Source organism: Lactuca virosa, chromosome 8, assembly GCF_052849685.1.
Source record: "Lactuca virosa cultivar CGN04683 chromosome 8, Lactuca_virosa_CGN04683_v6, whole genome shotgun sequence".
NCBI classification, from domain to species: domain Eukaryota; kingdom Viridiplantae; phylum Streptophyta; class Magnoliopsida; order Asterales; family Asteraceae; genus Lactuca; species Lactuca virosa.
Genome location: NC_136433.1, coordinates 274,215,227 through 274,287,315, shown reverse-complemented (window position 1 = coordinate 274,287,315; position 72,089 = coordinate 274,215,227). Strand labels below are relative to the sequence as shown.

Here is a 72,089-nt window from a genome sequence, read left to right as displayed (position 1 = left end):
CAAATGGAGCAGCCTTGATGCTCGTGTGATAACTGTTGTTGTAAGAGAATTCGACAAGGGGTAAGTGGGTATCCCACGCCTTCCCAAAGTCGATCACACAGGCTCGCAACATATCTTCTAAGGTTTGGATAGTCCTCTCACTTTGTCCGTCGGTCTTTGGATGGTAGGCTGTACTCATGTCCAACCTCGTTCCTAAGGAGCTTTGTAGTGACTGCCAGAACCTCGAAGTGAATCTACTATCTCTATCGGAGATAATAGATATAGGAACACCATGCAGTCGTACGATCTCTCTAATGTAGGTTCTTGTGAGTTTCTCCATTTTGTCAGTTTCTTTGATGGGTAGGAAGTGTGCGGACTTGGTCGATCTGTCGACGATGACCCAAATGGTAGCAATCCCACTCGTTGTCTTGGGTAGTTTGGTTATGAAGTCCATAGTGATCCGCTCCCACTTCCATTCAGGTATCTCCGGTTGCTGGAGTAGACCTGACGGTTTCTGGTATTCGACCTTGACCTTAGCGCAAGTAAGGCATTTACTTACGAAGGTAGCAATCTCAGCTTTCATGTTAGGCCACCAGTACAACTTTTTAAGATCCAGATACATCTTATCTGAACCCGGGTGGACGGAATATCAAGTGTTGTGTGCTTCCTTCATGACCAAGTCTCTGAAGCCACCGTGTTGCGGTGTCCAGATCCGGTCCATGAGATATAAGGCTCCGTCACCCTTGACTTCTAAGTTTTTATCCATTCCACGCAGGGATTCTCCCGTCACATTTTCAGGTTTTAAGGCTTCGAGCTAAGCCTCCTTAATTTGTGAGGATAGATGTGAATGGATAGTCATTGTTAATGACTTGACTCTTTGACCGGAATATTCTTTCTGACTTAGGGCGTCTGCTACTACGTTGGCTTTACCTGGATGATAACGAATTTCGCATTCGTAGTCATTGAGTAGTTCGACCCACCGTCGTTGTCTCATATTGAGCTCCTTCTGGTTGAATATGTGTTGTAGGCTTTTGTGGTCTGTAAAGATAGTGCTCTTCGTACCATACAGGTAGTGTCTCCAGATCTTTAGGACGAATACAACCGCTCCTAATTCGAGATCGTGTGTGGTGTAGTTGACTTCATGTGTCTTCAGCTGTCTTGAGGCATAGGCTATGACCTTTCCTCGTTGCATCAGAACACAACCGAGTCCTTGATTTGACGCATCGCAATAGACCACGAAGTCTTCTATTCCTTCGGGGAGGGACAGTATCGGTGCGGTGCACAAGGCTCGTTTTAGCGTTTGGAATGCTTTCTACTGCTTCTCTTCCCAGTCAAAGGCCACGCCTTTCTGGGTCAATGTCGTAAGGGGTTTCGCGATCCAAGAGAAGTTTTGAATGAACCTTCGGTAGTAGCCAGCGAGGCCTAGAAATTGCGAATTTCTATAGGCGTCTTCGGTGCTGACCAGTTCTCAATGGCCTTAATTTTGGATGGGTCCACGTGGATTCCTTCTTTGCTAACCACGTGTCCTAAGAATTCGACTCTTCGGATCCAAAATTCGCATTTAGAGAACTTCGCATAGAGCTTCTCTGATCGTAAAGTTTCCAGGACTTGTCGCAAATGATTGTTATGCTCCTCATTACTTCGAGAGTAGATGAGTATATCATCAATGAAGACGATGACGAACTGATCCAAGTAAGGACGACATACTCTATTCATCAAGTCCATGAATACTGCGGGCGCATTGGTTAATCTGAATGGCATCACTACGAACTCGTAGTGTCCGTAACGAGTTCGGAAGGCTGTCTTCAGAACATCCTCCTCAAGCACTTGTAACTGGTGATACCCGGACCTCAGATCAATCTTGGAAAAGTAACTCGCCCCTTGCAGTTGGTCGAATAAATCGTCTATGCGCGGAAGAGGGTAACGATTTTTTACTGTTAGTTTGTTGAGTTCCCTATAATCGATGCACATACGGAACGATCCATCTTTCTTCTTCACGAACAAGACTGGTGCTCCCCAGGGTGAGAAGCTTGGGATTATGAAGCCCTTGCTGAGCATTTCGTTAAGTTGACCGGACAGTTCCTGCATCTTAGCAGGTGCTAGACGATAGGGCGATTTGGCTACGGGGGTCGCTCCTGGGATTAAATCGATTCGGAACTCGACTTGACGTTGCGGGGGTAGTCCTGGGAGTTCTTCCAGAAAGACATCGGGAAAATCGCGTACTACGGGGAGGTCTTTTAGGTCTTTTGTTTTATGGCTCGTGTCGACAATGTGTGCAAGGAATGCACGATATTCCTTACACAAGTACTTATGGGCTTGAATACTTGAGATGATACAAAGGCTCGCACTGGGTTTGTCTCCGTAGATTAACAAGGTTTCGTTGTTTGGTAGGTTCAGGCGGACTGCTTTTTCGAAACACAGAATGTCGGCACGACAAAGACTCAGCCAGTCCATGCCTATAATGACATCGAAACTCTGGATAGCTACTGGTATGAGGTCGATTGGGAACGAGTAATTATCTAGCGTGAGGGTACAACCTATGTAAATATCGTTAGAATTCTCTGTTTTTCCTTTGGCCATTTCTACGACGAAGGTTTCTTTTAGTGCTTGTGGTGCTTGATTTAGTAAGTGTTTAAATTTTTTATTTACGAAGCTCCTTTCTACTCCACTATCGAATAGGATACAAGCATAAGAGTTATCGAGAAGGAACGTACCCGTGACTACTGTGGGGTCTGCCACGGCTTCATTATGGCCCATAGCAAGTAGTCTTCCAGTTCCTCCCGTATTCCCAGCTTTCAGACAGTTTCTTTTGAAGTTCCCTATCTCGCCGCACCCGTAGCAGGCTTGACTCACTCCGGTACCGGGAACTTGGGTGGTGGGTTTGGGTGGTGCTCTGCAAAACCGGGCGGTATGGCCCTTCCGGTCGCAGTTGGTGCAGTGCATTTCCCGGCAGGGGCCGTTGTGATGGAAAGTGCACTTGGTGCATTTAGGTAGGCTCCCTACATATTGTTTGGCTGGTACAGGGGCAGCAAGAGTAGTGGCAGCATGGACAGCCACTGTCTGTTAGTTCTGGGAAGAGGATTGAGCTTATTTGCCCTTTTTCCCGTTCCAACTTCGCTTCCTTTTGATGGAGTAGAAGGAACCTCGTGATCGATGAGCCTTTGGGCCAATTCCTTGGCGCTATCAAAGGTCGCGGGGTGTGAGGCTAGAATGTTCCCTCAGTATGGGGGTACCAAACCCCAAATGTATCGTTCAATTTTCTTGCTTTCGGTGGGAACCATGTTAGGACATAGAGCCACCAGGTCGCAGAACCTGGCTGTATAAGCCACTATGCCGGAACCCTGCATTTTGAGGTTCCACAGTTCCTCCTCAAGTTTTTGAATTTCGCCCCTCGAGCAGTACTCCCTGGTCATAAGGTCCTTCAGTGTATCCCAGCCCATGGCATTAGCTGTTACCAGTGAGAGTGATTTGACATGGCCATTCCACCACGTCAGGGCCCTTTGGGTGAAGGTGCAAGCCGCGAACTTTATCTTGCTTCCTTCAGGGCATGAGCACATCTCGAAGATTGCTTCTGTTCTCTCGATACATTGGGACAGTGCAATGATCCCTCCGGTTCCGTTGAAGTATGTAGGTTTGCAGTTGATGAAATCTTTATAAGTACACTCCCGTGCACGTGGATAGATTTCACCATGGCTAGAGTTTGTACCAGTCCCCATTCCACTAACGCCCCCAGAGTTTACTTGGGCCATGGCGGCGGTCACAGCTGTCTGGAACATCACCGCATCAAACTGATGCGGAGGGGGGTGGTGGTGGTGGTGAAGTTTGTGTTGCAGGTCTGCCCCTGGTCGGACGAGGACGAGTCGGCATCTTTTACTGAAAATTGATAGAGATGATGATAATAGTAAGAACCGATTGTGAGTATGATGAGAGTGGGTTCCATAGACTAAATCGCCATAGTCCAAATATCAAATAGAGTCATAACAATAGAGTAGGGGAAATTCAAAAGCACAGACTTTCCCATAGATTAGACAACTGCCAATATTATTGGTATTAATGATGTAAAATGAATTCAGGAAAAGTGACCTAATAGTAGGTCTTACATCAAACCATAAAGGAAAAATGTTGGCAGTTTAGTAGTCTAGTTAGAGTACTTTCAAAGTTATGAATGTTTACAAACAAGTAAAACAGAGATACTGAATGGGAAAGGCTATTCTTTTGAGAAGGGAAAGGATGAGTAGATAATCCTCTACTGGCAACGGGCACCCCTTGGGTGAACCCTTAAGTCATCCATAGTAATTACGCGAGAATGGGGAAAGAATAGTTAATACACATACTAATGAAGATCCTTTTCGTTTGCACATAAGTAATTATAGTAATACAAAATACTCATGTAGTATTTTAGGTTTATGTTCTGTTCTAATGCTCTTGTTGTAGTAGAGTTGGTAAGTTTTTAGACTTGTTGCAACACCACAACTATCCTTAGGCACATGCTAGTCACTTCTCGGATAATATAGTTAATCAGGCTATATCTTCCCAGACTTGACTATATGTCTCTAAACCTAATTGTGATGTTCAACAATCATAATACTTTTGTTATGTTCTAGTATGATACTGACCCTGGTACGAATAGATGTATATATATACTTAGTTAAATATTTTATTATTTAAAAGTATATATTCTTGGTCAGAGTGTTTTAATCCCGATGCGTTTATAGTTCGTATATCTTTTATTGGTTGATATACTTGATTCACTATAAACAGTGCTCTGATACCAATCTGTCCCACCCCAAAACCAAGAACGGCGGAAACGTTCTGGGGTGGAGGACGTCATGTACAGTATCATAACAATGCATAATAGTAAAAACAAGCAACAACATCCATTGCATTAATATAATAATTGTATTACAAGCGTGTTATGTATACTTTGTAAGACACCAAAAGTATAATCAAAATAAAAGATGAGTCTTATATGTGCTCCATCTTCTCAAAAGCTTCATATGTACCTGTCTACTGATGACCTGAGAATACAAGTTATTTTGAAAGCGAGTATCAGCATAAAGCTGGTGAGTTCATAAGTATTTAGTGTCATTGCTTGTCTAAAAATGTTAGTAACAATGTAGTGTAGTAATTGATTTCAAATGTTTTGGATATAGTATACTCCCTAGAAAACCCTACGTTTCCTAGTAAAAAGTAGTCTTCTACCAAGACCCGATTGGTTGTGTGTTTGTTCTTTCGTAAATGTAAGGGTTTTTCCCCAGTGAAAACTATTAGTATAAAAATATAGTTTACTGAAACGAGTATGTGACAAAGTCACAAAGTAATGAAAATACAGACTCCAGGTGGTACTAAATGAACAATACGCCTCGAAAAGCCTAAAGTAAAAATATGCAGACTCCAGGCGGTACGCCTCGAAAAGTCCTAAGTAGAATATGTAGACTCGAGGCGATACGCCTCGAAAAGTCCCAAGTAGAAATATGTAGACTCCAGGCGATACGCCTCGAAAAGTCCAAAGTAAAAATATGTAGACTCCAGGCGATACGCCTCGAAAAGTCCACTTTTGCCTTAAATCCTTATTTAGTTAATTTAAGGTTTGAATGTGAACTCGTATGTAACCATGCTGATCGACGGCTGAATAATTGATGACCCTCCAGGTCACACGTAGTATGGTGACATTTTATCACCCCTGGGCCTTAACGGCTCGGACTGTAGCTAGCAGTCAGGATGTGGGAGTGTCTGTCCCATATAGATATATACACATAATGACCTCTCTCCCTCCAAGAGACTCTGGTTACACGGTGATAGCACAATGAAGTGTCGTATCGAGAAGTAGTATGTCACATTCTGTTTTAGTATTTAATGTTTGTATAGTGTATAGTATGTTCTCTTGTATAGTGTATAGTATGTTCTCTCGTATAGTGTATAGTATGTCCTCTTATTCAATGTTGTACTTAAGTAGTGACTCATAAATGTATTGACTCTTGTATGGGTCATTCTAATAATAGTAGTGAGTAGTAGTCCCTTAACTATACCTATAATAGTTAAATAGTAAGGTTGTTTGGATGCCTTTGTTACACAAAGGTACTGAACTGAAGTGAAAAGCCTTTATATCCAACACATAAATACATGATATATAACTAAGAATTAAACGACATTCGGACAAATAACAGGGTACCCTAGGTCCACAACCAGACAAGGAACGGGAAATAAGGTGAGCTATCAGTCCTAAGTCCTTCAAGTCTTACTTATAAAAATATACTGGTGTAGATATGGATGTGAAAATATTGCAAGTATAAAAGAGTTTGAAAACTGTTTTAGCATCATAAGAGTTTAATAGAAGGTTGGAGAGCTTGAAAATCCATAAGTTTGATAGCAATTTGAAAGTAGTAGCAAATCTTCCTGTTTGTTCTAGTTATTAATCACATGTGATTAAAGCAATAACTAGAAGTGTTCAACTTGTATTCCCCCCCCCCCATTAAAGCATTTAAAAATCATTTAAAAGGTTAATTCAGGGGTATGAACTCACCTCCAGTGAGTAGTTTGGATGGAAGTTCGATATAGGATTGTTGGGTGTCAAATGGAGTCTCGAGCACAAACGAATCCTATTTAACATATAATTACATATATGTGAATACATTAGTATATATAACCACTAATGGTGATAGGGACATGTCTTAATGACATAAAAACACTCAGAGTTAGGTGTTACCAACTCATAAGGTTGCACATAAGGAGTGTATGGCCCTATATTGGAGTGTAAGGCCACAAAAGCATGGATTTTGTGTGTGTGCGGCCAGAGTGTGCGGCCAAACCTGTGTGCGGCCGCACACTCACTATGGAGTGTGTCAAAAAACATGGTTCCAAGCCTTTGGGATGTTCTAGTGAAGGTGTTTTGACCATTGCTTAGCCGGATTGGGAGTTTGTGGCCACCTTGGACCCTTAAAAGGGTGTGTGTGGTTGCACATGGCGTGTGCGGCCAGGTGTGTGCGGCCAGGCCTGTGTGCGGCCGTACACTCCCATACAAATGTGTCCAAATCGATTTTCCAAGGCTTTGTGATGGTCCTAAGAAGGTGTTTTGGTCGATGCTAAGCTTGGATGGGTGTTTAAGCCCATTTTAGGACCAAAAGATGTGCGTTTGGTCACACATGATGTGTGTGCGGCCGTACACACATGAAGATCATCTAGAATGATGATTTCATGGATCAAACTCAAGGAAAAGGCTTTCAAATGTGTTGTAGTAATGATCTAAGGATGTTTACTTACTTGTTTTGATGATCGGAGTGGAAAACTTGAAGAATTCTTGAGAGAAAATGCTCTAGCTTTGAAGGAGTGTGAAAAAGGGTGTATGGTTGACTTAGGGTCCTTTATATAGGCTGGAGTGTGAGGCTAGGAGGGCGTGTGGTTGGCTGTGTGCGGCTGGCTGGCCGCACACTCGGGTGTGCGGCCGCACACACCTTGTTGGGTGTGTTTGGCTCGTTTTAGTGATGCTACACACATTCTCACCCTTCCTAAGACTCATATCAAGGTTATACTAAGCCTCAAGCACTCATATAGACCCAAAACTTCATTACAAAATAGCGAAACGTGGCTAACTTTAATAAAAATGAAGAATGTATAAGTTAGAAATTTCGGGTTGTCACACATGAGTCGTTAGTGGAGCGTGTGTGGTTAACCGACACACTAATTTGGGACTATAAAGGTGAAATAGTGAAACAACTCATGTTTATGATTGTTGATGGAGTGTGTGTGGTTAACCGGCACATCAATGCGAGATCATAAATCGATTGAGGGTGTTTGAGCGGGTTTCCATGGTTATTCACGTCTTAATTGTGATCCTTGGCATCCCAGTCACAATTGGTAAGAGCATAATCGAGATTAAACATGCCATTGATAAGATTCAATGAATCTCAAAAGATCTAGGAGTTTCATGTGATTGAAATTGGTGAGATGACTCTACCTACCTAAAATACATTCGAATTTGATTACGGCATTCCACTTCAAAGGTCGAATCGAAAATATGGATCTTAGTCTTAATTTAATTATGGTTTAATAATTAAGGATTACAATCAACTAACTTGAATTCTCTCTTATCCCAATATTAGATGTCAAATCAAGATAATAATGGTCTTCCTCGTTCTTATGGAAATGGTTTTCCTCAGTCTTCTGGAGATGATTGTTAGGCTTGTCAAACCCAACAAATAAAGGGGTACAATATAATCCAAAAGAACATTACTATATTGCACTAAAAGGTAGTACAATGAAAGTAGGGTCGATCTACAGAGACACGGGAAAATCAGTCTATACCTCTTTGCGCAAGGTACTTTGGTCACCAATAATAAAGAGGGGGTTTTGAATGCAATGATTAGAACAAATAATTAAGGACACAAGTAATCGACTAAACGAGTGAATTAAATTCAGAAATTGTAAGGACTTCAACTCTATGTATGAAAACATAGCAATGCGATTGAAAGATGACTAGATACTTGCTTAATTATATCTAAGTTGGTACTTGAAAGTGTTAACAAGCTCTAACACTTCTCATTCACTACATTAATTAACCAAAACAATCTCTTTGATTAACCCTGACCTTACTAACCTAATCTAAACAAGCTCTTAGAATTAGATTAAAAGATTGCATTAAACTTTATGTGAATGTTCCCAATAACACCCAATACTCCTCACAAGCTCGGGAGTGTAAGAGTGTGTGAATAAGATTTACACTAAATTCATTTAATGGAAATCAGTTTAGTGCTTGTTACTTAGTCCAATTCTCAAAACAATTACGGATTTTGTGATTAAATAACTTGAATGATCTAACCCTAATTCAAATGGCCAATAAGAATAACAATTAGAATCAAACATTTGATTAAAGCAAAATCAAATTCACTAGATATAAATTAAAAGCAAACATCAAGTCATATGATTGAAATCACAACTAAGAAGTCAAAACATGAAGTTGGAGAAACTAGGGTTCTAGCCACACATGGCTAGAACAAGATCACAAGTTGAAAAGATGGAAATAGTATGCAATTACAACTTACAAATAAGAGAAATAATGTTTCCTCAAATGATAAATGATCAAATCCTTGTAAAAGCCTTCGAAATCCTCTCACCAATAGTGCTCTGAAATGATGCGTGTGTGTAAAAATGACCCTAATCCCGTAATATGAAAGATAGGAAAAACTGTCAAAATGCAGTTTTTGAGTCGAACACGGCCCGTGTCAAAATAGGCTAAACTGACACGGGTCGTGTTCAGCATGGTCAACACAGATCGGGTCAAAATAAGCTAAACTGACATGGGTCGTGTTCAGCATGGTCAACAGTTCCTTTTTGGTCAAACACGCCCCGTGTCTGTATTTCAGTGCAAATCGAACACGCCCTGTGTATGCTCCTGCTTCCAAGTCCAATCTTGATTTTTCCGACTTTTCCGTTTTGCATCCAATCATCCCGGAATCTTTACCCATGCTTCCCGGCACCTCCCAAAGCGTGTTTCAACCTCCGGTTTACCTGAAAAGACCATAAAAGCGTGCAAATAAGGTTGTTCTAGAGACTAACATGACTTTGATGAAATGCAACAATGTCACACCCCCGAACCAGACGGCGGAAACGTCCGGGGGCTTAGTGTGACTTCTTTTTTGTAGTATCATCACAGAGTATATAATTAAAACATAACATCATCATCATCACACATGTAATATAACAACATTCATCGTTTACATCGAGTATTGTGTTTTGAATATTACATGCCAAAATAGTTAAAGTATGATGAAACAAAATATAGCAAAATATCCATGAATTCGTTCTGCCCAACCTGCTCAACGGTTTCCTGAGAATACAAGTTAATTTAAAAAGGTCAACATAAAAATGTTGGTGAGTTCATAAGCATGTTTGAGAAAATGATTTGTATAACTTTGTAACCACCAGAAAACCCTATATTTTCTGAAAACAGTTAGTATGTTTGAGTCCAATCTTGTATTAATGCATGTGTGTTAATGTTTACCAGAATGCAAAAAGAGAATGGAGAGAATAACAAAGAGAATACAAAGACAATGACCCCAGACAACCTGATCTTGTATGTGAAAGAGAATGCTGGTATATCAACCCCCGAGGTTGAGTACCAGCGCGAGTATGTTACCGAGTAATCCAAAGAGAAAAGAGAATGGTTTCCCGTAAATTTTATAATGTTAATTCCTCTAAGTGAGTCGTTATAACCATACTAGATAATGACAATTTCGCCTGTCATGGCGTTGTTGGACGCCGACGGAATAGAATAAGGTTTTTGTCACCCTAGACTGGTATAGTCTAACTGTAGCGAACAGCTCAGGTGTGGGGTGTCACCCCCGTATAGATCTATACATAAACCCCCCGATCTCCCTCCAAGAGACTCTGGTTATAACTACAGGCTACGATCGTACACTCAATAGGTGCCAACCGACACGTCTCACTATATCCTTAATCGAATTTACGCGAAGAGAAACATATAAGGTACATTCCAGGCCCAATGAACATGTAAGTGGACAACTAAGGCCCGCTAAGCATATAAATCATTTCTAGGCTCAAAAGGAATGAGATTATATATACCCCGGACCCAATATATATGTAAAAGGACAACTAAGGCCCATTTAACATGTATATTATTTACAGGCCTAGAAAGCACGCAAGGAGTATCCAAGGTCCGTCGAGCATGTAAATGGGTCAACAAAGCCCAATAAACATGTAAAGAGTATACAAGACCTATCAAGCATATAAATTGGTCACTAAGGCCCAATAAACATGAGAATGACGTAATTAGCCCGTTTGTTATTATATTGCTTGTTTTAGCTCAATTATTTACCAAAATGACATAAAAGGCCCACTTTTTGTAAAAATGACATTCTCGGCCCATTAAGCCGAAAATTTACAGTTAAGACACATTTTTGGTAAAAGTAACATTTTATGCCCCTTTTAAGAACAAAACTTGCATTTAAGGCTAGTTTTTCTAAAAATAATGTTTTTAACTCCCTTTTTGTCAAAATATCATTTTTGGCTTGATTTTTATGAAAATGTGCACTCTTGGCCCATTTGTAAATAATTTTATCTTTTTGGCCCAAGTTCTAACAAATTCATATTCTTAGTTTTTCTTAGCAAAAATTTACATTTTTGACACAACTATGTTGAAAATGACACTTAAGCCCACAAAAGCCCAAAAAGTTACAATTTTTGGCCTAAGGCCGTGAGAAGCCCAAATAAAGCCCAATTATGAAAAATTTTACATTTTTAGTCCTTGTAGGATCTCAAATACCGTAACTAACCATTTTTAGCAAAAATAATCCTTTTTGAACTCCTACTAACCGTGAGTTACACAAATATACCCATTTTTGGCCATTTTGTCACTTTTGGCCCTCTTATGCAATTTTCTTAGTTTTAAGTAACTTGTATGTATTTTAAAACCATTTCCTTATAAGATAAGTTGAAATGAGTGTTATGTTCTACAAATAGCATTATCTTTTAGTAGATCTTTAAGTTCATGGAGTTTATGACACATAATTACATATATAACATGAAAAACACACAATATCATGCATACACACATAGATCTACACAAGAGAACTTGTATTCTCCTCCAAAACATAGTAAAAACTGAAAATAGGGGATATGAACTCACTTTGGGTTGTTGTTTTCGACCTTGGATGAAGATTGAGAAGGATCTCGGCCCTAGAAGCTTTCTTGAGAGGATCCTCGAAAATATGATGATTTTAGGAGTATAACACAAGATTTGTGATGTTTTGGTGAAGATCTAGACATAAGATGGATTTATCCAAGTTAAAAGTGAAGTATCTTACATAGTATGTGACTTGGAGGGACCTTCTTGAGCACACACATATCCACGGTTTTTTAGGAAGAAAGGAAAAGAGAGTTTTTTTATTTAAGAGTGAAGGAGGAAATGAGAGTGATGGTGGTGCTCTATGGCCGAGAAATAGAAGAAGAAGAAGAGGGTGACAAGATATTTTATGGAAACATGAGTTTGCATGGATACATGTTGTGTATTGTATGGAGATATGAGATGTAATTACCTTATTATTTTTTGGTCATTAGTGAGGTGGCACTCCCTAATATCCCATTGTTTTTCTTTTTTCTTTTTTTTTTTGAAAGTGGGCCGTGAATGGGGAAGGATGGGGTTCACGCCCCAATTGCAAACGAGAAGATGGATTCACGGCCCAATTGAGATGAGGAGATGGGTTCACGGCCCATCAAGGTTTATGATAAATAAGTGAGTTATTTTAGGCCCAACATGGCCAAATTGCTATGGTTTGACGAATGTGGGCCCAACTAGAGCCCAAATGGGTTTCATTGGACCAAAATCACCAAATAGAAGGTTTACTGGCCCATTAGGCCCAATAAGAGGATCCTAGTCCATACTAAATTCGAACCGGGATATTTAGGGTTTCAAACCCTTAGTTAAATATATGAGATGCATTGTATTAGGTTTTGAACTTCACTCAGGAGTTTTGATTCAAATGGATGATTTTGATTGAGCATAGAGTATGATATCCACTTAGGGTACAAGTCTTACAATAGTTGATGTTTACATGAGGACAGAATTTCCTAGCTAGAAATGCTAGTTGTGACAAACAAAAATGAAAGACAGCTATGCTAAATGGATGCACAAAAGGGACTAAAAGGTGTGCAACAAGGTGCACAAAATGCACCTAACAATGATCTTACACGTTCAAGCCAAGTTGAAAATGTATTCCCTTCCTTAGGATATGGTGGAACTAGACATCATCTCTCTTCAACTCTTTCACCTCCTCCTCCTCCTCCTGTGACTCTCCCAACATCACCAGTTGAAAGATATGAAACAACTCAAGCCCTTTTGGCATGTAAACATGAAGATGGAAATTTTGTGTGTGCGCACGTTCTGAAAATGAAGTCGTACATCGACAAATTGGATAGGATGGGTGTCATATTTCCAAGGGAGCAAGCCATTGATTTGGTTCTTATCTCGCTTCATAAGTCGTATGGTCAGTTCGTTAAGAACTTTCATATGAGGAATCTCGATGTGACCCTAATAGATCTGACCCAAATTTTGGTGGTTATTGAGGCATGAATGCTTAACAACACATCTGAAGCAGAGATGCTTATTGGGTCTGATTCCAAGGTTTCCACGTACATTGGCAATTGTGACATTGGTGATCCAGAAAAAAAAATTCCCAATGAAAAGGGGTCGTCTAAGGTTAAACCGTTTGATCGTATGGTTAAGAGAAATGCTTGTTCTAGGATTTTTCCATGTTTTAAACCCAAAGAGTCCATTTGTTTTAATTTCCGATTGAAGGGACATTGGTTGTGAAGCTGCCCAAAGTACCTGAATGATCTCAGAGATGGTAAAGTCAATTCGTATGACTCTACTTCTGTTACATCCAATGTCTAACTCCATTGTTTTATAAGTTCCTATTCTTAGACTCTTAATACATAATGTGATGATCACATTTTTATGGTATTGCATGATCTAAAAGGGAGAAGGAAGCTTAAGTGAAGTGAGGTAAATCTAATCGTGGGAAATGGACTTTGGTCACATGGTTCGATGGTCAGAATTTTGAGCTACTACTAGGGAGTTAGGATAATTTAATAGATTACTATTACTCTTCAGAGATGTCTAGAAATATAGTTTTTAATTTTATGCATTATAAGGACAAGTTCCAATTTTCTTTTTAGCAGTAAAATGAAGTTTTGGTTTACATAGTTGCCTTATCTTATTTCCTTGCAATGACATTAATAAAAGTGTTGGTTATGTTTCTAGTAATATCAATATTAATTGTGGATTTGATTCTTATAATATCACTTGTGGTAATATCATAATTAACCAAGTGAAAGGAAATCTCATCACTGATAATTGGAAGATACAATTCGAATTGTATTATATATGAGATTCTTGTTCATTGGAAAATTATGACTCAAATCATTGTTCACATCTTTATGTGAGGCAAGTGAAGGACTAATGAATCTAGTACATGTTGATATGCACTCTTCAGATCCACCACAAAGGACGATAACTCTATTCGTCATGATTTACTGATGTTTCAATAAATATGGTTTTGTTTATAATATTAAACAAAATTCTAATACTTTTGAAAAGTTCAAAGAGTAGCCGAACGAATAGATAAAAGATTCTCCAATCTGAAAAGAAAGGAGAATGATTTAGTATCATGTTTTATGATCGTCTTAGTAATTGTGGAATTGTATCACAATAAATCCTCCAAGAACATCTTAGTGCAATTGTATGACTAAGAATAGGAATAGAACATTGTTATAAATGATCCGATCGTAAGACGAGTTATACTTTGTTCCCAATCAAAGTTTTAGAGTCATGCTCTAGTAACAGTGAATCATATCTTGAAACTCATTTCAAAAATAAGAAGGATAACAAAACCTCGTAAAATATGGAGTAATAATGTTTTCTTACTCTAGCACATTTGGAATTGGAGTTGTGATGTTTTCGTTGATCGAAAAACAAGCTGATACCTATTCTATGAAGTGTTTTCTTGTCGGAAATCCACACGAAATTTTGAATATTTGTTTTAGCTCATCAAGGAACGCTTCTTGAGAGAAAAACTCATATGTCAAGAAGTCAATGGGAATCTTATTGATCTTGATAGTTTTAAGAGTCAACCAACAATGATCCTTTTAGTTATCACTAGCACGCGACCTGAGGTTGATAACTTGTTGTGTTTTATTCTAATTTATGTGCATTTCCTGTTGAGTTGGCAGCACCTATGAGTTCTATGTTCTTTATTTAACTGCAAAAGGTAAAGCACGTTGGTCAGTGAAAGTACACTGATCAATATAAGTGAGTTGCTAACAACATGAAAGCACCGGTGGGCTCCTTGAGCTGTCGTAAGGCAAAAAATTTAGAATAAGTGAAGTTCAGTCCATGAAGGAGAACTAAACGTGCTTTTGGTTTGTCCTAAACCTTGTCTTATGACTGTAGGTTGAAAAATAAAGTTCTACACGGATGGGAACATATGCACCTTCGAATCTAGGTGACAAAAGGTTTCGCTCTAGTTCATGAAAATGATTATGAGGAAACACTTTCATTGATAGATTTTAAGGATCTAATAAAGATCAACATGGATATTGGTTGTGTTAATTGCATTCTCAAATTCACAATATGATTACGTCATCCCTCTTCATATTTTGAATTGTGGGGAATGGCAAGGAATTGTTTAAACTTTCAGGAGATATGTTTATCACGTCTTGAAAGAGGTTGAACACATACATTATCCAGATAAAGTGCATAAGCTTAAGAAGCCTAATTAGAGGATTGACGAAGCATCGTGAATAGGAATTTGTACTTCCATGATAAAGTCAAAAAGGTATTGATTTCTAGAAGTCCAGTTGATTTCTGAGTACCTGTCAAAGCTAGTGGGAGCATAATTGTTATGCCTGGTATTGCATGTTGACAATACTATCGATAGGGAACAATGTCTCTAATGTACAAGTTGAAAAAGTTAGGAACTGTTATGCTATAGTAAGCATAAGGGAGATGGCACTCATACTTCGTTACATATCTAAAGTTTTAGATTAAATAGTTTAATGGAACTTAGTCAAAGGCACATATGAATAGCATGTTGAAATGCTTCAACATTGGAGATTCGATATATGGAAATATTATAGCAAGAAATTGAATAGATATTGGACCCTTGTAATATTGAATCGAGTCCCATATGCTTTGGATATAGGATCGATTACATGTGCTATAATATTTGTTTATTCTAATTTTTCAAATGCTCTGAGCATTGTGAGAAAAAAGACTAGAATTTTAAGTGACTAGACTTATTAAACAAACTGTCAAGAATATTATGAGGTTTACTGAAGATTGGTTGCTTGTGGACAGTTGGAAGTATGGTATTGTTTTGGAAGAACCATAGTGACACGCTTTGGATCGAGATGATTATTGGTCAGAATTGATGTTCATATGGGAATATGGAAATGATTCCATAATGGGAGATGAGTATATGGAAATGTCTCCATAATAAGAGTTGGCTATAATCTACATGTGAGTTGGAAACTTTAATGTAAGTAAGGTGTTCAATGAGTGTACCTTGAAATTGAGACCACATTAGCATGGAATTGTTTCTAGTAACAAAGTTCCAATGGAATATTTCGTAATATCGGGAATCAGTCTTTGAGACTTTAGAATCTTGATATCACAATAAATCAATGCATGTAAAGTTGGAATTCCACCATATCTTGGATAGTGATAAGAATTTAGAATCGTGAATTGAGCATCATTGGACTAATGTCTAATTGATCTATTCATAAAGGAAGCACCATCGAGAGACATAGTATACATGTTCAGGACATTGCATGACTGATGTTATCTAATTCAAGTGGTTAGTTGATTACTTAAAACATTATACAATGAATAAATTCATAATTATTATGGTGATTAAATAATAGAGATTTATCTATGATCAATGGGTAGGATGCCATAGTTAATTAATTTATTGTTGTGTTTCACTATGCATGTTTTACATCCCTGCATAATTTAAATATTATTCAAAATTCCACAATCGTTCATACTTTTGGAAGTAAGTAGTGAATTAAGACTGTCATGAATTGATTGTAGATTGTCGATTGAGGTTAATACATTGCAATTTGAGTTGCTACAACATTCATGAGTACTTTGAAAATAGAGATTTTAAGTATTGGATAAACTCATTCTTAGAGATTACTTCATTGATCTTGTCATGAGTAATACTAAGATGATAATATCTTCTATTCTTAAACATAGATATATAGTTCATATTTTATAGATCAATTGTGCATTGGTTTACTCAAACACATCTCGTAACTGGGTGTTATAAAGAGTTATTCCATGTTTGATTTGATGTGTGAATTGTATCACTATATAGTCAAAGTAATTTGTTCCTTTTACCCTAACAAGAAAAGTGATATCATTAGGCCCCTCGATGATTTGATGTTGACTATATAGTGTTGGGCCCAGCCAGGACTAATTGATGTGTTCAATTTGAAGTCCAATAAAGTTTTTACAAATCGGGAAACATAATTTTGGACATGAGATTGATTCTGATCCATGTCTCATGTTCATACAATATCTTAAATGAATGAAGTAACAGTTGATCACTAATCTTAGGGCCAATAGCTGATTTGAATCAGAATTGGCAGTGGCTTTGGAAAACACTCTTTGTTGTTTATTTCAAGGTCTATACTTGTAATTGTAGTTACAGACTTATCCAAGTGGGAGACTGTTGGATTAAGGTGTCTAAGCCAATAACTAAATTGGTATATTATTGAATTAGAAACAAAGTCCTTTTCGGGTTGCCCTCAAAACTAGTAACTAATTAGAATGACAGTTAGAGATAGAGGATAATTTGTTAGTTTATTATATGAATAATAAACTAATTGGAAATTAAAATATATTATGTATTAATATATTATATGATTAATATATTAATTGGAAATAGTAATGACTAATTGATTAAATAGAATTGATTTGGATTTAATTATAAGATTAATTACAATTAATCATTCAAAGGACTCTTTGGTTTCAATGGGAGTTTCCTTTAGCAAGTATAAATAGGACACCATGGGTGCCTATTTTCCACACACCTTTACTTGCTTTCATAGAGTTGAATTTATGATCTAGTCTCTTCTCTCCTCAAGTCTTCTTGCTATTAGAGTTTTGGGTACAAGCCATTAGAGGCATCAATTCATTTGGTGCTAGCCTTCCAAGATCTAGAAGAAGGATTCTATTTTGATTATTTACAATAATAATCAAAAGGTATTTAACCCTAATTTTATGTATGAATTTCGATTTCATAGCCTCTCTCCTAGGGTTTTCTTGATATTTATAGTGTAACATCCGGATTCCCAGGTATAGTATTTTAAGTATTTATTTTTGAGGATCATTGACCTACTCGACGAGTTGGTGCTATAACTCGCCGAGTAGAGACGGGATGGCCACGTGCATTTAATGATCTACTCGACGAGTTCGGGAGTAGACTCGTCGAGTAGGCGCTGGGAGAGAAAACCCTAGATCCCCCGGTTTGAAACCTATTTAAAGGCACTTATAGCCTCCCTTGCGGCCACCTTCCCCAGAGAGAAACCCTAACCTGCCCTTTTCGTGCATAGAGAGAGAGAGAGAGAGAGAGAGAGAGAGAGAGAGAGAAAGGCCATCTTGAGCATTCTTGAGCTTTTTGGAGGAAAGATTGGAAGAGTTGGTGAATCTAATCAAGAGGAGGCTGTGGATCTTGCATTCTTCTATCATCTGCTACTATTCAGAGGTATAAGGCTCTCATCTTGACCTCTTGTTTGTTAGATCCCATTTTGGGAGCTTTTAGGGTTTTCTTCCAATCATCTTGTGTCCTTGAGTTATTTGAGCATGGTTTGAGGTTAGGACCTCATATCTGGACTATAGGAGGCCTTGAGAGCCCAAAGAGTCAAGCTTTATTAAGCTAGAGGCAAGCTCATGTGCTTTCAACGTTCTTTGGAGCTTGTAATGGCATATTGGAGCAAATATGCCATGCATGAACGTAAAGATCGAAGCATTACGTGACATTCGAGCCTAGGGAGCCTAGATCTAGAGTTTGGATTGATAGATCTGCCCTAAGACGTCTGAATGGGAATATAAACTGGATGCACTCGCCGAGTCCATGAGCTGACTCGACGAGTCGCTTGGGGTTTGTCCCGATAAGTCTGAGCACGCTGTGACTCGACGAGTAGACGGGCCTACTCGACGTGTAGAGTTGGTCTTCACAAGGTCCCTAAGGGAACCAGGGAACTCGACGAGTCTTCCCGGTGCACTCGACGAGTTGAGTCAACATGGACTGTTGACTCAAGTCTGACTTTTGTTGACTTTTGGAGCTTTGACCAAATATGAGCAATGGGGATCATGGAGGGGTAGAAGGGTCTTCTGCCCTTACCAAGAGTTAAAGATGGGTTAGAATGAGTTTATTAGTATTATGGTCTAATTAGAGATAATCATCGCATGTATTACGCGGAGGCTAGATCGGTGATTCGTGTACGAGGTGTATTAGCTTGCTCACTTCAAGGTGAGTCTTCTCACTATACTTTACCTAGATTGGTAGTTATATGAGACCAGAGGGTCTTATGTGCTTGCTTGAGATATGCATGATTGTGTGATATGTATTGTATGCTATATTATTTGTTGCTTAGACCGGACTGGAGGGTCCAACGAACTATGAGGCCAGAGGGTTCTCAATCAGACCGGACGGGAGGGTCCAACGAGCTAGAGCGGATTAGAGGGTCCAACGAGCTACGGGACTGGAGGGTCCCGCTGAGACACATAGACCGGAGGGTCTTACAGAGTATAGCCTCGAGTGGCGAATTGCTGTATGTGGTATTTTGGGGAACTCACTAAGCATTCGTGCTTACCGTGTTATGTGTTATGTGTTTCAGGTACTTCCGAGGATCGCAGGAAGGCACCGGCGTGATGGTACACACACTCTTGATATGAAGCTATGATTGTGGATCCTAGATTTGAATAATTGTATTGAAAACTTGTTGGTTGTTTTGAGAATGAAGGATGGGACATATGTTTTATGAGTTTTAAAATTGAATTTTTTTTTTTGAAAAATCATGTCGTTACAAGTTGGTATCAGAGCCTTGGTTTGAGGGATTCGAATACACCTTCGGGCATATGTGTGACAACCGTCAAAATTCGAGTTAGTTATAGATTTGATAAACTTAGTTGCACATATAGGCACAACACATATTAGACTTAGTAATTAGAAGCTAAGTTATAACCTACTAGAAACTTGGAAACAGATAGAAACAATGGATGGTGTACTTAGATTTCACCTTGATATGTGAATTCTACATCTACTAAGCTGTAGTGACTATCCATATTTGGATCACTCTTTGACTCGAACAATATTTCATGAATCATGTACACACATCATGCACTTGACCTAGAAGTAGAAGTTAGTTCAAAGTCTCATAGAAACTTAAGTCAAATTTGAAGACTATGACTAGTATACTTGATTCCTCAATTTCGCTTGAATCTCGGAATCTCTACATAGAATGCCAATAAACCCATAAAAATAAGTTACAAATATTATTTATAACTATAAAAGAGTTATAATACCATAAGATAAATTGAAGTCTCAAAGATTCTATTGATTTTGATATCTAAAGATTTATTAATTCTCAAAACCCTAAAAACCCTAAAACCTAAATTTTATAAAGTTTAACATCAAGAATTCTATAAAAATAGTTCTGAAACTTATAATATTATCTTAAAACAATTAAATTCAGGGAAATATAATCAAGGAAAATAAAAATTTAAGTCATTAACATTCATCCTTAATTTATAAGTCAAAAATCAAGGTTTCATGAATAAAAACTTGATTTTAGTGCACATTTTATATAAAATTTAGATATTTTATAAAATAACTTAAATTTTATAAAACAAAATGAATGAGAAAGGGTTATTATACTCAAAATTTCGGACCCCTCTCTTCCCATATCTCTCTCTCTCACACTCTCATTCTCCAACACACACACATCTCTCTTCTTTCTCTCTCTAGAAAACTCTCTCTACCTTCTCTCTAAATTTTCTCTCCAAACATCACTCCATTCTCTCTTCTTCCCTCTAAGAACCATGAAATTTTCCAGAAAACAAACCCAAGAACACTCCTCAAACTCGAAATCTTCATCATCTTGTGGTATTCTTGAAGGTAAAATCGATTTCTACTTCACTTTTCCTTCAAGTTTTGCTCTTTTTCTTACACTTTCTCATCCTTCATCTTCTTCAAACTTATTTTATTTTTGTTAAAATGGTTATTAGAACATGATGGATGTGTTTTAACACCATGCATGTATGATAAACAAGGTTGCATGTTCATGATCTTAGTGCAAAAATCGATTTTAAGGATTAAAACATCAAACTCAAGTTAAGAGTTTTTGAGAAACAAAATTTTGTTCATAAATGCATGTATACATTTTGATAAGTTTTAATCTTTTGATCTCTGGAAACATGACTAAAATATGAGTTTATCATGATATATTTAAAATACTTCAAAAGATTTACTCAAGGAAATGATGAAAACTCACTTTTCTAACCAATCATCATGCATGCAATCTGCCAGATTTCTTTACCTGACTTTAAACTGTCATATCTCACTCATTTCTTAACCAAAATTCGGGATTCTTTTCCTGAAATATAAAATTTTGAGTTAGCTTTCCAACCCATCTGACCTCACTGGAAAATTCAAATATTTCGATTTTTAGCAATTTTTACAAAACTGTTGCTCAATCAGCACCTTTTTGTGAATACTAGTTTTGTATTGCATGTTCAAAGATCTTATTCATCACTAAAAATCAAGGAAAAATTAACTTGAGCACTTAACATCATGTATTAAGAGGTATAAAAATATCTTGATTCAAAAGCCTTTGGAACATGTTGCAAAAATTCTCAAAGTAACATCAATAATTTTTACCAAAATCACAAGAATCAAGTTTTCTCTATAATTGTTTGAGCCTTTAGGCATGTTTTTCGACATCAAAAATAAGAAAACAATTTTTCATTGTTATTAAATTGTTTGAAGTTGAATTCTGGAAATTTTCAGCTCAATATATATTTTCTTTATTTTTACATGAAAATAATAATAAAATAGAGTGTTAAAGCATATAAAATACTTAAACTTGTAAATAAATTCTGGAAATATTTGTGGATGACCCTTTACGTTAATAAACATCTCTCATAAAGTTTCATCGATTTTGTTACTGTTTAGTATGGTTTTTAATTTTCTTTTTATTTAGCTCTAATAAATCATAAAACCACTTTAGAAAATGTGAAAATATTATTTCTTATTTTTCGCAGCTTGTACCTTATATTTAAGACTCCGAAAAATATTTTGGGAATTTTTGAAAATGTATATCTATTTTTTTTGAATTTTTGTGTTTATAATGGACTAAAAACAGGAAAAATAGTTTTACTCATCCAAAATTCATGAAAATTTACCAGAAACTCTTATAATATGTTAGGATAATACATAAATTTTTTGATGATTTTTATCTTTTGTATGCTATTTTTCTTCTATTTTCCCAAGATTTAATACACTTAAATGTACAAAAATCAGAAAAATTGTGTTAAACTTTTTGAAAACACATATTAATATTTTTCCTAGATTATGTACACTGTAAAATAGTTACACAAAAATTACAAGAATTTTTCATGATAATTTACTATTTTTCCATGATTTTATGATTATTCATGGAATTAAATGGTGAAAAATAGTTAGACAAATCAAAAATTCAAGAAAATTTATCTTAAGGTTTTTGACTTCAATTAAAAATGAAATACAAAGTTTGGGAAAGTTTAGAACTAAATTGATTTCGTTTTGAATATTTAATCATTGGAACACCTCTAAAATGTTAAATATTAACATTTCAATAATGGAAATTTTCCACTTAAATTGTTATATAACAATTGATTCTTTGAAACTTAATTTCCACAGAAAAATGTTTGTAACTTATCAATATTAAATTTTGACACATTATTGGCATAATTCTATTGTAGTAGTAAGTATACTAGTATTAGATTTCAATTAGGGACTCATTAGTGTGTAACGTCGTTGTAGGAAAAACGATAGTGGTACGAGTGGAGCGTAGATCAAGGCACCATTTGCATCATCTCACTTGTGAGTATTCACGCACTCCCCTATTTTCAGTTTTTATGTTTTTGGGTGGAAAAGCATGTCCCGAAAATCTATTATTTGAATGTTGTATTTAAATTGATTTGTATCAAACATGATTGCTATTTTATTGCTATGTCTCTCTATGTATGTCTATGCAACACGGAACATGAGAACTTATCGTACTAAGGCCCTTCCCTTATCTCTAACCATTAACTCTTTGAGCCAATGGTCATTATGGATAGCGCTATTAGGAATTGACAATTCCTCACTCGCCCTATTGCTGGAGTGCATGATACCATATTCATCTATGGAACGATAAGCATAGATCTTGATAGGGCTTCGGTCATAGGTTTGGTTGAGACTCATTGTTTGCTCATACACATACAAACTCGTTTCTCGTTATAGCAATAAACTTGTTATTAATTATAGCAATGAACTTTGTTTCTCATTACAACAACGAACTTTTATTACTGAAAACTTATATACATGTTTTAGCAATGAAATTGTTTTCTCCTTGTAGCAACGAAATTGATTGCTCATTTTAGCAATGAAACTTGTTTACTCGTTTGAGTAACGAACTTATTCTTCCATGAGAATATGAATGTTGCATCTTATTTGGGCAACATACCTTATCTCTCATGATGACAAAGAACTTTGTTTTTACAAACTTATTTACTCATTTTAACAATATACTTTTATTATTGGAAACTTTTATCAAAACTTTGATTTCAATTCATGGAACCAGTATTATTTTGTTTATCTGTGAGTACTCACCAACTATTTTTATAGTTGACGCTCGTTTTACATGCTTTTTCAGGAATCATCGAGTAAGTGGCACTTAGGGACACTTCACTTTTAGGAGCATTCGCATGTGTTGTATTTCAATTTACATTGTAATTTCTTTTAAAAGTTGTTCAAACCCATTGTGAATTTGTAATGATTTTTAATACTATGGTTGGTGTTGTCTTTTAACTTTTGCGATGAAACCCTCTATACTGCCACGCCCTGTGTTTCCGCTTTAGCGGGGTGTGACAGGAAATGGTATCAGAGCCGAAGGTTATAGAGAATACCGGTTTTCCTTTGGAAAACCACAACTATAGCCAAAAAATTTCTAAACGTTTTTAAAATATAGAACATACTACTGGTATAACTAATTCGAGTACGCATTATTGGACTTTAATTAAGTATAGCCTGGCCAACTATGCTTAATTAAGGAAAGTTAATGTGAGGCTGGAAACGGTTATAGTAGAATTATGTTCAAAACAATTTTCAACTTAAACTATTGAAAAACAAAATTTTTCGGTGTGCGTACGGGCATTGCATATTATAGGCATTCATCTAGATACACTTAGAAACTAAGTGCACTTTTATAACAATGCCTTTATTTAGAAATATTCTTGTCCCTTATCAAGTGCTAGGTTAACCACTTAAGTTATATCACTAGCCACTCTAGGAGCAATGCACTTAGTACTGAGAATGAGTATTCCTTGGTAGCTATTGACTTTAGATGTAAGGTTAGTAGCTAGATATACACTAGTAATAATCATAAGTCGAAACCTATACGAATTATTCCTCTATACCTCTTCATCGTCTTCGTACTAGAGTTACAACTATGAAAAAGCGTTTTGATATCGACACGGATGAGAATTGGAGCATCACGTAAGGAGGTAGATGAGTCTCCACTAAATAATCACTTGGATACCATTGGCGGGCATTCCGGATTCAACTCACGAGGAGATACGGAGGTTTAACCCATACGTGAGACCTTATTACTACGTTACAACTTAGCTCTAGGTTGTTTCCACCTTGAGCTTAAAACTTAACATAAGATGTCCCTTTGACCTCTATAAAAGGTCGTAAACTGCATTGACACCATAAAACGTTTTTCAAACAATTTTTTTTCTTGCCCTTTATCTTAGGGAAAAAGACATCGGTACTCGTCTTATACTCGCCTTGTACTCGCCTTAGTATTTAGGTACGATCAGCTACACTAACATACTTATTCCTTACTTCTTAATCTTCCATCGAAAAATTATTTCGCTTCATCGGTTTTATTTATCATCGATAAAATATTTTATAACCACTTCATTCAACTTAGTATACATTTCCTAACAATTTAAGCCATATTCTCGCTAAAACTCTTTTGACAACTTGCTTTAACTTAACGCTTTTCTTCAAAACTCAATTTAACCAATATTGGTTTTTAACCTTGCTATTTCAATTTCATTTCAAATTCATTTCAATTGATTGATGTGCTTTTAAAGGCATATACACCATTTTAAACCTTGATTACCATTTTGACACGTTTTCTAAAAACTTAGAAACATTTTCTTTTATAAAAGTGTTTAAATTCTATGCTATAAAACTTAGACATATGACATTGAAGTTCATATTACGTGTAAAAGCTTCACCGGATCTTTCAAACGAGTTTTGTTTTGGCTCTTTTGACCACTTTCTCATTTAGGCATTTTACTTTACTTAAATGTGTTTTCCTGAAACCCAACATGGTATTTTTACAACTTTCTAATTCAAACATGTTTATAAGAAATCTCTAATTCCTACATTTCCAACATACGTCATTTATTTATTTTATTTCAAATTACTTTTATACTTTGTAAAGTTTATAAAACTTACAGCATTGCAAAACTTAGTGTTCACTTTTAAACTTCCAGCGACGTACTTTTGACAATGCACGATTATTCATCTAAATATGTTAAGTCTTTACCTTATCCGTTTTAACCATTGTTAGACCCCAGTCAAAAAGGTCAAAACTGTCAGATTTTCAATTACAAGTTTTAGTGTTTCTTCTTTTTCACAAATGGAGTTTAACTTAATAGATAACTCGTGAATTTTTAGCAAACCTTAGAAAACACTTTAAAACTTCTTCATTTCTATTAATCATCAATATACATCACATATTGAAGTTTGAAATATATCTCAACCTGGTTTTAATCTACCTATAGGTATTGTTCTTATAATTTTAACAATAACAATCATTGCCGCCGCTACCTTCCTTTTTCTTTCCCCCGCACTTGATTTCTTGCTCTCCTTATGACTTTAGATCTCGCACACCCATAATAGTAACATAATACATTGTCTAACTTTGTTTCTGTCTATTTTGCTTCTCCTGGTATCATGTTTGTACACATACATACTAGAAGTCTATCCTTTCGTTTTGAGCAATTAATACATGTATAGCCGTGAGGAATAATTTTTATTTAGTCAACTTTGATATATTCAATTACGCCTTTTTATCATATACATCTTGTTTTTATTTTGAAATCTCTATAAACAAGTGATCCTTATTTACATTTGCACTTTCGTTCTAAATTCAGAAACTTTATATAAAATGCAATTTTCATTGTATTTTTCCTTATAAGTAATACAAAGATGAATACCCTTATGCTTATAATTTTTCTATATCTGCAAAATATATGTGAAGGATATATTTCCTTATGTTTCTTCTTTTCTTTAAATACATCAAAAGTTTTGAATTTTACGATTATCTATTCTCTAAATGATTGTTTTTGTATAAACACTAAACTATGAATGCACTATTTTCAAAGATTAACATTTTTACACCTTTCTTAAAATAGTATTTTACTTTGCAATTTTCAGTGAGTCCCTAAACTCTCAAACTTGTTTTCATAAATAGTCTGACCCGTAAGCTTGAATTTGTCCTGACTTAGACAATTGGACAATTTCTCAAAAGTTTAATACAAATATTTCTATACAAATTCCTTTAATGACGACTTAAACCTTTAACCTTAATTAATCTTTATAGTATTTTACTACTTTGTTGGATCGCCACACATGTATCTTCATTATCTTGGAATTATTACACATTTTGATAATAGTGAGATTAATTATCATTTTTAAACACACATTTTGATAACAGTGAGATTTTTATCACTTCTAAACACTTAAAATGCTATCTACACAATGTGATTTAACTTATCATAAACTTTCATCGCTTCCATTTGCAACAATGACTCTCTAAATATATTTATTCTTCGAATAAGGTTTTATTATTGTAAGAGTAACCGTAGTAGTAATTATAGCCTCGGAGATGCTCAATCATTTCGTAATTTATTTTGTCGACGACACTTAATTAGCCTTTACATTTGAGATGTACCAAAACTTCGTTGCCTACCCTTACTACGTATTTTTACGAACTTACCCTCGACCGCTTCACTTTCATTCGTGGTACCCCTTCTTATTTTGGAATGTATCTTTTCCAGATTTAGTAGCCAACCCGAAAGTGAGCAAATTGTTCCTAATCTCTTCTTTTTTTTAAGCGGCGAAGTTACACTTAGTGTTAATTTAGAATGCGACTTAAGCATCAATGCGGATTTAACACTCAGTGCAGTTGGTGCTTCAGCAAAACTTATAACGTTCTTTTAAGTTAGATAATATCTAACTATATAATCTTTTTCAACTAGGTCGCCATGGTTGGATCATGATTTCCATGATCCTAATTTCTCGCAATCTAGACTGTAGAACTCGAATTAGGGAACCATTAATTTGATTATAGCTAAAGAGTTGGGCTGTTCCCTTGAGGAATTAACCCAAAATAATCAAAGAGCTCTTCAAGTCATCATCTCTCCAATTATACAATTGTATTCGGCTGAGTTCTAATAGAATGTGTCACGAATTGAATTTCGGGACGAAATTCTTTCAACCGGGGGAGACTGTGACAACCGTCAAAATTCGAGTTAGTTCTAGATTTGATAAACTTAGTTGCACATATAGGCACAACACATATTAGACTTAGTAATTAGAAGCTAAGTTATAACCTACTAGAAACTTGGAAACAGATAGAAACAATGGATGGTGTACTTAGATTTCACCTTGATATGTGAATTCTACATCTACTAAGCTGTAGTGACTATCCATATTTGGATCACTCTTTGACTCGAACAATATTTCATGAATCATGTACACACATCATGCACTTGACCTAGAAGTAGAAGTTAGTTCAAAGTCTCATAGAAACTTAAGTCAAATTTGAAGACTAGGACTAGTATACTTGATTCCTCAATTTCGCTTGAATCTCGGAATCACTACATAGAATGCCAATAAACCGATAAAAATAAGTTACAAATATTATTTATAACTATAAAAGAGTTATAATACCATAAGATAAATTGAAGTCTCAAAGATTCTATTGATTTTGATATCTAAAGATTTATTAATTCTCAAAACCCTAAAAACCCTAAAACCTAAATTTTATAAAGTTTAACATCAAGAATTCTATAAAAATAGTTATGAAACTTATAATATTATCTTAAAACAATTAAATTCAGGGAAATATAATCAAGGAAAATAAAAATTTAAGTCATTAACATTCATCCTTAATTTATAAGTCAAAAATCAAGGTTTCATGAATAAAAACTTGATTTTAGTGCACATTTTATATAAAATTTAGATATTTTATAAAATAACTTAAATTTTATAAAACAAAATGAATGAGAAAGGGTTATTATACTCAAAATTTCGGACCCCTCTCTTCCCATATATCTCTCTCTCACACACTCTCATTCTCCAACACACACACATCTCTCTTCTTTCTCTCTCTAGAAAACTCTCTCTACCTTCTCTCTAAATTTTCTCTCCAAACACCACTCCATTCTCTCTTCCTCCCTCTAAGAACCATGAAATTTTCCAGAAAACAAACCCAAGAACACTCCTCAAACTCGAAATCTTCATCATCTTGTGGTATTCTTGAAGGTAAAATCGATTTCTACTTCACTTTTTCTTCAAGTTTTGCTCTTTTTCTTACACTTTCTCCTTCTTCATCTTCTTCAAACTTATTTTATTTTTGTTAAAATGGTTTTTAGAACATGATGGATGTGTTTTAACACCATGCATGTATGATAAACAAGGTTTCATGTTCATGATCTTAGTGCAAAAATCGATTTTAAGGATTAAAACATCAAACTCAAGTTAAGAGTTTTTGAGAAACAAAATTTTGTTCATAAATTCATGTATACATTTTGATAAGTTTTAATCTTTTGATCTCTGGAAACATGACTAAAATATGAGTTTATCATGATATATTTAAAATACTTCAAAAGATTTACTCAAGGAAATGATGAAAACTCACTTTTCTAACCAATCATCATGCATGCAATCTGCCAGATTTCTTTACCTGACTTTAAACTGTCATATCTCACTCATTTCTTAACCAAAATTCGGGATTCTTTTCCTGAAATATAAAATTTTGAGTTAGCTTTCCAACCCATCTGACCTCACTGGAAAATTCAAATATTTCGATTTTTAGCAATTTTTACAAAACTGTTGCTCAATCAGCACATTTTTGTGAATACTAGTTTTGTATTGCATGTTCAAAGATCTTATTCATCACTAAAAATCAAGGAAAAATTAACTTGAGCACTTAACATCATGTATTAAGAGGTATAAAAATATCTTGATTCAAAAGCCTTTGGAACATGTTGCAAAAATTCTCAAAGTAACATCAATAATTTTTACCAAAATCACAAGAATCAAGTTTTCTCTATAATTGTTTGAGCCTTTAGGCATGTTTTTCGACATCAAAAATAAGAAAACAATTTTTCATTGTTATTAAATTGTTTGAAGTTGAATTCTGGAAATTTTCAGCTCAATATATATTTTCTTTATTTTTACATGAAAATAATAATAAAATAGAGTGTTAAAGCATATAAAATACTTAAACTTGTAAATAAATTCTGGAAATATTTGTGGATGACCCTTTACGTTAATAAACATCTCTCATAAAGTTTCATCGATTTTGTTACTGTTTAGTATGGTTTTTAATTTTCTTTTTATTTAGCTCTAATAAATCATAAAACCACTTTAGAAAATGTGAAAATATTATTTCTTATTTTTCGCAGCTTGTACCTTATATTTAAGACTCCGAAAAATATTTTGGGAATTTTTAAAAATGTATATCTATTTTTTTTGAATTTTTGTGTTTATAATGGACTAAAAACAGGAAAAATAGTTTTACTCATCCAAAATTCATGAAAATTTACCAGAAACTCTTATAATATGTTAGGATAATACATAAATTTTTTGATGATTTTTATCTTTTGTATGCTATTTTTCTTCTATTTTCCCAAGATTTAATACACTTAAATGTACAAAAATCAGAAAATTTGTGTTAAACTTTTTGAAAACACATATTAATATTTTTCCTAGATTATGTACACTGTAAAATAGTTACACAAAAATTACAAGAATTTTTCATGATAATTTACTATTTTTCCATGATTTTATGATTATTCATGGAATTAAATGGTGAAAAATAGTTAGACAAATCAAAAATTCAAGAAAATTTATCTTAAGGTTTTTGACTTCAATTAAAAATGAAATACAAAGTTTGGGAAAGTTTAGAACTAAATTGATTTCGTTTTGAATATTTAATCATTGGAACACCTCTAAAATGTTAAATATTAACATTTCAATAATGGAAATTTTCCACTTAAATTGTTATATAACAATTGATTCTTTGAAACTTAATTTCCACAGAAAAATGTTTGTAACTTATCAATATTAAATTTTGACACATTATTGGCATAATTCTATTGTAGTAGTAAGTATACTAGTATTAGATTTCAATTAGGGACTCATTAGTGTGTAACGTCGTTGTAGGAAAAACGATAGTGGTACGAGTGGAGCGTAGATCAAGGCACCATTTGCATCATCTCACTTGTGAGTATTCACGCACTCCCCTATTTTCAGTTTTTATGTTTTTGGGTGGAAAAGCATGTCCCGAAAATCTATTATTTGAATGTTGTATTTAAATTGATTTGTATCAAACATGATTGCTATTTTATTGCTATGTCTCTCTATGTATGTCTATGCAACACGGAACATGAGAACTTATCGTACTAAGGCCCTTCCCTTATCTCTAACCATTAACTCTTTGAGCCAATGGTCATTATGGATAGCGCTATTAGGAATTGACAATTCCTCACTCGCCCTATTGCTGGAGTGCATGATACCATATTCATCTATGGAACGATAAGCATAGATCTTGATAGGGCTTCGGTCATAGGTTTGGTTGAGACTCATTGTTTGCTCATACACATACAAACTCGTTTCTCGTTATAGCAATAAACTTGTTATTAATTATAGCAATGAACTTTGTTTCTCATTACAACAACGAACTTTTATTACTGAAAACTTATATACATGTTTTAGCAATGAAATTGTTTTCTCCTTGTAGCAACGAAATTGATTGCTCATTTTAGCAATGAAACTTGTTTACTCGTTTGAGTAACGAACTTATTCTTCCATGAGAATATGAATGTTGCATCTTATTTGGGCAACATACCTTATCTCTCATGATGACAAAGAACTTTGTTTTTACAAACTTATTTACTCATTTTAACAATATACTTTTATTATTGGAAACTTTTATCAAAACTTTGATTTCAATTCATGGAACCAGTATTATTTTGTTTATCTGTGAGTACTCACCAACTATTTTTATAGTTGACGCTCGTTTTACATGCTTTTTCAGGAATCATCGAGTAAGTGGCACTTAGGGACACTTCATTTTTTGGAGCATTCGCATGTGTTGTATTTCAATTTACATTGTAATTTCTTTTAAAAGTTGTTCAAACACATTGTGAATTTGTAATGATTTTTAATACTATGGTTGGTGTTGTCTTTTAACTTTTGCGATGAAACCCTTTGTACTGCCACGCCCTGTGTTTCGGCTTTAGCGGGGTGTGACAATATGTGGACTCAAACTGAGGATTTGAGAAAAGTTTTCAAAAAGAAACAATTTTTCTAAAAAGAGTAAAAGATTTCCAGAATAAGCGAAAAAAGAGCAGTGTGTACAATCAGCCAGCGCCCGAACGGTGATTTCCTAAAATACCCTTACGATATGTGTTATGAGATGTGTTATGCATGCTAGAGTAGGCTAGGTATTCATATTTTGGACTAGAGTGAGCCTGAATTATGATGCCTTAGCCTAGGAGTTACTGCTACTGTGAATTTCTTCGAGTGTGAGTATGTAGTAGAGAGGAGCTTATGAGAGGTCTACTGGGTGGTAGCCTACGCTCAGTGAGATATAGGGTACTTGTGAACTAGAATCCTAGGAGGAGGACTTGGGGTGAAAACTGATGTGGTGTAGAAGGTAGTATAGGGCCCGTACTACTGGAAACACTGGATCAGTGAGCAGCCCAAGTAAGAATCCTTAGGGTACTAAGGAGCAAGTACGGTTGAGTGATTGAGTGTGAGAATGCTCGAGCGAGTCTCTGATTTCTTTTGTGTTATGTTTCAGAGACATCATGGTGGGTACGCACCACACTCCAGAGAGCAGCGGTGTTAGCGATGATGAGATTCGCAGGATGATTCATGATGAGGTGGTTGCAGCCATTCGAGCTGAGATACCAGAGATGTTTGGGTCTATCAAGACCACGCTGATTGAGACATTTGACGAGCGGTACGCTGCTCTTACCGATGCTACTGTTGCTGAGGCCACCGCAGCCGTTGCCACTTCTAGGCCACAGGGGGGTGACTCGTTGATGTACCGTGAGTTCAGCAACACGAAGCCACCAGAGTTTGATGGGACTCAGGATCCGATAGCCACGATGAGATGGATCTCTGACATTGAGGGATGCTTCTACACATGTTCTTGTCCGGATCATCTGAGGGTACGGTTCGCGCTGAACCAGCTTCGCTTGGGAGCGAAGGACTGGTCGAAGTTTGTGACAGCTGACTTTCATACTGCATAGCTTACCGCGGTGACTTGGGAGAGGCTCACCGCTATGTTTCGAGACGAGTACGTCCCCCCGGTAGAGAGGGAACGGTTGGCCCAGGAGTTCCTGTCCCTCAAGCAGGGAACTGAGTCTGTGACTGTGATCACACGGATGTTTCATGAGAGGGCGTTGTTTTGCCCTGAGCACGTGTCTACTGAGCAGGCGTGTATGAGCCGATATCTGAGCATTCTGAGGAGAGACATTCGCGAGTTCGTGGCGAACTCTACATACCGAACGTTTGCCGAGCTCCATGCAAATGCTCGAAAGAGGGAGATTGAGCTAGAGACTCAGGCCAGGGAGGAGGCGGAGTCTCAGAGGAGGGATAGGCGGCCAGCACAGTCTCAGCCGGCGGCCAAGCGGGCAAAGCGTGCTGATTCGAGATCAGGTGGTCAGAAGGGCCGCAGTTGTGGGAAGTGCGGCAAGAGCCATGATGGGGTGTGCAGAGCAGGTGTGTGTTACAAGTGCGGGAAGGAGGGGCATATCGCGAGGGATTTCCCCAAGGGATTTTCGGTTTGCTTCCATTGCAACCAGACTGACCATAGGAAGGCCGAGTGCCTGCAGTTGCTTCAGGGATCTGCGCCTTTTTCTACTCGAGCTACAGAGAGTCGGCCCGTGAAAGACGAGGCGTCGAAGGCTCGCGGTAGAGCCTTCCAGTTGACAGCGGAGGAGGTCCGCGCAGCACCCGATGTGGTAGATGGTATGTGATCTTTTGCTTATTCTTTTGTTTATATATGGTGCTTATTTGTGATATGTTTAGGTACTTTCTTGTGAGTTCTGTACCTACTTTGGTGTTGTTTGACTCGGGTGTGAGTCGATCTTTCTGTTGGATATAGTGTCTAAGTCCATAACTATATTTGGTATGTACTTGACCCGACCCGGCATGGTCCATTTGGGTTGCACTTCACCCGACCAATTTGTGGCTAATCGTTTGAGAATAGTATAAGTTATGATTTATTAATATATTATAAGTCCTAATATATTAATATAAAATCATATTATTTAATTAGTATTGATCTATAATTAATCTAGAATTAATTTAGAGATCAAAAGTATGACTAATTAAATATGGGCTCTTATATTTATATAGTGTGGGCTAATGCTTATTTGGAATGGGCTAGGCTTGCATGGAAAGTCCATGGATACTCCATGGAGCTTTAACCCATGGATTTCATGGAAATGAAAAGACATGGGTATTAGGGTTTACATGGATGTAACCCTAATGCACCACACTATATAAAGGAGGCTTTGGTTCTTGAAATCACACTAGTTGTGGTGAGTAAAGTAAGAGGGCCGATTTCAAGAAAGGTGATTACTATTCTCTCAAAATTCCAAGTTTGTGGTGATTTGTGATTTCCATTTGAGGCATCCACACTATTGGTGCTAGGCTCTAAAACTCCAAGCAATCAACTACAACTACAAGGTAAGTAATTCTACTAGCTTTATTTGATTCAAGTTCCCCATGCCATGCTAGATAGGATAAGAACCTTGGAAAAATAATTATTTGCATGTATCTTAGTCAAACATAGATCCAAGGTTTTTAGGGTTGCATGTACACCATAGGAGTGTTAGAATGCTCAAAACCCATCAGTGGTATTAGAGCCTGGTTTGTTTATTTGATACTTGATGCAAAAAAAAAAAAAAAAAAAAAAAAAAAAAAAAAACTTGAAAATCGAAGTTTTGTTCAAAAGCTCGTATCAAAATTTCAAGTTTTGTATATGTACTTACGATTCTTGAAATTTTTGATATGAACATTCATAAACATACGAGTTTAGAAGATCATAGAAATTATGTGCTAACAATTTATTAGATTAATTCTTGATCTTTATGTGTTTTAATGGAGTCCATAACTAGTTCTTAAGTTATGGATAACCAAAAGTCACATTTATAAATAACCATTAAAAGAACACATAGGTTACAAAAAATGAAGAGTCTTCATTTTTAGTAACCATTAACTCATAAGTTATGAGAAATGAAAAGTTTTGAAAGTTTACAAAACTTGCCCTCAAGTTTTGGAACATGTAAAGTCATATTAAAAACTTTAGTTCCAACCCCTAGAATTTTAAAAGTTAAAATTCAACCCTTATACTTTATAATATTATAAGTTTAATAATATTTATATATGTATAAGATCAAGTCGTCTTACCGCTAGTACGCCTCATTCACGAAGCCGGTCTATAAGGGGGGTATAAGGTTGTTGCCTATAAAATGGCAACTTAATGGGTGTCCACTCTCACCCACCGCTTCCTTGATCGGTGGAGGGTCGTTAGCCGAACAGGTAGGACAAGGACTTATAAATTCTCATTAAAAGTATAATGATAATACTAAAGTAACTAAACTTTATTGAATTCCCAATCTTAGTTATTTTAGGAAAATGTGAATAAGGTGCTAATCCATGAAATTACACTTTACACTTTGTTTAAGTCGTTAGTGGAGCGTGTGTGGTTAACCGGCACACTAACTTAAACTTAACAAGGTAGGTAAAGGGTGACTTAATGTTTATCATAGTATCGATGGAGCGTGTGTGGTTAACCGGAACATCGATTGAGGGGTAATACATTAAGGGTACCAAGTAATTTGTATGGTTACTTCACACCTTGTTTTGTGATCCTCGGCATCCCAGTCACAAAACTTGAAGGGCACACTCGAGATTGAAACATGCCATTGAAGAAAGTTCAATGAATCTCAAAGAATCTAGGAGTTTCTAAACCAATTAAAACCTAATTAAATATTTCGTTTTTCATGGTGGAAATTGGTGAATCGTCATTCACCTACCTTCAAATATCTTATAGCTTAGATTACGGCATCCCTCTTCTAAGTTATAAAATATTGTGTTGGGTCCTAGCCTTAATATTACATTTGGGTGTTTTGTTAAGGACTATCTCAAAATCTAATCTAATATATTCCCTCTTCTTTTCAGATGTCTTCCAATAACAATGCTTCTGGGTCAAACCCTACTAGCTCCTTCTCTCTCATGAATCTTTGTGGGAGAGCCATCTTTGATGGGTCCAACTTTACTGATTGGATCAGAAACATCAGGATGGTCACTCGGTATGAGAACAAAGAATATGTTCTCGACAAGGAGCTGAAGGTATCCGAGCCAACTGCTACTCCTGAAGAGCTTGCTGAATATGAGGTACATGAAAGAGATGCTACAAAAGTGGCATGCATCATGATGGCCACCATGACAGCCGAGCTCCAAAAGTCCTATGAGGACTATTATCCTTTTGAGATGCACCAGGACTTGATGGACCGCTACCATCAAAGTGCTCGTCAAGAGCGATATGAAATAATCTCCTCCATGATAACAACCCGAATGAAGGATGGTGAACCCATCACGGGCCACATGCAGAAAATGCAAAGGTATGCGGACCGTTTACTGAAGCTGAATGTGAACTTCCCTGAGGAGTTAGCAATAGACATCATTTTGCACTCCTTGCCATCGTGTTATGATCAATTCCGCATGACATATCACATGAACAAGGAAGAAGTCACCCTCAGTAAACTTCAAGGACTCTTGAAGACCGCCGAAAGTGGTCTAAAAGGTAAGTCGGTTGTTACTGCTCCTACTCCTACTCCAACTGCGGCCAATGTCTTGGCAATCGGGCATGGCAAAGGGAAGAAGAGAAAGAACCCTTCTAAGGGTACCAAGGGTAAGACCCTTGAAGGCTCCTCTTCAATCAAAACCAAGAAAGGTTTTGTCACTTCTTCTGCTAACCCTAATGAGGTTGAATGCTTCTATTGCCATGAAGAGTCGCACTGGAAGCGAAACTGCCCAAAGTACCAGCAAGATTTGAAGGATGGGAAAGTAAAACCCAACCATGCAGGTATATACACTATATTGTCTAATAACTCACCTCATTCTAAGTCTTGGGTCCTTGATATAGGTTGTGGTATTCACATATGTTGTGATTTGTAGGGACTAAAAAGAAGTGAGAATGTGGAGCAGGGAAAGATAAACTTGATCATGGGAAACAGGAAAGCTTCACCTGTCACCAAATAGGAGTTTATTCCTTAGTGCTAAATAGTGGGTTTACATTAGATTTGAATAAATGTTATTATTCGCCAGAAATGGCAAGAAATGTTATTTCCTTTCATGCATTGTATAAACAAGGTTTTACCTTTTATTTTGATAATAATAATGGTAGTATTGATGCTTTCTTTAATAATGTTCTTTATTTTAAAGCATTACCTTGTGATGGCGTGTATGAAACTGTATCTGTTGTAGATAATCTAGGAAATAATGTATTGTGTATTAACTCTTCCACTAGCTTAGATAAAGCATCCTTATGGCATTGTCGTCTTGGACATGTAAGCAAGAAACGCATAGGCCAACTCCAAAAGGATGGAGTCTTGGAGTCATTTGACCTAAAGTCAGATGATAGTTGTGAATCTTGTTTGCTTGGTAAAATGACAAAGTCACCTTTTACTGGCACTTGTGCTAGGGGTGAAGGTTTGTTGGACCTCATACACACGGATGTGTGTGGACCCTTCAGAACTGCCACAAGAGATGCTAATCGGTTCTATGTGACTTTTACTGATGATTTTAGTAGATATGGATATGTCTACCTAATCAAGCATAAGTCAGAAACCTTTGAGAAATTCAAAGAGTTTAAGCAAGAAGTGGAGAATCAGTTGGGCAGGAACATTAAGATGCTTCGATCTGATCGTGGTGGTGAGTATCTTAGTACTGAGTTCCTTGACTATCTTAAGGAATGTGGGATTGTCTCACAATTGACACCTCCTAGGACACCACAGTTGAATGGTGTAGCTGAAAGGCGCAATCGGGCCTTGTTGGACATGGTTCGTTCCATGATGAGTCGAGCTTCGCTACCAATATCATTTTGGGGGTATGCCTTAGAGACTGCCGCCCATATCCTTAATCTAGTCCCTACAAAGATGGTTGCCAAAACACCTCACGAGGTGTGGACTGGAAAAGTTCCCAATCTAGACCACATCAAGATTTGGGGTTGCGAGGCTTTCGTGAGACGCGAGACTCACGATAAGCTCGAACCCCGAAGCGAAAGGTGTATTTTCATCGGCTACCCACAGAAATCCTTTGGTTACATCTTCTACAGACCCAGTGATAATGTGGTCTTTGTAGCAAGAAGAGGATTCTTTCGAGAGATAGAATTCATGAGCCAAGGAGACAGTGGGAGGCAAATTGACCTTGAGGAAATTCAAGAGTCAAGTGGTGAAGGAACCTCAAACCCTAGCCCTTAACCTGAGGAGGAAACTCCTGTTGAGCCGACTGAAGAATCTATACCTCTGAGGCGTTCCACCAGAGTTAGGAATGCACCTTAGCATTATAATGGTTTTCATATTACTGCAGAAGGTGAGACACTTATCAGTGATAACACACTGGTAAATCTGGATGAGCCTAACAGCTACACGGAAGCCATGGCAGGCCCTGAGGCTGCTAAATGGAAAGAGGCTATGGATAGCGAGATACAGTCCATGTATGACAATCAAGTTTGGAACTTGGTTGACAATGTGCCTGATCGTAAGATAGTTGGGTGCAAATGGATCTTCAAGAAGAAGACCGACATGGATGGTAATGTACACACTTATAAGGCATGACTGGTTGCAAAGGGTTATTCTCAAACTCCGTGAGTTGATTATGAGAGACCTTTTCACCAGTGGCCAAGATTAAGTCTATTAGGGTTCTGTTAGCCATTGCTGCATTTCATGATTATGAAATATGGCAAATGGATGTCAAAACTGCTTTCCTTAATGGAAAGTTGGCCGAAGATGTTTACATGGGTCAGCCAGAGGGTTTTGTCAGTACAGAGTACCCCAGTAGAGTTTGTAAGCTCGAGAAATCCATTTATGGATTAAAACAGGCACCTCGCAGATGGAATCTTTGCTTTGATGAGAAAGTCAAAGAATTTGGCTTTTCAAGGAGTGAAGATGAATCTTGTGTCTATATCAAGGCTAGTGGGAGTATAGTCAGCTTTTTGGTACTGTATGTGGATGACATACTACTCATAGGAAATGACATCCCAACCCTGCAGGAAGTAAAGTCCTAGCTTGGGAAGTGTTTTGCTATGAAGGACCTTGGAGAAGCTGCCTATATCCTAGGGATAAGGATTTTGAGAAACAGGAGTAAAAGACTAATTGGAATTAGTCAAAGCACCTATATGGACAAAGTGTTGAAAATGTTCAACATGCATAACTCCAAGAAAGGAGAGTTACCCATCCAGAGTAACGCCAGATTGAGTAAGACACAAAGCCCTAGTACTGAGGCTGAGATAGCAGAAATGAGTCGAATACCTTATGCTTCAGCTGTAGGATCGATCATGTATGTTATGACGTGTACTCGACCTGATGTAGCCTTTGCTTTGAGCATGGTTAGCAGGTATCAGGGGAACCCTGGCAAGGCACACTGGACTGCGGTAAAGAATATACTCAAGTACCTACGGAGGACTAAGGACTGGGTCCTTACCCTCGGTGGCAGTGAGGACTTGAGAGTTGTAGGGTACAGTGATGCTAGCTTTCAGACTGACAGGGATAATTTCCGCTCTCAGTCGGGCTGGGTCTTTACTCTAAACGGAGGGGCAATTACTTGGAAAAGTTCCAAGTCGGAGACAGTGGCTGATTCCACTTGTGAATCAGAGTATATAGCAGCAAGCGAGGCAGCAAAGGAGGCTATATGGCTAAAGAACTTCATCGGAGACCTTGGAGTTGTACCAGCTATAAAGGAGCCAATGGAGATTTTCTGTGACAGCAATAGTGCGGTTGCCTTAGCCAAGGAACCAAGAAATCATGGGAGATCCAGACACATTGACAGAAAATATCACTTCATCAGACATCGAATAGAAGAAGGAATCCTCGTGGCAAAGAGGGTATCATCGGATGAGAACCCAGCAGATCCCCTCACGAAGGGACTGACTCGGGCTAAGCATCTCCAGCATGCTCGGAGCATAGGGCTGAAGGATGATATTAGTTTTAGTAGTTAGATAATCTTGAAATTTGTAAAATGTAATTGACATTTGATGATAAATAAAAGCTGTTATTTATGAGTAAAGTGTTGCTATCTCTTGTCAATCGTTTACTATTATTTCTTTTTGCATGTTTTGACTTCCAGAATAATTATGTTATGGTTTATATCATATTATTCAAACTCTCCACAGTCGGTCATATGTTGGAAGTAGATATGAATCAAGACTGTCATGGGTTGGCTTGTAGAGGTCTAAGATGTTAGACAAAGCGGGGCTACAGTACTCATGAGTGCACATAAGTTTTGAGTATTGGATTCAACCCACGCTCACTTGTATCACTTCATGGAATTTATATCGAGTGATCGTGAGACGGTAATATCATATAAGTCTTCAAACCTAGAGATATGATTTGTTGCCTATGAGTTGGTTATGCATTTATTGCACGAAAACGCATTGGTAACTCGATGTTATAAACCGTGCTTTTGTGTGTAATTCAACAAGTAGTAGAGCAAACATATGAGTCGAAGTTTATCTGTTCCTTCTAGGATTAGAAGCGATATCTGGGCCCCTCGATGATTTTGTTTTGACCTATGTACCAGGCCCGGTCAGAACTAAATTGATGTGTTCAGTTAAGTTCTCTGTCAAACAAATCGGAAATCGGGAAACAAATGTTGAACAATAAGCAAGACCATGTTCCATGTATTTGTCCGGCTGATATCTAGAACAGAGGATTATATGATCACTTATCTAAAATGGCGCTTCATAGTTCAACAGAGTTTAAAGAGATACGATTGCTGAACGGTTCTTGAAGTCATACTTGCAACTATAGTTATTAGACTTATCCAAGTGGGAGACTGTTGGATATAGTGTCTAAGTCCATAACTATATTTGGTATGTACTTGACCCGACCCGGCATGGTCCATTTGGGTTGCACTTCACCCGAACAATTTGTGGATAATCGTTTGAGAATAGTATAAGTTATGATTTATTAATATATTATAAGTCCTAATATATTAATATAAAATCATATTATTTAATTAGTATTGATCTATAATTAATCTAGAATTAATTTAGAGATCAAAAGTATGACTAATTAAATATGGGCTCTTATATTTATATAGTGTGCGCTAATGCTTATTTGGAATGGGCTAGGCTTGCATGGAAAGTCCATGGATACTCCATGGAGCTTTAACCCATGGATCTCATGGAAATGAAAAGACATGGGTATTAGGGTTTACATGGATGTAACCCTAATGCACCACACTATATAAAGGAGGCTTTGGCTCTTGAAATCACACTAGCTGTGGTGAGTAAAGTAAGAGGGCCGATTTCAAGAAAGGTGATTACTATTCTCTCAAAATTCCAAGTTTGTGGTGATTTGTGATTTCCATTTGAGGCATCCACACTATTGGTGCTAGGCTCTAAAACTCCAGGCAATCAACTACAACTACAAGGTAAGTAATTCTACTAGCTTTATTTGATTCAAGTTCCCCATGCCATGCTAGATAGGATAAGAACCTTGGAAAAATAATTATTTTCATGTATCTTAGTCAAACATAGATCCAAGGTTTCTAGGGTTGCATGTACACCATAGGAGTGTTAGAATGCTCAAAACCCATCACTTTCGTATCGCTAGCATTTAGTCGTCACATCAGTATCCGACGTGAGGCGTTGAGTCGACCTTTGAGAGTTTCCATAGCTGATGAGAATGTTGTTTTTGCTACTGATGTGATCCGGGGATGTGTGCTTGAGATTTTTGGAGTCGAGTTTCCGACAGATTTGGTACCTATCGCGATGGGGGATGTGCGTGTCATCGTGGGCATGGACTGGTTGAGTCGATTCGGAGCCATGATCGTCTGTGAGCGTCAGCTGGTGACCATCCGAAACCCTATTGGGGGAGTACTTACAGTATTCGGCGAGGGCACCCGATCTGGGTCAGCATTTTGTTCGGCTGCTCGAGCGAGGCAGAGCTTGCAGCAGGGTTGCATGGGTTTTGTGGCATATGTGTCGGATACGCGGGATGTTACGGAGAGACCGAGTACTGTCGTTGGGGTTCCGGTAGTTAGCGAGTTTCCGGACGTTTTCCCTAAGGAGCTACCAAGTGTGCCTCCCGAGAGGCAGGTGGAGTTTCGTATTGATTTACTTCCGGGGGCGGCACCTATCGCCAAGGCGCCCTATCGCCTTGCGCCGCCAGACATGGAGGAGTTATTCTCGCAGCTTCAGGAGCTGTTGGGAAAGGGATTTATCCAGCCGAGTAGTTCACTGTGGGGAGCACCAATCCTTTTTGTCAAGAAAAAGGATGGTTCACACCGGATGTGCATTGATTACCGGGAGTTGAACAAGCTGACGATCAAGAACCGTTATCCACTCCCGAGGATCGATGATCTGTTCGATCAGTTGCAGGGTACATCTTGGTTTTCCAAGATCGATTTGAGGTCTGGTTATCACCAGATGAGGGTTCGTGAGGAGGATATTTAGAAGACAGCATTTAGGACTTGTTATGGGCATTACGAGTTCGTGGTGATGCCTTTCGGGCTCTCCAATGCACCAGCAGCATTCATGGATCTCATTAACCGGGTATGCAGGCCTATGTTGGATCGTTTGATGATCGTGTTCATCGACGATATTTTGGTGTATTCGAGGTCTAGAGAGAAGCATGAGGAGCATTTGAGAGAGGTTCTCGGAGTATTGAGATCGGAGAGGCTTTATGCCAAATTCTCCAAGTGTGATTTCTGGTTACGAGAGGTCCAGTTCCTAGGACACCTCGTTAATCAGAATGGGATTTTGGTCGACCCGGCCAAGATTGAGGCGGTTATGAGTTGGGAGGTGCCGAGATCCCCCACCGAGATCAGGAGTTTTCTGGGGTTGGCCGGCTACTACCGAAGGTTTAAGAGAGATTTCTCCAAGATTGTTGTTCCTCTCACCAAGTTGACCCGGAAGGGCGTTGCTTTTACTTGGGTCCCGAGCAGCAGACCTTGTTTGAGACTCTTCGCCAGAGATTGTGCGAAGCTCCAGTGTTAGCTCTTCCTGAGGGGATAGAGGACTTTGTAGTTTACTGCGATGCATCTATATCGGGGTTAGGTGCAGTGCTTATGCAGAGAGGGCACGTGATAGCTTATGCATCGAGGTAGCTGAAGCCTCATGAGACGAGGTATCCCACCCACGATTTAGAGTTGGGGGCAGTGATGTTCGCCCTCAAGATCTGGCGCCATTACTTGTACGGGGTTCGGTGTACCATATACACGGACCACAAGAGCTTGAAGTATCTGATGGATCAGTCCAACCTGAATATGCGCCAAAGGAGGTGGTTGGACGTGGTAAAAGATTATGACTGTGAGATTCTGTATCACCCGGGCAAGGCTAACGTGGTAGCCAATGTCCTGAGTCGCAAGGCGGAGAGTGCCCCGATTCGGGATATATGCATGAGGATGAAGAGGGATGTTGCTTGGTGGTCGAGAGGTGCTTGACCTGCCGTCGGGTCAAGGCAGAGCACCAGCGACCACATGGTCCATTGCAGCCTTTGGAGATTCCCCAGTGGAAGTGGGAGCAGATCTTGATGGACTTTATCACTAAATTACCGAGAACGGCGCGTGGAGTGGACGCGATTTGGGTGATTATGGATCGACTGACGAAGAGTGCTCACTTCCTTGCTATTAGTGAGAGCGCTTCTGCGGAAAAATTGGTCGAGATTTATGTGAGGGAGGTGATAGCTCGGCATGGAGTACCAACCTCGATAGTGTCAGATCGAGACGTGCGTTTTACTTCCAGGTTCTGGAAGAAGTTCCATGAGGAGTTGGGTACCCGGTTACACTTCAGTACCGCATATCATCCGCAGACAAACAGGCAGAGCGAGCGAACGATTCAGACGCTGGAGGACATGCTGCGTGCATGTGTTATGGACTTCGGAGGAAGTTGGGACACCTACTTACCCTTGGCTGAGTTTTCTTACAATAACAGTCACCATTCCAGCATTGGTATGCCTCCATTCGAGCTCCTTTATGGGAGGAGGTGTCAGACTCATATGTTGGGGAGAGGTGGGACAGAGAGTTATGGGTGGCACTGAGATAGTGTTGAAGACGACCGAACAGATTCAGCAGGCCAGACAGAGGTTGCAAATGGCCCAGAGTCGTCAGAAGAGTTACGCGGACAGACGGCGATCCGAGCTTGAGTTCCAGGTCGGAGACTTTGTGCTTCTGAAAGTTTCCCCATGGAAAGGAGTGATCCGGTTTAGGAATCGGGGCAAGTTGGGGCATCGATACATTGGACCTTTCAGGGTGATTGCCAGGGTAGGCAAGGTAGCATCTCAGCTGGAGCTACCTGAGGAGTTGAGCCAGATCCATAGCACCTTCCATGTGTCCCAGTTGCGGAAGTGTGTGGCTGATGAGACGGCAGTAGTGCCATTAGAGGACATTCAGGTGGATGCGAGCCTATATTACATCGAGAGGCCGATCGCGATCCTAGATCAGAAAGTGAAGGTTCTAAGGAACAAGGAAGTGCCCCTGGTTCAGGTCCAGTGGCAGCATCGGAGAGGGTCCGATTTGACTTGGGACAATGTTTTGGAACAATGTTTTAAATGATTTATGGATCATTAAAATGGTTTTAAAAATGAAGATATTTACTATGATTTTTGGGATGTTACACCCATCACCTGGTGCTCCAGCCAAAAGATTACCTAACATCCTCTGTCTCTATACCTGCTTTCCAATATTGGCCTCGCCAATATCAGCTATATTGTCGGTAGAACTCAAGACCGCTTTTACGTTTAGTGTGGGCCCTGCTAAACATGGTGATCATGCTCTCCTTAATGTCTACAAGCTCAGATGAACTGACCTATAGGCTCTTTGACAAAATCGGCATGGAGGAGTTCACCAAGGGATCCTCAAGAAAATGAATGTCCTCCATAACCAAAGTCATCTTCGCTTGCATCTCTTAAGGTTGGTCGGGGAGAGTAATGTATTCGACTCTACTCCACACCTATTTCAAAAAGGACAAACATAAACGAAAGGATTTATCATATCTTTTTTTTCTTTTAAAATGGGGGAGAAGAGAACATAAATAAACTTTTCAAGTGAAACGAACCAACTACTCGCAAGATGATTGTTATTTGCTAAATAGGATCCTATCAAAGGATGTTGGGAAATCTACAGCGTTGATGTTTTCTCTTCAACGTGAATCGCAATATTAAAGAATTTTTAAGATGTATGTTAGTTTTTTTTTCTATGATAACCTTCATCTTAGACATATAGAGTAAATGGCGACAGGGCTAGGCGAAATTAGGTTCATCGCTAGGATTTAGTAATAAAATTTATGACTACAAGTATGTATTGTTGAACGACACACTGAGAACAATCAAATCATTAATACTCGCGAGGAAATAATGGTGATAGTGAATCATTAATACTATCTAAAATAGTATATGCAAAGAGTAGAATAATCTTGCTAAACATTATCGGTTTGCTTTATGTCAAATAAAGGTTCCTTGGGAGTTTGTGTTCAAATTTACATGGAACTTATGACCATTTGGTTCAACACAAAGAATAACCATCTTTGGTCGAGCGAATGTAAGTCACTCTGTTCACCGCCACTTTGTATCAACCAGGGAACTTCTTTTTTAGTTTTTTAAACACAAAATATGCTATTTCAAAACATGATCATTATAATATAACCAATAATTCAAAGGCTTAATGAAAAAAAGTTTGCCTTTGTGAAAGCTCTAATATACATAATAATTTTTTGTGCAAAAACATGTTGAAAAAACAAATGTGAATAAGGTATATTTTGCATTTTAATACTGGAAAGATAATTATTAATATAAAGGTAAAGTTGCAAAAAGAACCGTGATCACAAACCCCCATAAAGAAAAACCGGTTTAGAATCATCCAACAAATCTTTAACGATTAACGATACATAAATAACAATATAATATTTCTTAAAAATGAACAACCCGACCCGACCCGACTTTACCGACACCCAGCAGTGAATAGTCCGGATTTGACGCCTTAACTGCCGATAGGACCCACACAAAAGGGAGAATGGTACGACCGTAAATAACTGAAGTCATCAAGGGTATAATAGTAAATTCATCATTACAAGCTCCAGTGTATGTTACCCGTGTTTCCTTTGTCGCCTTTTTGAGCCTCGTTATATACTGATGTGAAAAGCTCAGTCCTAACACCGTGGAAATCCAACTCTGTAAACCCAGTGTCGGCATACTCTCTCTCATCATTTTCTCTCTCTATAACTTGTTTGTTATTCGTACCTCGTGTACTCCGCCGCCGGCCGACACGGTGGTTGTGTTTTTTCTTCCACGATGGCGCTTATATCATACACCAACAGCTACATTGGCAAAATATGTTTTGCTATGATGTGGTGGTTCGCGGCTGTGGTGTTTCAGAGTTTGGAGATCTCCGGTGGGCCGATTATGAACTCCGTCAACTCACATTGGCGTCCGGCCACCGCGACGTGGTACGGCAGTCCAGAAGGCGACGGAAGCGATGGTAATTTCACTAATTTCACTAATTTGAGTGATTTGATTTCTGTTTAAAGCAACGAATCTAGTTTTTTACGCAGAAGTGACTTGTCCTCCATGCTTCTTTGAGTTGTACATTTCTGTTCAATTTGTTGACTGAAATCAGTGAATGAAACCTGAGTGTGTGTGTGTGTGTAATAATGTAATTCCACTCTCGTAGGTGGCGCGTGTGGATACGGATCTCTGGTTGATGTGAAGCCATTCAGAGCGCGTGTAGGAGCAGTGAGTCCAATTCTATTTAAGGCGGGTGAAGGATGTGGGGCATGCTATAAAGTCAAGTGTTTAGATAAATCAATCTGTTCTCGCCGGGCGGTGACCGTTATTATCACCGACGAATGTCCCGGCGGTTACTGCTCCGGCGGAAACACCCATTTTGACCTCAGCGGCGCCGCCTTCGGTCGCATGGCGGTTTCCGGCGATCACAACCAGCTCCGCAACCGCGGCGTACTGAACATCGTTTATCGCCGGTATTCACGCAGTCCTTTAACGGCTTTTAGTTGATTAACAGTCGTTTGTTTTTCTTTTTGGTCAGTTTGGTTTCAGATTTTTATTAAAAAAATCATACTTTTAATTAACGTGTCTCTATCTTTCTATAAATGCTTAAGCCCCCACAACTATTCAAGAATGACAACATCCACCCCTTAGTTTTTTTTTTTTTTTTTTTTTTTTTTTTTTTTTTTAAACTAATTAGTTCCTCCAACATGTACTTTCAATTTATGTTAAGAGACACTTTTACTATCAAAATCTTTATATAGTTAAAAATAAATAAATTGTACCAATACTGCATACCTAAGATCAAAACCACAAAAAAATAAATAAATAAATAAATAAAATAAAATAAAATTTATATACACATCATTCACATATCGTTCATATTGTTATAACAATTTTACGTTTGTTTACATAGTGTGAACAAAATTTAAAACTGTTTAAAACTAAATCTAATATCTTTGAATTTATGTTATTAAATTACAACAACACGAATTACTTATTATAATTGTTATTTCAAGTGCATTTTATTTAATTTTGTATTTTTTTTATATATAAAATGTAGGACACCATGCAAGTTTGTTCACACTGTTTACAAACTTAAAACTGTTTAAAACTAAATTTAATATCTTTAATATTATATTATTTAATATCTTTAAAACTAAATTTAATAGCTTTAAAATTATATTGTTGAATTACATCAACACGAACTACTTAACATAAGTGTTAATTCAAGTACATTTTAATTATTTTTATATTTTTTTTTATAAAATGTAGGACACCATGCAAATATCCAGGAAGAAACATTGCATTTCATGTAAACGAAGGATCTACAAATTATTGGCTTTCACTTCTGGTCGAATTCGAAGGTGGAGATGGAGATGTTGGATCGATGCATATCAGAGAGGTACAATTTTATATAATTTATTAATTATTAATTTTATTTTATATATCAATTTGATAACAACAAAAGATATATATAAAAAGATAAAACAAAATCAAGATTTAATCTTAAATCTTAGGTTAATGACAAGAAGTGGGAATTAAAAAAACATGTAATGGGAGAAAAATGCATCTAGAAAAGCCGAATAAAGAAATGAAAAATGTGGTGGCGGGCAGATGGGCAAAAATAGTCAAAAGAAAGTACTTTTGATCAGCTTTATAAAAACACATACACACACACTTGCATAAAAGAAGCATGGAGAAATCCGAATGTGTCGGATACAGAATATAACACCCTTTTAACTCGGTGTCCCAACATTTTATAGCATACACGATTACATAAATAGACGTGCAATTAAAATAATTAGAAAAGGTTATGTGATTGATTGGTGAAGTTAATATCGTTGGTGGTAGTTAATTCTGATAATGGTTTCGCTTTTGGAGAATTTGATTTAATTAAAATTAAGTAAAATAAAACAAAACAAAAGCACTTATTTCTATCCCAACCAACATTTTCCCCAAATTTCATCTTCAATTATTTTCTACTCCCTAGTGCTAACAATGGTGCAACACCCATTATAGCTTGTCCAATCAATCAAAGATATTTCTTATATATATAAAAATATATATATAAATATGATTTTACATATATATATATATATATATATATATATATATATATATATATATATATATATATATATATATAGACAAATAAAAATTAAATTATTTTTATTATATGTTTCATTTTATTTTTTAGTCACTAAAATACTATATTTTTCTAACTTAAATAGACAAGTAAAAAAGTAAAGTATTTTTATTAAAATATTATCATTTTATACCGTATGCAAATATTTTCCTAATTTACAAAAAGGAAGTTGATCCGTATACGCACAATTTTTTTTATCATATATATATTTAAAGGGTTGTATAATATACAGATTATACGATTCTTTGAAACATATATATTATTGTGTATGACAAAAAAAAAATTATATGAATAACTTTCCTTACAAAAAGGTTAAATTATACAAAAATGGAGTTATTTCAGTATTTTATCTATTTAGCTATTATTTTCTAATAATAATTCACTATCCAAATCTATAAAATAATAAACATATGTTGTGTTTGCCATATTTTTTTCTTGACATATAATCGAAACCAGATAACTTTATCTGTAATAAATGGTTTTTATAAACGTTAAAAAAAATCTATAACGGTTTAATTACGAACAAAATACATGTTCCAAAATACAGATCTAACGTTTGTCTATGTTAAACAGGCCAGGTCAACAGAGTGGCTAGAAATGAGCCATGTTTGGGGAGCGAACTGGGTGATAGTTCGAGGACCTCTCAGAGGACCATTTTCCGTCAAACTCACCACCCTGTCCACCAAAAGGACTCTGTCAGCAAGGGATGTGATTCCCGGAAATTGGGCAGTCAAAGCCACTTATACGTCCCGTCTTAACTTTTCCCCTTAACTGTTAACAGTATTAACATTCGTCGAAAGGTTCAAAAGTTTGGTTCCGAAAAATATATATGTTTTTACTTTTTACCCCTTTTAATTTTGACATTCCTAAATAAGAAGAAAGCAAAAAATACCCAAATCACCTATTCCATCGCAAGGTCAAAAGGGTAATTTTAAGCTAAGACCTATCACATCAAATGGAGCCGTTATATCAGTTGGTGTTTTTTGGTGATGGAGAAGGGAAAGAAGTAACCGTTGGGAGTGGGTATCCGTTTGGCTTTCTGTGGTATTTAATTATATAATATATAAAATATAAGATATAGTGTTGTTATTTGTTAAGTCAAGTGGTTGTTTTGTAATTTAGTGTCTGTTTGAGGGTATTTTGCAGCCCCTCTCCAAAGGGAGAGTGAGCGCGCCTTTTTTTTTCTTTGTTTTTTTTGGGATTAATATATGTAAACGCTTTTAGGGTGTGAGGACCTTTTGGTCTTTTTATGTAGGCGTGGTGGGTTGGGTTTGGCCTTTTGTATGGTTTGTTGATTATATAATTTGTTGTGGCATGTTGGATTAAATGGAACCTTTTCTATCCTCTCTTCTTCTTTTAATATATATAACATGTGAGTTTTATTTATAATATGTGGATTTGATCTTTTATAATTCGATTTATGTGAACTTTATATGTCAATATAAGAAAAAAGATTAATTAAGTGAGGTCACAATCTTATTCATGCATTGTGAATTGCAACAGTTAAATTTAGACATACAGTAGCCTTATTGTTCTGGTTACATATGTTTATGATTATGATTTTTTGATAGTTTGATTTGAAACATTTATTTTTAACATAAATCACTTACTGAATTAATAAAAGTTTAATTTGTAGCAATATCAAGTGTTGTTTTTTTTTTATGTCGGGGTTCAAGTCTTGTCTGAGACATAAATGAAATTATGAGTAGATTATATTTGTCCGTTTAAAAAAAAATTGGTCTAACCTTTAATATCGGTTTATTTGCTTAAGTCTTTAAAGGCTTTAGTGAATGTTAATGGATTTACCAAGACCCTACTAGCGCCTCGTTGAGCTGAGGACGCAAGACGCGAGGTTTGCGAAATGGCGTGATTTATGCACACTTTGCACTTCATCGGTCAGTGGGAGCTAAAGCGATTTTAGTTTTAGCAAGGTTCATGTTGGATCTGTTGGTGATTTGTTATCATCAATATTATTTAACTATAATGGGATTACTTTGTTAACAAAAAGTGATCTTGATAAATATTAAACAAGTAAGGAATGTATGGAGTACACACTTGTTTAAGTTTGATCAAGTTTTCAAAGTACATTGTCATTTAGGGGCGAAGCCCCTAAATGAACGGGGGTCCGGGGCAGCGCCCCTGGGAGCGGGATCCAAGGGGCGGCAGCCCCTGGCGGGGTCCAAGGGGCAAAGCCCCTGGCTGGGGTCGAGCTGTCATATGTTGCTATATTAAAAATGCATCAGAAAATCGGATTTTCAGATAATTGACCATTGTTTGACCCTTATCCAAACTTTCGTTTTTATGTCAATTTTTATGGTTTTATGACAGTTTGAAACTGTCATATGACAGTTTTCAGACAAAGATCATAAAGTCGGTTTTGGTCTCATTTCTAGTACATACGAAACTATCATCAAAACATTCTAAATTTTTGTCTCTCTGAGTCTTATCCGATTAAAGAATATTGGGAGTACCACCCAAATGTTTTAATCTGAAAGTGTTTTACACAATTCTCAGAATTCCAAGCCTTACTATACCCCAATTTCTAACGGGATCGACCCGGTTAGCGTTGGTTTCGTGATAAGCGTGTGAAAGCATTTAGAAGCCTCCAGAAAACATTTTTCTTGGAGAGCGAGGGGCTCCAACTAGGGTTTGACCTAGTCAAACTATGTGACACGTGGCAATTCGTGGTAGGGTTGTCGTCGTCATCAGCCCATGTTTTTTTGGAGTCTCCGAGGGATTTTGCAACTATAAATACAACTCTCCCGGAGACGTATTTATCACCCTAAAAATGAAGATCTCATGTTCCTTTTCTCTCTTTACGATTTGCAAGCATGAAACTCTAGTTCTTCCAAGTTTATGAGTATTGACTTTGTCTTTATTGATTCGTCCATAGTTGTTGGAAAGAACGATAATTTTCATTAAATCATGGGTTTCACATTGAAGCTTACACAGGTGATTCGAAATCCACGAGTGGTTAGATTTATACTCTAGCTGGAGGGGTTATTTCTTGGGGAAGAGATATAAACATACATGTGTAGCTCGCTCGATGGTGGAGGTTGAGCTTATTCCCTTGGCATCAGTAGGAAAAGAGGCGTAGTGGATTAAAGATCTACTTTTGGATATTCATCTATAGGATATTCCAAGGTCTTATATTCTCATATATTATGACAGTGAGGTCACACAGTCTATAATATATAATGTTGTGTATACTAGGAAGTCAAGACATGTCGGTCTTCGACACAATTATGTTAAACAATAAGTGGTATAATCAAAACTTATGATGAGAGATTGGTTGGAACTACCATGAGAGGCATAGGTCTAAAAGCACAATAGAATCATTTAGTGATGGAAACCTAACGTGACATTTGTGCTCATAATTCTCAAGTATATAGGATAATAACGAAGTCGTTAACGATAAAAGGTATTGTCAATAACGATAGATCCATGTAAGGTATGATACTATATCGTTATTGAGAATGAGGTTTTATAACACATAGAATCATTTAGTGATGGAAACCTAGCGTGACATTAGTGTTTTATCTTCTAGAGGGTCATGAAAAGGTTTTACAACACACAACGGTTTCGCACTAAGTAAGAACCCAAAGCTGGATAGTGATGTGTGGGATAAACTAGACAGGTCACAAAGTTCTTGGTTTAAATCCATAAGCATATCAGTGAATCAGTCTCTTCTTGTGTCTATATTAAAAGTTGGATGGTGATGTGTGGGGTAAACTAGACAGGTTACAAAGTGTCACAACCAGGAAATTCTATGCTTTTGTAATCATTATAAAGGACAAAATTGTAAACAAAATCTGGAAGCATGCATGATGTTTATTCAATGACAACAAAATTACATCAAAAACTCTATACTAACACTTCAAATGGTCAACGAAAGATTGGAAACCCTAAAAATCCTGGTTTAACTCCGTTATGGACTAGGATTTCCTTATTGGGCCTAATGGGCCAATAAGCTTCCAATTTGACTATTTTGGACTTGCAACCCTTAAATAGGCTCTAATTCAACCCACCTTCATGAGATTTAACATTTTGGGCCATATTGGGCCTAAAATGGAATAAACTACTCCAAAAAGCCTTATTGGGCCATAACTAACCTAATTAGCTTTAATGGGCCATAAAACCCATTCTCTCATGCTAATTGGGCCGTGAACCATCCAAAGAAGCCCAATGGGCCGAAAAGTAATTATGGGCCTAAAAAATTCGATCAAAGCTAAGAGGTTAAGCCCAACATCATTCTCTTCATATCTCTAGGCCCATTCTCGGCCCAATGAGTAAAAAAAAGAGAAGAATAAAAGAAATAAAAGGAAATTAGGAGAATTAAGGAGGGTTAGCCACCTCCTTATTGCATGGTGGATTTCCATGCATGTCATTTCACTCCTTCTCTCCTCTCTTCTTCTTATCCTTCTGCCGAGAACATCAACACACCCACACACATAATCATTTTTCAAACACTTCCAAATTCTCTCAAGAACCCCTTCTTTCTTTCATAAAAATCTCGAAATTTGCTTGTTCTCAAGGATCTTCATAAGTTTTTCAACCATTGGTACGTTGTTATTCTTCCTTCTTAATGTTAAGAACTCCTTCTTACATAGCTTTACTTCATGATCTAACTCTTAGAAACCTTCTAAGTCCGAAAATCACTCAAGAAAGCTTGCTAAAGGTCAAGACTCCTTCCATTTCTTCTTCAAAACCGAAACCACAAACCCAAGGTGAGTTCATACCCCCTTTTTTTCGGTTTTTACTTGTTTTTGGGGGGAGAATACAAGTGTTATGTGTTGATCTATGTGTGTTTGCATGTTATATGTGATTTCTTTGGTTTGTGTTGTAAAAACGTGATATTATTTGTTATATCTCGAGATCTATGGCTAAAGTGTGAAGGATACATAAATAAAAACATAATAAACAACATATTTCAAAGATCTAAGAGTCTTTATGTTCAGGAAATGAAAAACAAGGCCAAAGATTTTCATAAGTGTCATTTTTGCAAAATAACAAAGATTTGGTTAAAAGATGACATTTTCGGTTTTTACAAGGATAATATGGTATATATCTATATAAAATATGATTTTTTATGGAATTAATGTTTCTCAAGGGACCAAAAACATAAATCTTTGCTTATTGGGCTTATCTTTGGGTCGCAACGGTTTTTGGGCCCAAAATTGCGAAAAACGAAGAGTTTTGGGGACTGAAGTTGTAAATTTATCAAAATATGAGTCTAAAACATAAATAAACTATTTCAGGGGCTGAAAATGACTTTAATGCAAAAATTTGACTAAAAATGCAAACTTTTGGATTTTGGGGTCAAAATTGTAAAACTTACGGAATTTGGGCCAAAAGTGTGAACTTTTTACAAATAAGGGTTAGAAATGGCAAATACAATAGTTCTGGGCTAAAAGTATTATTTAAATTATGTTTGGGTCGAAAATATCAAGAAAAATGGTTTAAGGACCAAAAATGTCAATTTTCATCAAAAGGGACTAAAAGTGTCATTTTTATTAATAAAGGGGCTGAAATGGTCAAAATCAATATTTTTGGGCCAAATAGGCTAATACTAAATTATTGGGCCAAGAATATTAAATTTATAACGAATGGTTTTTAAAAATGTTTATATATATATATATATATATATATATATATATATATATATATATATATATATATATATATATATATATATATATATATATATAACCAAAGCTTCGTTATAAATCAAACGTCAAAGTATTCTTAACATCGCGAATAAACGTTTGGCATACAACAAAACCTACACTACGAACTTAAAATTGATACACGGATCAATGATTCAATGATTGGGCCCAAAATCTTCTGTTCGTGCTATTGGGCCTTTGTGGCCCAATTTCATGATTATTGGGCCCAATATATTCCAGCATGTTTATTGGGTCTTGGTAACCCAATTACATGCCCAATGGGCCTTTATCAGCTTTAACATGCTATTGGGTCTTGGTGGCCCATTTGCATTGCTAATAGGGCCCTAAACGTTCATCATATGCTTAATGGGCTATATCGTGTCTGTAGCATACTCGACAGTCTATAATAATATACATGATTAGTGGACCACCGTTGTCTTTTTGTGTCTGTTAGGCTTACTTCATATTAACGCAAAACATCAATCGGGTTGTAAAACAATGTTATTCAATTTCATTGGGATTTAGTGAGAAATAACGGGTGGCACCAATAAGTGTCGGCCGTAGCCTGTAGTTATAACCAGAGACTCCTGGAGGAAGAGCGAGAGTTTGTGTATGGATCTATACGGGGGTGACTCTCCCACACCTGAGCTGTTCGCTACATTTAGACTCGGCCAGTCTAGGGTGACAAAATCTTGATCAAAACCGGCGTTTGGAAAAATGCCAAGACAGACGAATTAGTCATTATTATGCATGGTTATAACGAATCACATAGAGATCCATTACCATTTTAGTATTCATGGGAAATCATATTCATACACAGTGACGATGCAAAGTGATTCATACAATAATACAAAACTATCATACCATTTAAATTGGAAAACATCGGGTTTTCGGAGAACGACATTATTCACTTCTACATACAATAACTACAATGCAAGGAACAATCACGAAAGGCATTCACTTTGACATGTTTTGGAATCACATACATATACACTTATGGGATCATCACATCTTTTTCATAAACAATTTTTGTTACAGAAAATATCAGATTTTCTGGGTTTTACAAACAATACAAACTATTTTTATATCAAACATGCTTATGAACTCACCAACATTATATATGTTGACCGTTTTCAAAATAACTTCTATTCTCAGGAAATCGTTAGACTGAAGAACCTCCAAGTGTGCCTCAGGAAATTTCTTTTGTGAAATGTTAATCATCAGACAAGTTATGTTTTGAAATATGTCATGTAAACAATGTACTTGATGTGAACAAGGTCATTTGTAATGTATTAATGCATGGTGATGTTTATGTTATGTTTCATGTATATTCATTGTGATGATATTTCAATTTAAGTCACACGAGTCCTCGGACATTTCCGTCGTCTAGTTCGGGGGTGTGACAGGTTGGTATCAGAGCTTTGTTTATAGTGAACTAGCATATCTAACCATACATGATATGCAACTATAAACATAATGGGAATAAATAACTCTGAACAAAAATAAAATTTCATACTTATGTGCGCATACTGGGATAACAATTTAACAAACATCTAATAAAAGCTTCTGGAGGAAATCGAACACTATGATTAAACCTGGGCAGTTATGTAGTCATATTAGGGTTAAATATAGCCTAATCAACTATATTTTTTCAGAATATGACCAACATGTGTTCGGGAGTAATATATAGCGGGAAATGAATCCAAAAGCCTACCTTACTCTCCAAAACTCTAGGGAACCCAAAGCTTAAACAACTAAAAATATACTATGGGAAATATTCAAAACGTGATTTATTTACGCCCCCTCGTGCAGTCAGTATGGCTGGTTTCCACCACCCTGGAGATCCCTACTTTCCCAATCAGGGAAATAACGGATGGCTAGAGGAATCCGACGAGGAACCTGAAGAGGATCCCATGGAAGAAGAGGAACCGGAAGAAGAAATCGAAGAGGGACCTGCAGAACCTGTGGCAGACATTGAAGAATAAGAGTCTGGTGACGACAGCGATGATGATTCAGACACTGAGTCTGTAGTCATCAACCCCCCATACCCAGTGAGGGTGCCAGCTCACCGAATGGGCCCTAACGGCCCTACCCCTCCCTGAGGTATCGACATTTGGAGATGGAGCAGACAACAGGGACAACGACCCCCGTTTGGTATGGCTCATGAGTTCTATGACTTGAGGGATGGAGGACCGGCTGACCGAGCACTTCCTGTCATGGTGAGGCGGTTACGGAACACTGGTGACCTAGCCCAGGACACACCCGAGCAACTGAATCATATGCGAGCCGCAGTGGCAAGAGCGGAACGAGAAACTCAGGAAGTAATCCATAACTTTCATGTACGTCAAGCAATTTGGGAGGATCGACTACGAGCCACCGACCGACAAGTGGCGCGTCTTCAGGGCGCATCCACGTCATTAGCCCCACCACCCGACACATCTCGAAGCACTCTGGATCAGTAGACCTCCCTGCTAGTCTTATGTTTCTTTTATGCGAACTACGTTATGTATTGTCGACCCTATGTTTAAGTGATTACACTACTCATAGAGTCGTTATGCTGCCAAACTTTGTACCCTTATGTATGCCCTTTCGGGAAAATTTTCATGTATCATAGGCGGATATTATTAGTGAAAAATATTATGTGTTTTATCATGATGTTGTTATCTGCTATGTGTTTTATATTCTTATTATTTGGTGTAAATCTATGGAACCACTTAGATGCACAACCGAATCATGGAATTCCCAACTTAAAAACGATGCGTACTCAACATCTTTCTGTTCCATGGCAGCAAGATGCCGCAAAGACCAAACCGTGGAAACAATCAACCACCGCCGCCACCAGAAATCAACTCAGTTGCATTTCAAGCGGTTGTATCTGCTGCAGTCACAGCAGCGCTGGCGCAGTTTCACAATGGAAACAATGGTGGAGGCAACGGACAGGGGGCAGGAAGTTCAAACAACGGAATGAACCAGGGGCCTACCAAGACATGCTCCTACAAAGATTTCACCAACGCCAAACCGCGAACCTTTAATGGCACAGGGGGGAGTAATAACCCTGAAAAGATGGATGGAAAAGGTGGAATCGATGTTCGAGATATGCGGATGCCCTAAAGAATTCAAGGTGAAGTTTGCAGCATGTACATTTGTTGATCAAGCTCTCACCTGGTGGAATGGACATGTGGAGGCTATGACTCTTCCGGTGGCTAATGCCATGCCATGGGCGGAATTGAAAGAAATGCTGATGGCTGAATACTGCCCGCGTGGCGAAGTTCAGAAAATGGAGCAAGAGTTATGGAACCTCACAGTCCGAAACTCCGACATCGACGCCTACATATCAAGGTTTAGTGAACTGTCTCTTTTGTGCCCTGGCATGATTACCTCAGAAGGAAAGAAGATCGAACGATTCATTTGGGGATTAAACCCCCCAATTCAAGGAAACGTGATAACTGCAAACCCTAAAACCTTTGACGGCGCCAAGAGGTTGGCCAAGAAGTTGTACGACCACAACAACAAGAAGGGAAAAAAAGCAGGGGAAACTGAAAACAAGAAGGAGAGCGATAACAAGAAGGGAAAGAATAGCAAACGGAAGGGACGACAAGGCTCAGAGTCTTCAAAGAAACAACAAACAGTGACAGTTCATGCTGCAACCACCCAAGTCCCCGCCACACCACATGCTCCAACCTCATCCACCCCTAAGCAGTATTCTGGAAATCTCCCAAAGTGCAACAAATGCAATCTCCATTACAATGGTGAATGCATGGAGATGTATTGTACCAGTTGCAACCGAAAGGGTCATACGGCAAGATACTGTAGGACCTATCCTCCTCAGAATCAGCAACAGGGGAACAACAACAACCGCAACAACAACAACCACAACAACAACAACAACAACAACAACAATAACAACAACAACAACACCAACAACAACAACCACACTTGTTATGGATGTGGACGGACTGGGCAATTCCGGCGAAACTGCCCCAATGTCAACAATCAAGCAAAATGGAGGATCAGGAAGGGTTTTGACTCTGGGACAAGGCGAAGCAGTCCAAGACCCTACCGTTGTCACCGGTACGTTTCCACTTAACAACACATATGCATGCATCTTATTCGATAGTGGAGTGGAGCGAAGCTTCGTTAGTAACAAGTTTAAACACTTACTAAACCAACAACCCCAGAAGCTCAATGAAGCCTTCACGGTGGAAATGCCTAATGGGAAAACATAATTAACTAGGGATATCTATGTAGGGTGCACGTTAACATTTAACCACCACACTTTCCAAATAAACTTGATGCCTGTGAATATTAGGAGTTTCGATGTGATCATCGACATGGATTGGTTGAGCCCCCATCATGCTGATATTATGTGCCGCGAGAAGGCCGTTCGCCTTCATCTCCCTAACCACGAAACCCTAATCATATACGAAGACAAACCCAGTACGAACCTTCGTCTTATCTCATGTATTAAGGCACAAAAGTGTCTACAAAAGAAGGAATCTGCGTTTCTGGATCACATTATGGATAAATCCAAAGAGGATGTTAATATTCAAGATATCCCAGTGGCTTGCGATTTCCCTGACATCTTTCCTGAAGATCTTCCGGGGATACCCCCAGAAAGACAGGTCGAGTTTCGAATCGACCTTGTGCCAGGAGCTACGCCCATCGCCAAATCACCCTATAGGTTGGCTCCTGCGGAAATGCAGGAATTGTCAAGCCAACTCAGCGAACTCTTGAACAAAGGATTCATCAGACCCAGCTTCTAGCCCTGGGGAGCTCCGGTTCTTTTTGTTAAGAAGAAGGACGGATCCTTTAGGATGTGCATCGACTATAGAGAGCTGAATAAGTTCACTATCAAAAATCGCTACCCACTTCCACGAATCGACGATCTATTCGACCAACTTCAAGGAGCAAATTACTTCTCTAAGATAGATGATCTGCGATCCGGCTATCATCAACTCAAGGTCCGGGAGGAGGATATTTCCAAGACCGCTTTCCGAACTCGCTATGGACATTATGAATTTGTTGTAATGCCCTTCGGTCTAACGAATGCCCCTGCCGCATTTATGGACCTGATGAATCGATCTTGCCGTCCATTCCTTGACAACTTTGTAATCGTTTTCATTGACGATATCCTGGTTTATTCTCGAAGCGAAGAAGAACATAGTCGGTATCTCCGACAAATTTGGAAACCCTGCGAGCCGAAAAGTTGTACGCAAAACTCTCTAAGTGTGAGTTCTGGCTCCGTAGCGTAAACTTTTTAGGTCATGTTGTCAGCCAAGAAGGGATACATGTGGACCCTTCCAAGGTTAAAGCCATTGAAGGATGGGCAGTCCCAACGACACCCACAGAAATTCGTCAACTTTTGGGTCTCGCAGGCTATTACAGAAGATTCATCTAGAACTTCTCCAGAATAGCCAAGCCTCTTACCACCCTTACACAAAAAGGCGTACCACTCGAATGGACAGAGAAGCAGGAAGTTGCCTTCCAAACCATAAAGAAGGCCCTCTGCAGTGCACCTGTACTATCATTACCAGAGGGAACTGAGGACTTCGTAGTTTACTGCGATGCTTCGAATCAGGGTTTAGGCTGTGTACTCATGCAGCGTGGGAAGGTGATAGCTTATGCATCCCGACAACTAAAGACACATGAGGTGAATTATACCACCCATGATCTCGAATTGGGAGCTGTGGTCTTTGCTTTGAAGATTTGGAGGCACTACCTTTATGGTACAAAGTGCACCATTTTCACCGACCACAAAAGCCTCCAACACATTTTAAATCAAAAAGAGTTAAACATGAGGCAGCGAAGATGGGTTGAGCTGCTAAACGATTATGAGTGTGAAATCAAGTACCACCCAGGCAAGGCTAACATGGTAGCTGATGCCTTGAGTCGAAAAGAATACTCGAATCGTCGTATGAAAACTCTTTCGATAACCATTCAATCCCATCTATTCTCACAAATCAAAGAAGCCCAGTTTGATGCCATGAAGACAGAAAACAAAACCAGCGAAGCGTTACGTGGAATGGAAAAGAACTTCGAAATCAAGGAGAATGGAACATATTATTTCATGAACCGAATTTGGGTCCCTAAACTTGGGGGATTCAGAGAGGTAGTCATGAATGAGGCTCATAAGACACGATACTCCATCCATCCGGGTTCAGATAAAATATAATTGGATATCAAACAATATTATTGGTGGCCTAACATGAAGGCAGAAATTGCTACTTACGTTAGCAAGTGCCTCACTTGCGCTAAAGTGAAGGTAGAATATCAAAAGCCCTCGGGACTATTACAACAGCCGGTAATACCCGACTGGAAATGGGAAAGGATTACCATGGACTTTGTGACCAAATTACCCAAGACAACTGATGGATTGGATGCCATATGGGTTCTAGTCAATAGGTTGACAAAATTCGCCCATTTCCTGCCGATAAAGGAGTCATACAAGATGGAACGATTGACTAGAATCTACATCAAGGAAATTGTGAGACTCCATGGAGTGCTAATATCTATCATCTCAGATCGAGATAGTAGATTCACTTCACGCTTTTGACAATCACTTCAGAAGGCTATGGGAACACAACTCGACATGAGCACTGCTTACCACCCACAGACGGATGGTCAAAGTGAGTGAACCATTCAAACGCTTGAAGATATGCTTCGAGCAGGTGTGATAGACTTTGGAAGGTCGTGGGATACCCACTTACCTTTAATTGAATTTTCGTACAATAACAGTTATCACACAAGCATCAAAGTTGCTCCTTTTGAAGCATTATATGGTCGTAAATGTAGATCACCGTTGTGCTGGGCTGAGGTAGGTGACACTCAACTAGCAAGAGGACATACACCAAACAATGCTTTAACAGGACCAGAAATCATACGTGAAACAACAGAAAAGATAGTTCAAATAAGAGCTCGAATTCAAGCATCACGAGACCGACAGAAGAGTTATGCTGATAAACGGCGAAAGCCCCTGGAATTTCAAGTCGGAGACCGGGTGCTATTGAAAGTCTCTCCATGGAAGGGAATGATTCGTTTTGGGAAACAGGGGAAACTAAACCCACGATACATTGGACCATTCGAGATTCTAGCTCGAATCGGTCCAGTGGCCTATAGACTGCAGCTACCTGCCGAGCTCAGCAGCGTACACCCCGTGTTCCATGTTTCCAATCTGAAAAAGTGCTTATCCAACGAAACTCTTGTCATCCCATTGGAAGAAATCGAAATCAACGAGAATCTCCTGTTCATCGAGGAACCAGTTGAAATCATGGACAGGGAAGTGAAGCGTACTAAGCAAAGTCGCATTCCAATTGTGAAAGTTCGATGGAACGCAAAGCGTGGACCGGAATTCACATGGGAACGCGAAGACCAGATGAAGCAAAAGTACCCTCACTTATTCTCGCATTCTCAAATCTAGCTTCAAAAAGAATTTCGGGACAAAATTCCCTCTCACGGGGGGATGATGTCACAACCAGGAAATTCTATGCTTTTGTAATCATAATCAAGGACAAAATTGTAAACAAAATCTGGAAGCATGCATGATGTTTATTCAATGACAACAAAATTACATCAAAAACTCTACACAAACACTTCAAATGGTCAACGAAAGATTGGAAACCTTAAAAATCCTGGTTTAACTCCGTTATGGACTAGGATTTCCTTATTGGGCCTAATGGGCCAATAAGCCTCCAATTTGACTATTTTGGACTTGGAACCCTTAAATGGGCTCTAATTCAACCCACCTTCATGAGATTTAACATTTTGGGCCATATTGGGCCTAAAATGGAATAAACTACTCCAATAAGCCTTATTGGGCCATAACTAACCTAATTAGCTTTAATGGGCCATAAAACCCATTCTCTCATGCTAATTGGACCGTGAACCATCCAAAGAAGCCCAATGGGCCGAAAAGTAATTATGGGCCTAAAAAATTCGATCAAAGCTAAGAGGTTAAGCCCAACATCATTCTCTTTATATCTCTAGGCCCATTCTCGGCCCAATGAGTAAAAAAAAAGTGAAGAATAAAAGAAATAAAAGGAAATTAGGAGAATTAAGGAGGGTTAGCCACCTCCTTATTGCATGGTTGATTTCCATGCATGTCATTTCACTCCTTCTCTCCTCTCTTCTTCTTATCCTTCGGCCGAGAACATCAACACACCCACACACATAATTCATTTTTCAAACACTTCCAAATTCTCTCAAGAACACCTTCTTTCTTTCATAAAAATCTCGAAATTTGCTTGTTCTCAAGGATCTTCATAAGTTTTTCAACCATTGGTAAGTTGTTATTAAAAACAAACATCTATCTTCCTTCTCAATGTTAAGAACTCCTTCTTACATAGCTTTACTTCATGATCTAACTCTTAGAAACCTTCTAAATCCGAAAATCACTCAAGAAAGCTTGCTAAAGGTCAAGACTCCTTCCATTTCTTCTTCAAAACCGAAACCACAAACCCAAGGTGAGTTCATACCCCCTTGTTTTCGGTTTTTACTTGTTTTTGGGGGGAGAATACAAGTGTTATGTGTTGATCTATGTGTGTTTGCATGTTATATGTGATTTCTTTGGTTTGTGTTGTGAAAATGTGATATTATTTGTTATATCTCGAGATCTATGGCTAAAGTGTGAAGGATACATAAACAAAAACATAATAAACAACATATTTCAAAGATCTAAGAGTCTTTATGTTCAAGAAATGAAAAACAAGGCCAAAGATTTTCATAAGTGTCATTTTTGCAAAATAACAAAAATTTGGTTAAAAGATGACATTTTCGGTTTTTACAAGGATAATATGGTATATATCTATATAAAATATGATTTTTATGGAATTAATGTTTCTCAAGGGACCAAAAACATAAATCTTTGCTTATTGGGCTTATCTTTGGGCCCCAACGGTTTTTGGGCCCAAAATTGCGAAAAATGAAGAGTTTTGGGGACTGAAGTTGTAAATTTATCAAAATATGAGTCTAAAACATAAATAAACTATTTCAGGGGCTGAAAATGACTTTAATGCAAAAATTTGACTAAAAATGCAAAGTTTTGGATTTTGGGGTCAAAATTGTAAAACTTACGGAATTTAGGCCAAAAGTGTGAACTTTTTACAAATAAGGGATGGAAATGGCAAATACAATAGTTCTGGTCTGAAAGTATTATTTAAATTATGTTTGGGCCAAAAATATCAAGAAAAATGGTTTAAGGACCAAAAATGTCAATTTTCATCAAAAGGGACTAAAAGTGTCATTTTTATTAATAAAGGGGCTGAAATGGTCAAAATCAATAACTTTGGGCCAAATAGGCTAATATTAAATTATTGGGCCAAGAATATTAAATTTATAAAGCATGGTTTTTAAAAATGTTTATATATATATATATATATATATATATATATATATATATATATATATATATATATATATATATATATATATATATAAACAAAGCTTCGTTATAAATCAAACGTCAAAGTATTCTTAACATCGCGAATAAACATTTGGCATACAACAAAACCTACACTACGAACTTAAAATCGATACACAGATCAATGATTCAATGATTGGGCCCAAAATCTTATGTTCGTGCTATTGGGCCTTTGTGGCCCAATTTCATGATTATTGGGCCCAATATATTCCAACATGTTTATTGGGTCTTGGTAACCCAATTACATACCCAATGGGCCTTTATCAGCTTTAACATGCTATTGGGTCTTGGTTGCCCATTTGCATTGCTAATAGGGCCCTAAACGTTCATCATATGCTTAATGGGCTATATCGTGTCCGTAGCATACTCGACAGTCTATAATAATATACATGATTAGTGGACCACCGTTGTCTTTTTGTGTCTGTTAGGCTTACTTCATACTAACGCAAAACATCAATCGGGTTGTAAAACAATGTTATTCAATTTCATTGGGATTTAGTGAGAAATAACGGGTGGCACCAATAAGTGTCGGCCGTAGCCTGTAGTTATAACCAGAGACTCCTGGAGGAAGAGCGAGAGTTTGTGTATGGATCTATATGGGGGTGACTCCCCCACACCTGAGCTGTTCGCTACATTTAGACTCGGCCAGTCTAGGGTGACAAAATCTTGATCAAAACCGGCGTTTGGAAAAATGCCAAGACAGACGAATTAGTCATTATTATGCATGGTTATAACGAATCACATAGAGATCCATTACCATTTTAGTATTCATGGGAAATCATATTCATACACAGTGACAATGCAAAGTGATTCATATAATAATACAAAACTATCATACCATTTAAATTGGAAAACATCGGGTTTTCGGAGAACGACATTATTCACTTCTACATACAATAACTACAATGCAAGGAACAATCACGAAAGACATTCACTTTGACATGTTTTGGAATCACATACATATACACTTATGGGATCATCACATCTTTTTCGTAAACAGTTTTTGTTACAGAAAATATCGGATTTTCTGGGTTTTACAAACAATACAAACTATTTTTATATCAAACATGCTTATGAACTCACCAACATTATATATGTTGACCCTTTTCAAAATAACTTGTATTCTCAGGAAATCGTTAGACTGAAGAACCTCCAAGTGTGCCTCAGGAAATTTCTTTTATGAAATGTTAATCATCAGACAAGTTATGTTTTGAAATATGTCATGTAAACAATGTACTTGATGTGAACAAGGTCAGTTGTAATGTATTAATGCATGGTGATGTTTATGTTATGTTTCATGTATATTCATTGTGATGATATTTCAATTTAAGTCACACGAGCCCTCAGACGTTTCCGCCGTCTGGTTCGGGGGTGTGACACAAAGTTCTTGGTTTAAATCCATAAGCATACCATTGAATCAATCTCTTGTGTCTATATTAAAAGAGGGCTTAATCGTCATGACACTCATGGGAAATCATCTGATTTAGTTACAGGAAACTTCCTTACTTTGTAGGGGTTGTTGGAAATTTAATGGGTTAAATGGAAGTTGTCAAGTTTCCTATTATCCTACATATAGGGGTTGTTGGAAATTTAATGGGTTAAATGGAAGTTGTCAAGTTTCCTATTATCCTACATAGGCGGGGGGACAAACTATTAGTGAGTATATATTGATTTCCTTTCCTTAAGCCTTTAAAGCTTTAGTGAAGGTTAGGGGATGGGTCAAGCCCAGACACGTGCCTAGTCGGAACGAGGACACGAGACACGAGGTTCGTGAAATCACATGATTTAGGCACAACTTTCACTTTACACACCACATCGGTCGTGGGTTTTCTACAACTATAAATACAGCTCTCTTGGAGATGTATTCCTCACAAAAGATCAAGATCTCATCTTCAACTTCTCTCTCTACGATTTGCAAGCAGGCAATTCCAGTTATTCCAAGTCTTCGAGTATGCACTTTGTGTTTATCAGAGTTTGCATAGTTGTTGGAAAGAACGGTAATTTTTATTAAATCATGGGTTCTGTCTCATATTTTAATTCGTCCGACAATGGAAAAATCTTTTTCTATATTTCTTATGATTAGAACTGATCGTAAAAGATCAATATGATTTCTAAATGAAACTTGGTAATTAAGTAATAATGATATGATTTTTTTATATAATTCTCAATATTATTTTTCAGTTTGATTGCTTTACAATTTAATATTAGCTTACAAAATTAATTGTTAGATTATTTGTTTGTGAAATATGAAATACATGGCAATACCGATTTAATAGTGACTTTAATTTAAAAAAAAAAAAAAAAAAAAAAACTCACCTTTAAACTCATTTCACTCCAAACCCATTTAGACCTTGGCTTTTTTGTCCTTCTTTTTATTGGATCCAATCAACACTTCACAAACTCTCACACTTTTGTAAAGATATACAACTCATAATTCTTTCTTATATATTTTTGGCAAAAAATAATTGGTAGCAGCAAATTAAAACTATAATTTTTATTTGTACAGAAATATTTGGCCAAAATAACGGTAAGCTTTTGAAATTTATAAAATTACTTGAAACATAAAAGTTAAAAGCTTACAAAACTATTTGAAATATCTTTTAGATAATAAGATATTAGTAAAAAAAAAGTTTGTGCTTATAACGAAACCTTTTTGTTATTTATTTTAAGTTTTATTTTTTCAAAAACTAAATGTTAGAAATTTTTTAAAAATTCGCTGTCAAACTCTTATTGGTGTTAAAACCACATTCCCATTAACAACTTCAAATTTAGGCTTTTGTTTCTTATTGCTGATAAAATCACATTCCCATTAACAACCTCAAATTTAGGCTTTTGTTTTTAGTCATCAACCCACATTTGCGACTCTTTACAAAGTAAATTTTCAATTTCTGATCTTCATCTTTCTAAACCCCTCTATCTCCAAATCCTTATATAGTGACATTTATAAAATCTAAGTTTTGTATACCGTATGTATATTCTATTATATGATATATTCATGTAATTTATAACTTCGATTAGAATTATTAGAAATTTATAAAGTTTTACACACAATGTAGTATGATTCATGAAAAATAGCATATGAAAGTAGGACCAACATGTTATCCATATGCAAAAGATTGAATGGTGGTATGCCATGAGCACACCATGGAACCTTACTTTGGCATGTGCAAACTTGATATAATTAAGTGGTTTGTATGAAATCTTCGGATATCATCATCTTACACGTTCAGAAAATCTCACATGCAAATCACAAATATCTCTTTAGTCGTTTCTTTTGATTTAATTATTTTACCTATAATAATAGAGCTGCCATCAATTCTGCAATACGTACAAACAATTCCTATAGCAATTATTGACGTATTTATAGATATAATGTTTGAATTTATGATTTTAAATTGCCATGATTATGCTTCAACTATTTAAACAGTTCAATTAAGCGGCTCTTTTGTTTTAATTAAATAGCACATACAAACAAGAATATAATAATAACAATAATAATAATAATAATAATAAATTGCCATGATTATGCTTCAACTATTTAAACAGTTCAATTAAGCAGCTCTTTTGTTTTAATTGAACAGCACATACAATAATAATAATAATAATAATAATAATAATAATAATAATAATAATAATATTAATATTAATATTAATATTAATATTAATATTAATCAGGATATTATTTAAACTAACATTTATAAATAAGTTTATTAATAGAAATAACATTTTTTTATTTAATGAAAAATAACAACTTTCTCCTTAATGTCCAATTCCAGACATGTTATTGAAATTTTGGATTTTTTTTCATTGGCTTAATTTTTTTTCAAAAGAAAGTCTCTCTACTTATGTCCGGAAATAATCAATCGTTTTTCAATCAAATGTTTGATCTTAAGTTATTGTGTTGTGTATATACTTAAGTTTTTGTTAGATTTTAATGAAAAACGAAGTATTTTCTTAAAATTCCTGAATTGTTCATTGAGTTTCGAACTTATTCTCGAAACTTTCGAATTTTCTTTTCGAATGAAATTTTGGAATCTGGAATCCGAAATGTCAATACGACATGTACTTTTTTCACTATTTTTTATGGTCCGGGAATGACCCAATCCAGAAGTGAATGTTTGTTATTTTTCAATATATATATATATATATATATATATATATATATATATATATATATATATATATATATATATATATATATATATATATATATATATATATATATGTTATTTTCTTTAATATTAAGGGAAATCTCCATTAAATTACATTATTTTATCATAATTTACAAATAAGTCCCAAGCTAAAAAAATTTTATGAAAAAACATTAAACACCGGTAAAGTGGCGATTTGACATTTTTTTCCCGATTTCCCTATTTTATTGTTGATCTGGACGCCTAGTCATTAAATAAGCGGGGGAACTCTCATTAAAGTCTTATTATTTTACCATAATTTCCGAATAAGTCTCAAACTAAATTTTTATGAAAAAAATATGAATTACCGGTAAAAACAATGATTTAGCATTTTCTCCTTATAACACATTTTATCGGTTTCTTTACTGATATGGACGCCTAGTCATTAAACGAGCTAATAAGATGGATATGATGAGTTATATAATGTTATGTTTATCGTAAAATTTGATATCCTGTTGCGTTGTATATGTTTTGGAATATCACATGCAACCAACAAAGACTACAATAATTATATAAAGTAGCAACAACTTCATCATTTTTGAAGTTTATAAGAAATTTCAAATTATCTATATCTGATATTTTTATGTAACTCAACATATTCATCTAACCAGCTCATTTCCCGTCTATTTTTCCCGGTAATACATATTTTATCAGTTTTATTGTAGACTTGGGCGCCTAGTTATTAAAGAGCTGATGATATGGATATAAAGTTTTACTATAAATGTAGCATTATATAACTCATCATATTGTAACACCTGGTTTCTGGTATGTATTTAATTTTATAAATTATTCACTTTTGTAGAGAAACTCGACGAGTTGGGAACCCCAGACTTGTCGAGTAGGGATGAATTGGGACGCGGGTTAAGAAACCTACTCGACGAGTTGAGAGGCCTCAACTCGACGAGTAGGCTGGCAGAGTGAAACCCTAGTTTTCAGGGTTTTGCATCCTATTTAAACACCTTAACCCCCATAAGCTGGCCTCATTTCCAGCCTCCACTGTCCAAAACCCTAATCACGAAACCCTAAGCCATTTTTGGTGATTGTGAGCTTACCTTGAGCATTTTGGTGTTGTTTTGGTGGTGTTGAAGAGCAAGGAGTTTGAAGAAGGAGCAAGGACTTGAAGAGAGCTTGTAGATCCAGAAGTTGGGCCTCATTTCTATATCATCTGAAGTATAAAGCTTCAACCTTGTCCATGGCATGCTTAGATCTAATTTTAGGATGTTTTCTTCATGTTTTGGTCCAAGAATGTTGGTTGTTGGGATTTGGACATCTCATGTGGACAAACCCTTCAGATCTAGGGTCTTGAGGGGCTTCATGGCATAAAGGTGCCAAATTTATGGCCATGGAAGCCCCATGCAACTTTTAGACCACCTTTTTGGTCGTTTGAGCCAAGTAGGCCATGCATGCAAGTAAAGATGGGAACTTTACGTGACCAAATTGTTCCTAGAGTCCATATCTATGACCTCATGGTCTATCTTGAAGTTTTTGATGACTTTTGGAGTTGGATCTAAGCCACTTTGAGTTTGGGTTAGAGCTCATTTCTTCTAGGGGGTGTTAATGGGTAAAGTTGGAAACTTTACCCTCCTTGGTGTGTTTTCGACCCAGATATGGAATATGGGACTCAGATTTGAAGAATAATGGCTTAATGCATTAAGAAGGCTTAACAGACTGAAGAACTTGACGAGTTCATAGAGGAACTCGACGAGTTGGGTCGAAGGGTCCCGATTCTGTTAAAAGGAAGGACTCGACGAGTTCAAGGATGGACTCGATGAGTTGATTTGAAAAGTCTCGATTTTGTTAATAGGAGGAACTCGACGAGTTCATGAAAGAACTCGACGAGTTGGATCACGATTTCATGATTTTATGAGAGATGGAAACTCGACGAGTTGAAGAGCAACTCGGCGAGTTGAGTCAACTCGGAATGTTGACATTGACTTTAACCAGGGTGTTGACTTTGAATTTGACTTTGAGCAAAGTTGTCACACCCCAAACCGGAACGACGGAAACGTTCGGGGGTGGATGACGTCATGTATAGTATCACAACAATTGTATCATAGCAATCATAGTAAACTCAACCAAACATTGAATACATTGTGTGAAAAAGGTTTACATCTGTTTAAATCTTGTTTAATTACATCAAAAGTGAAAGTAAAATTTAGAGACATCACTTTAGTTGCTCCAACTTCTAAAAACTCCATATGGTACCTGTCTACTGATTTCCTGAGAATACAAGCAGTTTTGAAAGAGTATCAGCATAAAGCTGGTGAGTTCATAAGCGAGGCTATGTAGCAAAATCTGTTTATAAATTTGTAGAAAGGTTTGTATGTTTCCAAGAAAATCCAATATTTTCTTAAGTAATGAAAAGTAGCCTTAAACCCTAAGACCCATTGTAAGTTCGTTATTGAATTATGTTCTTATATTTGAAAGTATTTGCATGAAATCCCTGGCTACCACCAGTAACGTATGTATCATATACTGTGAAAACCCTGACTAACGCCAGTATGTATAGTAGGTTTATTACTTAAAATAAAACCATTGAAAAGTGAAATCCCGTAAACAAATGATTAGTTTATACTTATTGTGAGTCGTATAACCATGCTTGATATGACCTAGAGACCTTTACAACGTTCTTCAAGTGTTGGTTAAATGACATTTGTCACCCCAGGCACGCCTGCCTAACTGTAGCTAGCAGTTCAGGTGTGGAATTGTCAATCCCGAATAGATCTATTCACAAATCTCACGCTCTCCCTCCAGGAGACTCTGGTTATACTATGATAGGATTTAATTCGGTACCCTAAGGGTACAGTTTTGAAGTAGAGCCTCACAATGTTGTAAAATCTAGTTTACATGTAATTCTAAAATGTTTTCTTGTATTAGAATCCATTGGATGCAGTATGCGGTAATAATTATACTTAAATAATTATTAAATGTCATGCCCTTGTAGTAAAGAATACCATAAACTAAATCTGCCATAGTTTATATGTTTAGTGGTGTATAACTCTGAATTCGTAAAAGTTAAATATTGAAAACCCCAAACTATACCTATTATAGTTTTCATGTACAGTGTAGTTGATGTGAATATTGAATCTAAAAAACTATGCAATTTTGGTTGAATTGTTGAAAACGTCCCTTATGCTCAACATAGTACAAAAGGGATAAGATATCTAAATATATGAAAATCGTTGTCTGAATCAATTGCATGAGTTTTATACTTGTTAAAAGTCCTTTTGTATTAGTTCACAAAAGCATTTTGTATTTGGCTTGTATCCCCCCTGAAAACGTTTAAAAATCGTAAAAGCGTAGGGGTATGAACTCACATCGAGTGAGTGGTTGGTATGAAGGATCGATAAGAGATGCTGAGTGTCAAATGAAGCCTCGAACACAATTGGGTCCTAATTATCATGTAATAACATATACATGATTCAATTTAGAGTATTTCACAACTTAGACATGATAGAAAACCACCCTAAGGACTTGGAAACACTTGGACTAAGTGCTAAAATCACATATGATTGAGTGAGGGAGGTGTACGGCCACCCTAGGGGTGTGTACAGCCATGGGTGTGCGACCCATGAGTGTACGACCGTACACTCATGAAAAAGTGTGCATGTTGAGGTGTTTCAAGGCCCTAAGAAGCATCAAGGAAGTGTTCTAGGTCCCATGCTTGGTTGTAATGCAAGTTTGAAGCCTGAAATGTTCATCAAAGTGGGTGTACGGCCCTAAGGTGTGTGTGTGGCCGTACAAAGGGGTGTGTGGCCGTACACTCTTCATATTTATGTCCAAGTTGTCGACTTTAAGGTGCATCAAGGCTAAGATCATGTCCAACTTGAAGATAAGGGCCAAACTCTCACTTTGGAGAGCCTTTAAGGGGGTGTACGACTGTACAAAGGGGTGTGCGGCCGTACTCCTTCAAAGAGTGAAGAACATGATGGAATTTGATGAACCAAGGCTTGAATCAAGAAGTCCTTCAAGTATAGCAAGCTAAAGGATGGAATACTCATGTTTTTGAAGCCTTGGAAGGGTTCACGGTTGATGAAGCTTGAGAGAAGGGAGTAGTGTGCAGCCAAGAGAAGAAAGGAATGAAGGAAAAGAGTCTACCCATATATATAGGGGTGAGTGTGCGGACATGAGGGGGGGGGGGGATGTACGGCCGTACACCCATGTGTACGGCCGTACACTCCTCCTAAAGGAGTGTATGCCCCGATTTGCTACTTTTACGACTTGATAACTCATCCCTAATCTCAACCTTGGTTGTACTCAAGCTTAGAACACTCAAACGAACCCTTAAACAGTGCTAAAAGGCAACAAAAACGAGTTTAACATTGATTGAATTGACTAGATATACAAGATAGAAGTTCCGGGTTGTCACATCATGCCCCCGTTAGAGGGAATTTCATCCCGAAATTCAAGAATAGAGATACAATTCATGGATTTGGAAAAAGATGAGGGTACTTCTGTCTCATTGAATCCTCACGCTCCCAAGTGAATTCATGTCCCCGCTTGGCATTCCAACGAACCTTCACTATCGGGATGCGGCTTTGTTTCGTTCGTTTGACTTCCCGGTCCATGATTTCAACTGGTTCCTCCACGAAGTGTAAGCTCTTGTCTAATTTGATCTCGTCGAGAGGAATCACAAGTGTCTCATAGGACAGACACTTCTTTAGGTTCGACACGTGGAAGACGGGATGTACGTTGCTAAGTTCTCTAGGTAACTTGAGTTTGTATGCTACAGGACCAATCCTAGCGAGGATCTCGAATGGTCCTATGTATCTTGGATTTAGCTTTCCACACTTTCCGAAGCGTATCATGCCTTTCTAGG

The 72,089-nt window shown here is 37.1% G+C and overlaps 1 protein-coding gene across 1 annotated transcript; it reads left to right on the top strand.

Moving 5' to 3' along the window:
* Window positions 1–45,477: 45,477 nt before the first annotated feature.
* On the top strand, window positions 45,478–49,343 carry LOC145132069 (expansin-B3-like). The gene is made up of 4 exons (XM_079066718.1): window positions 45,478–45,827; window positions 46,020–46,326; window positions 47,126–47,255; window positions 48,573–49,343. The coding sequence occupies exons 1-4, from the start codon at window positions 45,641–45,643 to the stop codon at window positions 48,768–48,770; spliced, it is 822 nt and encodes a 273-aa protein (XP_078922844.1). The 5' UTR covers window positions 45,478–45,640; the 3' UTR covers window positions 48,771–49,343.
* Window positions 49,344–72,089: the final 22,746 nt, after the last annotated feature.

What these genes read in the sequence shown, in the direction of transcription:
- LOC145132069 (XM_079066718.1), top strand. Translation starts at nt 45,641, where the DNA reads ATGGCGCTTATATCATACACCAACAGCTACATTGGCAAAATATGTTTT. An exon ending in AGAAGGCGACGGAAGCGATG is followed by an intron (nt 45,828 to 46,019) that starts GTAATTTCACTA and finishes CCACTCTCGTAG; the next exon opens with GTGGCGCGTGTGGATACGGA. An exon ending in GATCGATGCATATCAGAGAG is followed by an intron (nt 47,256 to 48,572) that starts GTACAATTTTAT and finishes TATGTTAAACAG; the next exon opens with GCCAGGTCAACAGAGTGGCT.